This window comes from Rhinoderma darwinii, chromosome 3 (genome assembly GCF_050947455.1).
Source record: "Rhinoderma darwinii isolate aRhiDar2 chromosome 3, aRhiDar2.hap1, whole genome shotgun sequence".
NCBI classification, from domain to species: domain Eukaryota; kingdom Metazoa; phylum Chordata; class Amphibia; order Anura; family Rhinodermatidae; genus Rhinoderma; species Rhinoderma darwinii.
The window spans coordinates 388,524,704-388,596,792 of record NC_134689.1 but is presented as its reverse complement, the minus strand read 5'-3'; the positions used below and the strand labels follow the sequence as shown (position 1 = coordinate 388,596,792).

The following is a 72,089-nucleotide window of genomic DNA, read 5'->3' as shown; positions in this document are numbered from 1 at the left end:
TTTTGTATAGGTTCTGATATTGTACAGGCCACCTTCTCATTTCTATTTGCTACATGTGGGATTTATATTACACACCCCTGGGCTTGTGTTATTATTGGATATTATTCGAGCGTGTGAGTGATCATTAGTATATGGTTGATTCTGTTGGTCATGGTCTTTTCCATCTGACCCTGCTGTATATGTCTCCGTATATGCTGTATTATTTCTCTTTTTCTATTACTGTGTTATTTTGTCATTATATTTAATAAAGATATTTTTTGTGCTTTTTATATTGAGTACAATATTTTCTTAAGGGATATGTCCCATTTGGTTCGTTGTTAGGTTCTATTGCTATAGGGGACCCCACTACATGCCATTTCTATGGTGCGAGGTTTTTGGTTAGTTTGTAGTGATGCTGGATGAGACTGTCAGCAGTACTGGGTGGTGATGATTGAAGAGACTGTTAGCAAGATTGTATGGTGACGCTGTAGGAAACTGTCAGCAAGATTGGGTGGTGATCCTGGAGGAGACTGACAGCAGGATGGAGGGATAAAGACATTTAGCAGGAGAGGCATGTAAAATGCGCAAAAAAACGGTGTCAAATACACGCCGTGTGAACCTGTCAACTAAAGAGTCATTCACTTCACTTTCATCATTCTAAGGGTATGTTCACACGCAGTGTTTTCAGCCGTTTTTTGGCTGAAAAATCGGAAGCAGAACGCCTCCAAACATCTGCCCATTGGTTTCAATGGGAAATACGGCATTGTGTTCCGATGGGGCGTTTTTTTACGTTTTCCAAAAACAGCGTGTAAAAAGACGCCCGCCAAAAAGAAGTGCATGTCACTTCTTGGGACGTTTTTGGAGCCGTTTTTCATTGACTCTATAGAAAAAAAGCTCCAAAAACGGACGTAAAAAAAAGCGGACAAAAACGCGAGTTTGATTAAAAAATGGCTGAAAATCGGGAGCTGTTTTCCCCTTGTTTAGTAAGCGTGTGAACAGAGCCTTAGCCTTTTGGTATGTCCAATAGCTTCTTCCATCTGCATTTCAACAATCACACCCAAAATGGCAGCCGGACACTGCTTAGCAATATGAAGACACCTTTTCCTGGCTTGTAGGAGGGGGGGGGGTGAGATTCCCTCCCACATTTACGGCAGCTGTGAGTCAGGTTGCTTTGCCTTATTCACCTTGCTGTAATTCTTGGAAGTGCTCCCTCTGGTGGCCAACATAGGAAAACATGTCAAATTATTATTCAATTTTTAATACTTTCCACCATGTGGAGGAAAAAAAAAAAAAACTACAGCAAGGACCTATGTAACTCAATGGGGCCGTTCAGACTGTCCGTGATTTTCACGCAGCGTGTGTCCGCTTCGTAAAACTCACGACATGTCCTATATTTGAGCGGTTTTCGCGCATCACGCACACATTGAAGTCAATGGGTGCGTGAAAACCACGCGGCCTGCACGGACACAATTCCCGTTCGTGTGAATCCGCCCTTAAGGAAACAACTTTTTTTTTGTTTTTTTCCCTCTGCATCCCACTCCCATAACTTTTTTTTTTTTTTTTAAATGTTCGTGACGATACCAAATCTGTGTGTATTATTTTATGTTTTGGGATTTATATTTTAATCATTTATAGTAAAAAATGTGCTAGGTGGTTTTTTTCTTTAACAGATTTTTTTATAACTGCCCTATCTGCTACCTAATCTAAGGGGTTAATCGGTGGGGACAACGCGATTGGTCTCTGGGGAAGGAGCTGTGACAACTTCTGTACGAGACAGCAGTTGTCACAGCTCATAAAAGTGCCAGGAGGAGGGGGGCGGAAGGGCGGTTATTCCCATGACCTACTATTAGGTCACGAAGCACGAATGCTCTACTTAGCGTGACCTAATAGTAGGTCCCGGAGCGAGAAAGGGGTTAAACATACTTTATATTATAGAAGAAAGCTATGGCCACAACCAGGTGGTGTGCACTTTATTGTAGTCTAAGGCGTCCCAGCGCTCAGATGGTACGACCAGTCGGTGGCATGGGCGCAGGAGCTCTACGTTTTCAACAGTGGGTGGCAACTGTAATATACAGCCAACATCCCGTTTCGACGGCCAGGATCGGATATAACTCATAACAACCCTTACATGCCACAATAAATGGTGACTGCAGCATCCAAGTGGCTACAGAGGGAGGGGCCCCCCATGTCACCCCATCAGTGACCCATGACGCAATTGTGCGGTGTTAATGGATTGCAATGGTTGTAATAGCTTTACACTGACAGCCAATAACGTTCCGAATACTGAATATACCAAAGCATTATAGAAGCGATCAAAGGGGACTAAAAAAAATTAAAAAAATTCAACACTCAAACGTCATTTAAAAAAAATAATAAATCACATTAGTCATAGTATAGAAGAAATGAATGGAGCGGCGGTCAAGCATGCAAACTACTGCTCCATTCCTATGGGGCTCCCAGGAACGGCACGGTAAGCCCGTTCTCATAATCGGTGGGGGTCCCAGACAGGTGATAAATATTGATTATGGGAAAACCCCTTTAACCCCTTAATGACCAAGCCATTTTTTACGTTTTTCCATCGTCGCATTCCAAGAGCTATAACTTTTTCATTTTTGCGTCGACATAGCTGTATAAGGTCTTGTTTTCTGCGGGACAAGTTGTATTTTTAATAGCACCATTTTGAGGTACATATTATTTATTGATTAACTTTTATTAACACTTTTCTTTTTTTTAGAAAAATTAAAAATTTTGCCACTTTTTTTGCGTCCTAAATCTACGCCGTTTACCGTGTGATAGAAATAACACAATAACTTTATTCAGCGGGTTGTTACGATTGCAAAGATACCAAATTTGTATAGTTTTTGTATGTTTTACTACCTTTACACAGTAAAAACGCTTTTTTTTCTAAATTATTTGTTTTTGTGTCTCCGTATTTGAAGAGCCGTAACGTTTTTATTGTTCCGCCGATGCAGCTTTACGAGGGTTTTTTTTTTTGCGGGAAGACTTGTAGTTTTTATTGGTACCATTTTGGAGTAGATGCGACTTTTTGATCACTTTTTATAAAAAAAATTTAAAGTCAGGATTCACAGAAAACAGCAATTTTTCCATAGTTTTTAATTTAATTTTTTACGGCGTTCACCGTGCGGGTTAAATAATGTAATAGATTTATAGTCGGGGTCGTTACGGACGTGGCGATACCAAATATGCGTAACTTTTTTACTTTATTTCGGTTTTATAATAGTAAAGCATTTTGTAAGGGGAAAAAGTGGGTTTTTAATTTTTTTTTTTTACATTTTTTTTTATTAACTTTATTCAACTTTTTTTTAACTTTTTTACTAGTCCCACTAGGGGACTATAATATGCGATTCTGCGATCGCATTTATAATACACTGCAATACTTCTATATTGCAGTGTATTACTGCCTGTCCGTTTAAAACGGACAGGCATCTGCAAGGTCATGCCTCCGGCATGATCTAGCAGGCATTCGCTCCAGACAGACCTGGGGGCCTTTATTAGGCCCCCGGCTGCCATTGGAGAAACAGACACTCGGTGATCTTATCGCCGGGTGTCGGTGGGAGAGAGAGGGAGCTCCCTCCCTCTCTCCAGAACCGCTCAGATGCAGCGCACGCTATTGAGCGCTGCATCTGAGGGGTTAAACGGGTGAGATCGATACTGATATCGATCTCACACGTTCGAGCAGGGACGTCCTGAGCTACCTCTGGTATCTGAGAGCAGGGAGATTTAACGGCTCCCTGCTCTGTTTATTCTGATGCAGCGCCGTGAAAAGGCTATTGCATCAGAATAAAGCCCATTAGTGGTCGCCGTGAAAAGGCGTATTGGCGGTCACTAATGGGGCATTTGATAATCCATAAAGCCTGATAATCCAGCACAGAACCACAATACAAAGTAGAATTCAGCAGAAGAGGCGGAATGTCACAGCTATGGGGCCCGGCCCTGACCTGATCTCGCTGCTTTTTCACTCTTTAGGGCATGTGCACACACAAACTCAAAATCGTCTGAAAATACGGAGCGGTTTTCAAGGGAATACAGCTCCTGATTTTCAGAAGTTTTTTAGGCAAACTCGCGTTCTTCGAGCTTTTTTTCTATAGCCTATGAAAAACGGCTCCAAAAACATCCCAAGAAGTGACATGCACTTGTTCGCAGGCGCCTTTTGACGTGCCGTTTTTGGAAAACAAAGCGTAAAAAAACGCCCGGTCGAAACCGAACACCGTATTTCCCATTGAAATCAATGGGCAGATGTTTGAAGGCGTTCTGCTTCCAATTTTTCAGGCCTTTTTCGAGGCATAAACGCCCGAAATACGTCTGAAAACACTGCGCGTGAACATACCCTTACCTATATGTATACGTAATAGCCACATGCAGTGAGCTCCCCCTAGTGGTGGACAGAGTTATAGCTGCTAGAACAGGCTTATTCTTCTCCTTTTACCCTCCTATTGGGGGATGGAGTCAATTCTGATTTCTGTACGGGTTTCCAAATAATTACGCATCCCCATCCTGTTCCATTGATGCCGGATTAAAGGAAGTTTGTCTGTAAAAATGCAGATATGCCACGGGGGGGATCTGTAGTGGTTTTATAATGGCAGAGGGAACATTACCTGCAACAAGCAATGAAGGGAAGCAAGCCAGAAGTCCCAGCATGCCTTGTTATAGATACATGGAAGGCATGCTGAGACTTGTAGTCCCGCTCACACGGCTAGGTAGGCAGATGTGTCTCTACCATATAACCGCTTTTAACACGTCACACAAATTATTAATCCCCCCCAGCACAGTGAAATATAACACTCCTCTTACCAGTGCAGAGGTAGGAATCACCGTGCGGCAGTCAGTGTGAAGTATTACACACTAAATTGTACGGTAACTTCCGGCGGAAGAAATAACTACTCTCTGGATCGCAGCACTACGCTCTATGGTTACAAATGGAAGACTCTCTAGTCTGTTGGTAGTCTACTCTATGGTTGCTAAATTTCCAGTAGTTGCTGCTTATATCTGAGACACTAGAGGGCGCTCGTGTGTTACGCGGTAAGCAGCATGTCAAACGATAAGCGCACAGGTTATATTATTACTGTGCTGTATATTATTATTGAATAATTGTGTAATATGTATATAATGTATCATTCATTTGTCAGTAACATAAAATAGTAATACACCAGTGTAAGGGAAATCTGTGCGCATAATAAATATCAACTGTTACTTTCAACTGTCAGATGCAGGAAAGAACATGGAAAACCACCTTGTTATGTGCAGATTTCTCTTATGGTCTGAGTTTATTCATGTCTTAATAGGTTGCGTACTCTAAACATTTTGTCACAGGATAGGTATTTGCACCTGTGTATTCCTCCATACCAGTACCGGTCACAGTGTCCCCATAACAGTGCTACTCATAGTGGCCCCATAGCAGTGCTGGCTACAATGTCTCCATAGCAGTGCCAGCCACCATGTCCCCATAGAAGTGTCGGCCAGTGTCCTCATACCAGTACCGGTCACAGTGTCCCCGTAACAGTGCTACTCATCATGGCCCCATAGCAGTGCCGGCTACAATGTCTCCATAGCAGTGCCAGCCACCATGTCCCCATAGAAATTTCGGCCAGTGTCCCCATATCAGTACCGGTCACAGTGTTCCAATATCAGTACCGGTCACAGTGTCCCCATAACAGTTCCACTCACAGTGTCCCCATAGCAGTGCTGGCTACAATGTCTCCACAGCTGTGCCAGCCACCATGTTATGGGCTACAATATCCCCATGGCAGTGGCGGCCACAGTGTCTCCATATCAGTACTGATCACAGTGTCCCCTTAAAAGTGCCACCCACAGTGACCCCCATATCAGAACCAATCAGAGTGTCCCTATAATACTTCTGGCCACAGTAAATCCATAAGCAGTGCCGGCCACAATATCTTCATAGCAGTGCAGGCCACATTTCCTCCATAGCAGTGCCAGCCACAATTTTTTCCATAGCAATCCGGGCACAAGGTCTCCATGGCAGTAACTGCCACAATGTACCCGTATCAGAACCAGTCAGGGTTTCCCCATAATAGTGCCATTGACAGAGTCCCCTTAGCAGTTCCAGCCACAATATTCCCAAAGCAGTTCATGTCACAGTGACCCTATAACACTGTCAGCCACAATGTCCCCATAACACTGTCAGCCACAATGTCCCCATAGCAGTGTTGGCCACAGTGTCCCAATATCCTCTGACCACAGTGTCCCCATACTAGCTCTGGCCACAGTGTTCCCATAGCAGTTTCAGCCATAGTGACCCCATATTAGTGCTGACCACAATGTTTTCATATTAGTTCTGGCCACCATGTCCCCATAGGAATGGACCACAATCAATGTCTCTATATCACTGCCAGCTACAGTGACCCCATAGCAGTGTCGGAAACAGTGTCCCCATAACACTGTCAGCCATAGTGTCCCCAAAGCAGTGCTGGCCACAATGTCCCTATAGAATAATAATCTTTATTTATATAGCGCCAACATATTCCACAGCACTTTACAATTTAGAGGGAACATGAAACAAACAATATCAGACATTACATAGTGACAAAGTTAATTTACAATTCAAACCTGAGGAGTGAGGACCCTGCTCGCAAGAGCTTACAATCTATGAGGAAATAAGGGAGACACAAAGTGTAGGCCTGAAGTTCCAGCCACAGTGTCTCCATAACAGTGCCTGCCACAATGTCTCCATAGCAGTACCAGATACAGTATCCCTGTCGGAGTGTCGGCCACAGTGTCCCCATGGTAGTATCGGACACAAGGTCCCCATAGCAGTACCAGGCACAGTGTCCCCAAACGTGTCCCCATAGCAGTTCCAGCTGCTGTGCCCCATAGCAGTGCTGGCCACAGTGTCCCTTGAGGGAGTGCCGGCCACAGTGTCCCCATAGTTGTGTCGACACAATATGCCAATACCATTTCCAGCGACAGAGTCCCCATAACATTGCCACCCACAGTGACCCAATAGCAGTGCCAGACGCAGTATCCCAATAGCAGTGCTGGATAGATAGATAGATAGATAGATAGATAGATAGATAGATAGATAGATAGATAGATAGATAGATAGATAGATAGATAGATAGATAGATAGATAGATAGATAGATAGATAGATTAGATAGATAGATAGATAGATAGATAGATAGATAGATAGATAGATAGATAGATAGATAGATAGATAGATATGAGATAGATAGATAGATAGATAGATAGATAGATAGATAGATAGATAGATAGATAGATAGATAGATAGATAGATAGATAGATAGATAGATAGATAGATAGATATGAGATAGTTGAGTGCTCTCTCGATGACATCTCTTGCAGCTTATAATGTGCTGTTTGTTTGTTTCCTCGGTATAATTACATGTAATTAGTTCCCGGTGCGGAGTTTCATGTGCGGTGACTCAGTAATAGTCACTGATTCCTTACAATATCCTGAATCCGGTCCTTGAGTTTCTTCAGTAAATCTCTGTATTTCTTAAAGGGACAGGATCTATTTTATTCCCTTTCAGTAAACACATTATACAGTGGAATTAAGATATAAAACGATGTTTGTACTTTGTATATAAAGTCTTGGCACTTCCACACTTAACATCATTTTAGGAAACTTACTACACTGACACAGTGGAGGGGGAACAAATACTATAATTTAGATTGTAGTGCTTTCCGTTTTTCTGGGCTATGAACCCTCAGCACCATCATCTATCCTTGCCAAATGCCATTTATCCTTGCCATCAGTCCTTTTGATACACCATAGTGCCAACTGCAGTACACATACAATAGTGCAAGCAATATGCCAGGGCACACATTCCATAGAGGCAACCCTCGCTACCCACACCCCTCAAAGTAAATGTCCACCTTTGACCACCAAGTTTTTTTTTTTTTTTAATCTGAATATTGTTTTTCTCACTTTGGATACAAAGCTCTAAATCTCCTACAAAGATCTAGATTAAAAATACAACATTCTGGCTCTCTGTAGCCACCACTAGGGGGAGCTTAGGAGCTTATTGCATACACTTTATACATTGAACTCAATAATAAAACAGTATGCAGTAAGCTCCCCCTAGTGGTGACTCAAAATGTTATGTTTTAAATCTATGTCTATGCAGGTGGTTTGTATTAAAAAAAATGGAGCTCTGACCACTAAAGGGTAGATATTTACTTTAATGTGGCCTTACATGGCCCTAAAACCTCCACATTTAAACCCAATGGGGGTGTAAATGTGTCAGCCATAATACAAACGAAAAAATACAGTCATATTTCAACTGCATGAGTCTGGCCTTATTTTACAGGAAACCTGTCATCTGTTTTAATGACCCTAAAATGCTATATAGGGGCTAGAGAGACTTTTCAGAACATATCCATGTCTAGCGTACGAAAGCGAAGCTTAAAAAAAAAAAGTTTTAACAATTCCTGCTCCATAATTACCCTTGAAGTGTCCGCTGGGCGTTTCTTCAGCAGGAAAGTGTCCTGCGATCTCGTCGGCAACCCCTCCCCTTTAGACTAGATTGACATCTCTGGCGCCTTCTGCGTCATCCACTGTTCCCTCCAAAGAGGTGTCAATCTAGCCTCGATGGGAGGGGATACCGTTGAGATCGCAGGACACTTGCCTGCTGAAGAAACGCCCAGTGGACACTTTGAGAGTAATTTGCATACAGCGCAGATATTGTTAAAACTTTTTTCTAAGCTACGCTTTATTACTGTTGCTATACATGGATATGTTCTGAAATGTCTCTCTAGCCCCTATATAGCGATTTAGGGTCATTGAAACGGATACCAGGTTTCCTGTGCTGGGATCCCTTATCCACAAGCTCTGCGTATATGTATATATATATATGTATATATATATATATAGTGCCAGTCTAGTGCCAGTTCCTATATATCAGCCATAAGATCTTCACACCCATGCAGGCGCATTATGGACATGGCTATACTAGGAGGAAAATGTGTGTAACATCTAAAGATGATGTCATAAAGTGACGCGCGCTCTGTTTTATCCGCAGCGTGAAGCCGGGTGGAGTGCCCATGGGAGTCCAATTATCCTTTATTATCTGTTAAACAAGAGACTTGGTACATTAGGAAATGTTGAGTAAGTGGTTGACAGCTCGTCCGAAAAACATTCAGCCGGCGGCACCCAGGAGGCACGGTAAGACCACCTAGGACAGTAATGTATATACAGTATATCTGCTGTGTTACCAGGCCGCCAACAATTACCCCCAGCCTGGACCAAGACAAAAATAATGGTTCTACCATTGTACAAACACCAGTTTAGTAATAGTGCTGTCTCGGAAGAAGAATATAATATACTATCTAGACATACCGCCAGCATAGACGCAACATACAAACATGCATTCTGCCGTAGGTTTTAGAACATGTCCCTTTTTGAGTGCCCCATAAGAGAGCAAGTTAAAGTGCTCCTACAGTATAATAGAGGCAGTGCCCCATGAGTGCCAGCCTGAGCTCCCATAAGTTTCAGTCATTGTCCTCACTAATGGCAGTAACTTTTAGCCACTATGGCCCCATAAGTGCCAACCTCAAAGCCGCTTTAAAAGAATTGTCCAAGATTAAGAAAAAAAAGTTTCTACTTTATTTGCAAAAACAGCGCCACTCATGTCCTTGCGTTGTGTCTAGTTTTACTGCTCTTCCCCATTCAAGTGAATGGGCATGAGATGCAATACCAGACACAGACCATGGGGAAGAGTGGCGCCGTTTCTGAATTTAAAAAAGTATACCCGGATTTTCTAATCCTGGACAACCACTTGAATAGAGCTGGAACATGATGTTATTAACTTCTTCTTGATGCCATGTTAAACTCAGAGATGACTGGCACAACTGAAAGAAGGTGGTAAAAGTGGAATCACTTGTTTCAAGCAGTAAAGACCAGTCAAAATCGGTACTGTACATCCCAAATGGGTACACTGGAAAAATCTTTTATAGAAAAGAAAATAGCATATTTGCCTTTCTAGGTTTTCTACGCCTTTGGAGCCCCTACACAAACTAGCTACAAAGTGCAAATAAAGTAACTGCACCAATGGCGGCATGCCCACATTTACAGTGATAGCGACAGGACCCTCAAATACAGTGCCTGCCACATGCCCCATCATATCAAGTGTTTGCTACATGCCCCCCATAATTACCAGCCACACCCCCTCATATACAGTGTAGCCACATGCCCCATACACAGTGCAGCTATATGCAATCCAAAATAGTAAACCACCCTAGTACCTCTCCCCCCGTGTAAAATACTCATCTCCTCTGGGCTCTTCTCTCAAGGATGCAGCATCTCTGAGTGATTATAAATGACATCATTACAGATAAGGCATAATTAATCAATTTCCGGCGTTTCGATGGGTCTTCAGATCAAGTACTCGTCAGGACAGGGGAAGGGGACTCCTAAAGCAGTGGGACTGTGTCCATAATTCAGGACAGTCCTGCTGAATCCAGGATTCTTGGGGGTATGAAATAGTTGCTATAGTCAGCTTATCATCCGTTGCATCCTTTAATCACAGATCGTCTTACTGGCGGCCTGTAACTTCAGTCGATAATGACCTAGAACAGGACATTTTGTAGAACATCCTTTATGTAGAACTTCTACTTTCGGGACTCACTTAGTCTGGTAGTCATTTGGATACTCATGTGGATACTCTGTATCGCTGTCTTTATTATAGCACTTCTTATACTTTTTGTCTTTTTGACTTACAGTTGCGTCTTACTATGAGAGTAGCGAGGAATCTGAGGTGAGTAGGTCAGTGATATTAGGAGTGTTGCTTTTATAGACTCATCTACCCTCCCATGTGGTCACCACACTGGTATCTTGCCATTGTTTCCAAAAAGTATTTATACAGCCTGTTTCTGAGTTGTCTTGGCTAGAATAATGACCACTAAATGGAAAATATTCTCTAGATAGAGAATTTTACGGGAGGGGCGTCTACAAAAAACAAATAGTCACATAGCCAACTTTTAAATCCCCTGCCACTCCCATGAGGCCAGTTCCTTAGTTCCCCGCAGTTCCACCTTGTATACTAGGGCTGTACTCAACATTTGACCATGGCAGTCAATTACTGGCTGCAGCGTTGATTTCAGCATTGAGGGAGCAGCACCGATGCGACCCGTGATTGACTGCCATGGTCACGTGTTAAAGGGGTATTCCAGCTTACACCATTTTGCTAAATCAGTGGGGTCCCTCCAGCACAGGGGACCCTGGTTCCCTGCTACCCCCAGCGCAAGACGGTGACTAGCAGGGGTGTTTGAATGGAGCACCTGCCCGGCCTCCACTCCTTGCAAACTCCTTCTAGCCGTCCTCTTGTGGCTGGGAAGAATGGGGGACCAGGGTCCCCTATTTGGGCGATCGGTGGGGGTCCCAACATTTATCACCTTTTCAGTGGATATATATCACCTAGAGACAGGCAACAATGTTATACATCACTTGGGCACAGTCGGCCTTGTTATACATCACCTAGAGACAGGCAACCATGTGAAACTTCACACAGAGACAGGCAACCATGTGAAACTTCACACAGAGACAGGCAACCATGGTATATATTACCTAGAGATATGCAGCCATGTTATATGTTACCTAGAGAAATGTAGCCATGTTATACATCACCTAGAGACAGGCAACCATGTGAAACTTCACACAGAGACAGGCAACCATGTGAAACTTCACACAGAGACAGGCAACCATGGTATATATTACCTAGAGATATGCAGCCATGTTATATGTTACCTAGAGAAATGTAGCCATGTTATACATCACCTAGAGACAAGCAGCCATGTTATACATCACCTAGAGACAAGCAGCCGTGTTATACATCACCTAGAGACAAGCAGCCGTGTTATACATAACCTACAGACAGGCAGCCATGTTATACATCACCTAGAGACAGGCAGCCATGTTCTACATCACCTAGAGACAGGCAGCCATGTTCTACATCACCTAGAGACAGGCAGCCATGTTCTACATCACCTAGAGACAGGCAGCCATGTTCTACATCACCTAGAGACAGGCAGCCATGTTCTACATCACCTAGAGACGGGCAGCCATGATCTACATCACCTAGAGACGGGCAGCCATGATCTACATCACCTAGAGACAGGCAGCCATGTTCTACATTACCTAGACAGGCAGCCATGTTATACACACCTAGACAGGCAGCCATGTTCTACATCACCTAAGGACAGGCAGCCATGTTCTACATCACCTAGAGACAGGCTGCCATGTTCTACATTACCTAGAGAAAGGCTGCCATGTTCTACATTACCTAGACAGGCAGCCATGTTATACACACCTAGACAGGCAGCCATGTTATACACACCTAGAAAAAGGCAGCCACGTTATGCACCCCCTAGGGACATGCAGGCATGTCATGCAACACCTTGAGACAGGCAGCCATGTTATACAAGTGAATACACACAGAGTGAAGTAGCTTTTGCAATAAAAATTATATTAATCATTATTCCACCATTAGTCCTATTCAGTTAGTCCGTGGATGTGTCCTGTGTATTGACTCAGCGTATGTATGTAAGGTAAGCCTGTTGCTAACTGAATGTCAGGAGCCACATGACATGTGGGGGTGGGGGTCAAATGACTGATGCCATGTTTAGTCCTATTCAGTTAACCCATGGAAACTTTGCACCGGACTGATCCATTGGCTATATGATTCTACTGTGCAGTCAGGGGGTCTACTGCACTGATATAAATATAAAGATGTGGGAACAGAATTTTAAATACATGTATATTAGAATATTATATAAATTCTTATTCTTTAAGCAAATATATGAAAAAAATAAATAAAACTGGAACACCCCTTTAATTTTTCGTCGTGTTCTACCCAGGCGGACTGTTATGCTTGTTACACAAATGATGATTCCACAAAAGTCATCATCAAATCAGAATATGATTCCATTGGCGCCCCATCCACAGAAGAGGAAAATTCGGAAACAGTCCATGGAGCAGTAATAGGGGAACGACAAAGTGGGGATGGACAGGTAAAATCTAAATAACAAAAATCTATATTGATGTGAACAATAATATTGTCATCATAGCAGAAAGGATCATGGGAGGGAGAAAAAAGTTGAGACATTTCTACCCTCTGTGCAGTTCACTATCCTATTCTCTACCATCATGATTCTGCCAGTACTACCAATCCGTGGAGGTAAGGGGCTCCAGCTCGAGTTAACCAAAATCCCAATTTTCAATGTCGATGTGAACCAACACTAGCTCCTGCTTTCTACTAGTCCTATCCTGCCACGTTAGCAAGCATTGATAACCCGACCCAAGTGTCACACAGTCCTTGACTCCAACAAGCGATGGGATGAGGGTCATCAAGTTCTGGGCACTTTTGTCCTCATGTAGATGACATCTTAGTGGAATGGACTGCTTTCTGATAAGATTTTTTGATGGTAGTTTGGCCCATCAGTTCTCTCCTGAGATGTTATATGAACTTCATCAACCTTTAGGTCGTGTCCCTCTCCGGTTGCCATATAACTTTAATTGTTATTGTTTCTGTCCTCATTCCATCCGTAGGAGAGCCTGGAGCCTGACATGAAGAAAGCCACAAAGAAGTCTAGAAAGCAGGTAGATGATGATCAGGACCTGAAGAACCCAGCATACATTCCTCAGCAGGGCGACTTCTTTGAGCATGACCTACGACGCACAAATGATGGAGCGCTCAGGTGAGATCAAAAGCATAAAACAATAGGGCATTTACTAGCAGTCCTTAGGCCAGTAAATCAACAGTTCAGATCATATCTAGAAATGTAAAAGCTCAAAATGTATCTTATCACAGGAGAAAGAATCGTCGCACTAAAAAACATGTACAAGTTGAGGGGCGGTGGAAACATGATCGATTTTATGAGGATGAACAAGCCCCCAAGTCTCGAGAAGAGCTGATTGCCACGTACGGATATGATATACGGACTGGCAAAAATCCATATAAGATTCATCCATGCCAACCAACAAAACAAAGGTATTTTACTGGTCTGGGAGAAAACTGGAGTTTTTAGTAATGTAGCACCTGCTGCCCATTTGGGCCCATTTTATAGCAGGTGGTCATTTTTGAATTATGGATAGCCGTGTGGAAATAAGCAGCTGCCAGACGCTTATGGCACCACTTATTTTCAGAGGCAAGAGTAGTATCGGAGAGATAAAATCTAATCTCAGACATCTGGCTAAAACTATGTATGTATGGCATGATCGGCCAGTTATGCTAGATCTTTCACCATCATTTTTTTTAACTATGTCCTTGATCTGCCGGTTTAGTCTGGCATATTGATGGTCGGATTGTTCGTACATATGATCCAACACATAATTGATTTGCCCTATTATGGCCAATCCTAATATTAAGGTCTCATGCACACGACTGTGCATTACAGTCCGCATACTATCTGCAATTATGGATAGTATTGAACACATTCTATTCTATGGGCCAATGCACACGTCCATGGTTTCCATGGTCCGTGCATCAGCGGGAGCCCGGTCCGCAAAAATATAGGACAGGCCATTTTACGGGACGCATTTGCGGTCCGGGCTACTTATAGTCAATGCACATCTTGCATGTGCACAATCCGTGATTGCAGATGGCCCATGGATGCCACTTCTTCGGCCGTCCGTGCCGTAATCACAGACCATTCACCCAGCTACGATCGTGCGCATGAGGCCTAAGTGTATGGCCAGCCTTAGAGAAAGGTACTATAACAGGAAGATGTAGCCTAATAAAAACCTTAAAAGGATTTTCCTACCATAAACATTTTTGCCATCTAAGGTCCTTTTCGTGTCTCCTACGGAGTACTGTATAATAGGAGTGCATGTACATGGGCATCAATCATTCATTGGCAAACAGTGCCTTTTTCTTGTGATGAGTGGAGGCATATTCTTTCAATATATTAAAATAATTGTGGTGCAAAATCCCTTTTAAGCTTACCATGTACTTTAAAAGTAAGTCTACAGAGTCATCAATCAAGTCTGGCCAGTGTTGATGTCAGATGCTGTTTTTAGTAAAAGCATGTGTTTCCTTCTCAGAGATGAAGTTCCTTCCATTCTCAGTTACAGAAGCCATCCTAAGGTGAAGAACAAAAGTAAAAGGCGAAGACCATTAAAAAGTTTGCAATCTTCTAGTTTAGTGGCTCCAAATAGTGCCTACAAGGAGCTCCGTGATCTTCACAACAGGCAATCTCCTTGTAATAATCCATATTCTGATCCAGGTAGATACAAAAGATGAGAAGCCAGCCGAATTTCCACAATTTGAGGCCACTGGTCCCAGTTTTATGTCAAAACTTTGGCAAGAGAATAAAGAGTATCAAGTACAAAGCATTGAGCAGGCTCTGCCACATCCAAGTAAGGGCTCCTCAGACGAGGAAAATAGAGCAAAACTGGCAGTGAAGAAACAAGTAGTGGATCAAAGACGACCTACTCCAAAAAGACCCGTGGTGTAGTGTCATATCCCAGTGCTCAAAGGAGTCAGATTAAAGGTGGAGAAGCGACAAAACTGGAAAGAGCTGGTTTTTGTGCCTGAAAACCCCATATGTCCAGTTGTTGTGCTGTTATGCATTAAAAGTGGTAAATGGGCCAATGACAAGGAGCATTCATTCACGTTACAAAGTAACGTGGCAGCTTATAGTCCACCAAGCAACATTTTGTTTATTTTTTCTTCTTACCGGATCATTAATGAAACCTGTAAATAACCAGATTCTGTTGTAGACAAGGGAGAAGTACCCAGCGTAAAAGGAAACGGTTCTAGAGGAGGTATTGAGACCTGCCAACCTACTTGCAGTTATCCCATTTTTGTTTTTTTCCCCACTTATGACATTGACGGTAAATCACTAGGATCGTGCCATCTATGTCCGATCAGTGGGGGTACGACCAATGTGACCAGAAACGATCACTAAAATGAAGTGCTAGGAAAACTCATGACTCCTATCAGTTCCACTGCGCTCTTTTGAGAAGGCCGAACGGACTCTTACAAGGTTACATTAAACCCTGAAAGTATTGTTTCAGGGCTTAATGTAACCTTGTAAGGTTACAATTTTGTGAGAAAGGTTTGACCTTCATGTGGAACTTTCCTTTCGTACCTCTCGTTAAAAAAAGACAATGATACTATATTCAGGCACCTGATGAGCTCTGGACCTTCTATTCCAACATAGGTTTGGCACCAGTTGACCTTTTCTGGTGGTGGCACCTCGCCTTGGCATCAGTGATGTCTAAAGCTGGTCATACATTAGTGATTTCAGACGGCCGTTTTCAAAACGACTTGTCATTCACAGTTGGTCTGTGAAGGTTGTCTTTTGGACGACCACTCCATAAGTTAAAACAAGAAATCGCTGATCGATATCTACCTTCATTTGTGGTCCGGTCTTGTCTTCTATTGATGAGATGCAGATCTGTCGTGTGGCATGAACGACTTACCAGACCTAACCCGACAACGATCAAAAAAATCCAATACGCTCGTTTTGTCTCGAAAAGACGCCGACAGTTGGCATAAAATTGTCTAAATTGGCCTTCGACCATCCAAAATCTCTAGTGTATGACCAGCTTCATTTGCCAGGACCTTGACAAATGCAAAGACACCAGCTGACTGATCACCCTTCATGGTGTAGAAGGCCGAAGAGCTCATTATAGGTGCCAGGGACTCCTTGATGTAACTTGAGATGAACAGTCTGGTCCTGGACGTCTCCATAATATCATTTGTTTTTAGTTTGTATATTATTCAAATATTTATTTCCTGGAGTACAAACAGATTGTTCCTGAATTTTTTATTCAAATCCGGGCACCTTAATATTTTCAAATCCCAAAGCTTATGGATTTTTTTATGGTTTTAACACTTACTGTAAAATGAAAAAGTTATACTCTGTATAAATACTTCACAATTTTCAAGATCTTCCCCTTTCATGTACTGATCGAGATCAGTACAGGAGCAGGAAGTTACTTAAGAGCGCCATCTGATGGTTCACATGTATCTTCCCTATTGTTAGTGAAGGAGAGCAGTGTGGGAGCAGGTGAGTAAATACTGTGTCATTAATGTTATGGGGAGCTCTCCGGCTGGACCTTATGGGGGGCTCTGTGCTAGCACAGTTATGGGGGACACTGTGGCTGGAACTGTTATGGGGGTACTGTAAACTCTATGGGTCAGCTAACACAGAGTTTCATGGCGCTGATTTTGACACGGAAACTGTGTCGGAGTCAGCGCCAAAAAATGGATGAAATTGCTCCCATTGATTTCAATTTGAGACAGAGGCGTTTTTTTTCCCGGGCGGCTTTTGGCCACTGCCGGGGAAAAAAAAAACACATGTCCCTTTCTTACCGTGGTTTCCACCTCTGAGCACAGTGTATTCGTTTTGTCCAGTGTGAAGCAATTTTTTATTCATGGTAGCACACATCTCACCTGTAACCAATGTTACATAAAAACAGGCAAGGATGACAAACGGATGCAAAGAAGGAAAATGCAAAGATATATGACAAGGAGAAAAACTAAATATAAAAATAAAAGCGTTTTTATTAAAGCAAACATGACGGTATTCAAAATACAAGTCAACTGGGAACTTGCCTAAGGCAGCATAGCACAGGTGGCAGCTGGGATATGAGCCTTATGTATAAAAAATATTGGTGTTTCTCATAGCAACCAATCAAATCACATCTTTATGTTTAAAAAAAAAAAATCTGAAATCTGATTGGATGCTATCGTTAACAATCACACTTTTTCCTCTTTAATTAGTTATTCCCATCTCACATGGGATATGCCATAAATGTCTTATAGATGCCGGTCTTAGCTTGGTGCAGGTTGCACCTATCTCCAGAACAGGGGGTCACACGACTGCCATCCCGCCTGGTGAGACAGCTAACACCGACCACATGACAGGCGGAGAAATGAAGGCAAGGTATATGCACGGTTCTCTCTATTTTGTTCTACTGGAGTTACAGAAACAACCGAGCGAGCTGGGACCCTGAAGGATCAGACATTTATGATATATCCCATGGATATGTCATAAATGTCTACGATTGGACTAACCTTTTAATAGATTTTGCACATTGACTTGTGGTTTGTGTGACGATCATTGTAAAATCGTGCTACCTTAAAGGGTAACTAAACGTTCAACAAACTTCTGACATGTCATAGTGACATGTCAGAAGTTTTGATTGGTGGGGGTCTGAGCACTGAGACCCCCACCGATCGCTAAAACGAAGCGGCAGAAGCGTTCGTGTGAGCACTCAGTTGCTTCGTTTCTGTCTGGCTTTTTCCGGGAAAGCCGATGTACCGGAGTACGGGCTCATAGACTTTCTATTGAGTCCGTACACCACTACATTGATTTCCGGAAAAAGCCAAACAGAAACTAAGCTGCTCAGCGTTCACACGAGCGCGGCTGCCACTTCGTTTTAGCGATTAGTGGGGGTCTCAGTGCTTGGACCCCCACCAATCAAAACTTCTGACATGTCAGAAGTTTGTTGAACGTTTAGTTACCCTTTAATGTTTCCATACGGTGAAAAAAGTCGTCGGTTTCTTGCGACAACTGCAAAAAATTCCGATCATGGCAATTGGTGGGTCAATTTTTCCCGCATAGGCAAACACAGCGATTTTACCACAACTCTTATTTGACCAAAAGTCACCTCGAAGTCCTAGCTTAGCTACCAAATTCTATATCTTTTACTGTTTGTATAAATATTTCTTATAGAGGACATTAAAAACAAAGAAGAAAGCAGATGTAACAATAATTTTTTTTATATAAAGTTCAATGCCAAAATATATGTTTATATATACACTTATGTATATCATTTTTACATATCATAGGGATTCTTTTGTGACATTGTACATAAGATTGCTTCTCCTCCTGGAATGTGAAATACTCATCATTCTGGCACTCGGCCATAACTTTTCATACTTTATCCTAATGTATAATAAAACAGAAAGTGCTCATAGGGGTTGTCTAGGATTAGAAAAAAAGTCTGCTTTTAATTATTTTTTTTCAGAAACAGTGCCACTCTTGTCTGTTTTTTGTCTGATATTGCATATCAGGCTGACTCGATAGAAAGGTGTTGTGCTGCAATACCAGACACGACCCATGAACGAGCGTGGCGCTGCTTTTTTTAATCTCGTAGTGTCACACAACCCCTTTAACGTGGATATGCTGCTTATACTTTCAGCTAAGCATACATTGTCCCCCTGGCCACCTCTCTTTTACATGTCCACTTACTACACATCCATTATTCCCGGATTTAAAAGGGTTCTCCAGGACTTAAACATTGATGACCTATGCTTAAAATAGGCCATCAATGTTTTCATCAGTGAAGGTTAACCTCCGGGACCCTCGCTGATGAGCACAATGAAGGTGATGTAGCGCCCCTGCAAGTGCCATGTCCTCTTCTTTATTTACATAGGCACAACAGCTTGTCCATATGGATGGCTGTGCCTGGTACTGCAGCTCATCCCATTCACATGAAAGGGACTGAGCTGTAGTACCAGGCACAGCCATCCATACGGAGGAGCCACTGTGCCTTCATTGTACTGATTGGCAGGGGTCCCGGAGGTCATACCACCACAGATCAACATTAATAGCCTATCCTAAGGATAGTCCATCAATGTTTGGGTCCCAGAGAGCCCCTTTGAGCAAACCATGTATGAGTCATAACCTCCTGCTGATATAACTAGAATGATATATACAAATTTCATAAAAAATACCTGTTGAGATGTCTATAGTAAAGTGTTGTATTATACGGCCCGATATGGGCCGCTGCCTCGTTGATCGGCACTGGTTTGCTCCTTTCACAAGGAGCAATGCTCGGTTACGTATGGGGACGAGTGATCGTTACTACGTTCGCTTGTCCCTATGCATTTCCATCATGTCGGCAGCACATTTCCCTGCTTATACAGGGAGATGTGCTGCCTGTATAACCCAATTGTTTCTGACTGTTATCTTACATCAGAATTGTTGCCACATTGTTTTGCACTAATATTTATAAGCCCCCTATTTTGTCATAATTGAACACAAAAGTCTACCAGGCATGTCCTCCATTATAATTGTTAGGTTGATGTTACCTTAGGGCCCTTTTACACGACCACTGATCGGGTGACAGAGCGTTCATACAAAAACGCTCGTTCCCGATGATTTCCCTGTGTAATCAGCTCGTTCATCGGTGGATCGGATCTTTTAATGCGGCAGCATATCCACCTGTGTAAACCGGGAGATGTGCTGCCGACATGATACAAATGCATGGGGACGAACGATTGTAGTAACGATCGTTCATCCCAGTACTTAACGATCGTTGCTCCTTGTGCCGATCGAAAGGTGTGTTGTCATTCCGGGCTCGTTATACACGGGCAAGATGTGCCCGTGTGAAAACCACCATTGGTAGGTTCATACAAAAATACTAAAAATGGATCACACCACATCAAGTGGTCATTCTAATCAGATCTAACCTAAGATGCTAGAATACTACAGCCAATACTGGTCAAATGACTCCATATCGTGGCCTATATTTCTCAAAATTGAGAGGATCACTGTCAAAGTGGTGAGGACCATGAATGTTCCACCACAGAAACAAACATCTATAGGGGTTTGATCAATCTAGCCTAGAAGCTGGAGAACCAACCATAGTTTGATGTGACCCTACAAGTTAGCACCAAAAGAGAAAAAGGATCGACCAACCAGATTAGCTCCATTTGGGTGTAGCAACCTTTATAATGAGTCTTGCTACCATGATTTCTGTGATCAAGCATCTGACTCCACAAGTGATCACCAAATCAACGCAAGCATTGGAAGATTGAAAATATAAAACAGTCAGATTTTGCCGGTTATACTCCATACCACTCATTCTGCTACAACCAATTGCTTCAAATGGTCTTGTGGTGGGTCATATATTATATTCACTAGCTTCATTTCCATCCAGTTTATTTTCCATCAAACACCTCCTAATCATCTCTTCCTCAAACTTAACGTATATTCTTTGAAAACTTTCTTTAAAATAACTTGTAAACATGCCCTTAACATTAGGTGTGCACCACTATATGTTCTACAGCTTCATACCATCCCAACTTCAGAAGACATCAGTATAAACTCATGCATTTTACGGTTCTTGATAAACTGAGCTCAGATGCGGAGGTAAGACATCTTCTCCTTCAATTGAAAACAGTAACTGAACCTATCAAAAAAATAACTCATCGGAAAAGTCAATAAGAAATGTGATGTACTTCAAAACAGCAGGGAAGTTCTTAAGATCTTCTCAGTTTAATGTCAGTTTCTCTATCATCACATACGAGCTCACTTAGACTACTGTTCATTATGTCCATTGGTGCCTAAAAGGAGTAAATTCAGAGCCTACACCAAAGTGGTTTAAAGTGTGGAGTCCCGAACTGGATGTCCATTATCGGCCAGTATTCTCCTCTCGGTATTCGTTGACTTGACAGAAGGTGAGTACTTGGACCTTCGATTGCAGCAGAAGCAGAGGATCTGCTTAAAGGTAGCTCTCATCTCGTTGTCTCTGTAGGAGTACACGATGGGATTGATAACGGAGTTGATCTCAGCAAGTAGCAGGAAGTATTTCTCAACAGCCAGGACATTGCAGCTTTCGCACCCTATGCCATCCAGAAGAAGAACAACTTGGCCCGGAGTCCAGCAGATAACAAAGGCACCTAGAAGAAATGGTGAAGCCATTGTCATAAGTATTCAAGATAGTAAAAGCACTGTAAACAATATACACACTGTAAATAACTCGTTCAAGTCTAATAAGGACAAGGTTGTAATATATATACAGTTGGGTCCAGAATTATTTGGACAGTGACACAAGTTTTGACATTTTAGCTGTTTACCAAAACATGTTGAATATACAGTTATATAATCAACATGGGCTTAAAGTGCAGACTCCCAGCTTTAATTTGAGGGTATTCACATCCTAATTTGAGGAAGGGTTTAGGAATTAGAGCTCTTTAATATGTAGCTGCCTCGTTTTCAAGGGAGCAAAAGTAATTGGACAATTATCTCAAAAGGTATTTAATGGGCTATTCCCACAATAATTTATCATCAATTAAGCATTTAAAAGGTATGGAGTTGATTCCAGGTGTGGCATTTGAATTTGGAAGCTGTTGCTGTGAACCCACAACATGATGTCAAAGGAAATGTCAATGCAAGTGAAACAGACCATCGTTAGGCTGAAAAAAATTAAGAAATCCATCCGAGAGATAGCAGAAATGTTAGGAGTGGCCAAATCAAAAGTTTGGTGCATTCTTGAAAAAAAAAACAGCGCACTGATGATCTCGTGAACTCCAAAAGGCCTGGACGACCACGGAAGACAACAGTAGTGGGTGATCGCAGAATCCTTTCCACAGTGAAGAAAAAACCCTTCACAACATCTACCCAAGTGAAGAACACTCTCCTGGAAGTAGGTGTATCTGTATCTAAGTCTACCATAAAGAGAAGACTTCATGACAGCAAATACAGAGGGTTCACCACAAGGTGCAAACCATTAATCAGCCTCAAAAATAGAAAGGCCAGATTAGACTTTTCCAAACAACATTGTATAGAAGCCGCCCAGTTCTGGAACAGCATGAAACTAAGATCAACCTGTACCAGAATGATGGGAGGAAGAAAGTATGGAGAAGGCTTGGAACGGCCCATGATCCAAAGCACACCACATCCTCTGTAAAAATATGGTGGAGGCAGTGTGACGGCATGGTGGAGGCGGTGTGATGGCATGGTGGGGGCAGTGTGGTGGCATGGTGGAGGCGGTGTGATGGCATGGTGGAGGCAGTGTGATGGCATGGTGGAGGCAGTGTGATGGCATGGGCATGCATGGCTGCCATAGGCACTGGGTCACTAGTGTTTATTGATGATGTGACTGAAGACAGAGGCAGCGGATGAATTCTGAAGTGTTCAGGGATTTACTTTCTGCTCAGATTCAACCAAATGCAGCAAGGTTGATTTGATTGGACGTCGCTTTACAGGACAGATGACCCAAAACATACTGCGTTTCACTTGCTAAAGACAAAACTTAAGGCAGAAAGACCCACAAACAAGTGACAGCGGCAGTAAAGGCCAGGCAAAGCATCACAAAGGAGGAAACCCAGCGTCTGGTGATGTCCATGGGTTCCAGACTTCAGGCAGTCGTTGCCTGCAAAGGATTCTCTACAAAGTATTAAAAAAATACATTTTATTTATGGTAATGTTATTTGTCCAATTACTTTTGAGCCCCTGAAATAAGGCGGCTGTGTAGAAAAATGGTTGCAATTCTTAAGGCCCCATGCCCACTTCAGTCTTTTTCTTCAGGGTGCTAGCCGTTTTTCTGACGGCTACCACCCTAACCCATTCATTTCAATGGGGCCATGCACACTTCAGTATTTTTGACGGTCCCGTTGCTCCGTTCCGACAAAAGTAGAGCATGTCCTACTTTGGTCCGAGATTCCGTGACCGTGAGGCCCATGCAAGTCAATGGGGCCGTCCAAAAAACTGAAGGCACACGGAAAGCATCCGTGTGCCGTCCGTGTGTGTGACGGAGCCGTTGCCTAGCAATGGCCGGGCGGGCGGAAGTACATTACAGATATATTACACTAATCGGCAGCCACTTGTCTCTATCAATCACTGATATATCTTCTCCCTTGGTGATGCTGGAGAAATATAACAACACAGAGCATAGTCATGGTGAATCTCGAGCGATCACTTTGCCATAAGATGTTCAAACCCTATGCCCCAATAAGTCCGGATCTGGCATGGATGCATCTTGGAAGTGGCACAATGCAGCTGTAAATGAAGCATGTTTCTCCTTTACCAATTCCTTTAGGCCAATTTGAACCCAAGTGTGCCATCTCATAAGAGTTTGATCTTTCTCTTCTTTATTATCGAAAGTTTATTAACTGTTCATTGGATAGGTCACAAATCCCAGAAACCAGGTAACCATTGCACCTAGAAATTTGCTTCTGAGGACCACGTGTTTATAGAGGTTCCCATTGCTTGGCCAATGGAAGGATCGAACTGGCTCCAAAAGCCTATTATAATTTATCCACCACCTGAATAGGACCCTAAAATCCTGCCGTATATGATCGATAAGGAACAACTTCCAACCCCAATACTTATCAAAAAGAGGTACCGTATCAAAACATCTTCATCCGACATCTGTTTCTTTAAAAGCCCAAGTATCAATAATTTCCATGCTATCTTCATTTACAGCTGTGCTCCCACATGGGTGACACCACGAGCCTTGTCTACAGCGGGCATCAGTACACCATGTACTGAAAGTTTTTTGTACCAATTAATATATTTCTATTTTTCCATTGCATAAGTCATATGGAAAATATTTACAATGGGGTGAGAATGTCTTTAATATGCTGGAATATTGTAAGAATCGTCCTGGTTTAAGTTTGAGAGGACAGACTGAGAAGGAATTGATCACAGAGCGTGCTTTTCTCCTCTCTGACCCCTGCACTTACATTTCTCCAGCATCTAAACCTGTTTATTGGTTACACCCAATGACTTATTCTCAGATATTTGACACCAGCCAGCCCTGCCGTATAAAATGGGTGTGTGCTGGAGTCCGTCAAACGAGGAGTTAAATGTAATGAATCCACCCTTGGTGTATAAAATGGAAAACGCCTCCTCCGCAGAAGAGACGCAGTAATTACAGTGTCCTTGACCCCGTGCTCAGTTCCTAGAATGTCTTATATGTATACTGACGGCACCTAAAGGCCTATCCAAGGCCCTAGACATTGTGTAGTGTGGCATCAAATGAGGTTCTCCATGACTAACTAATTAACTAACCAACATAGCTTTTGGCCAATGAATGCTGACACTGGGGCTGCCTGAGGAAGGCTCGTTTAAAGGAACACTAAACATAAAAAAAAATGTCCCATTGATTCATCCTATACTTCCATGGCGTACTTACCATATAGGTCCCATGATGGTAGGGTCCCTAGCACTAAACTGGTTCCTCTGCTTGTCGTGACGCAGTCATAGCGGCTACCTGCCGTCATAACTGAGTACAATACTTTCTGTATAAATTCACACACAGTTAGCTCCCCCTAGTGTTAGAAGTATGCAGCCAGAATGTTATAATCTTTTGGGACCAAAAGTATCCCATGAGTGAGTGAGTCCCATTCTGAATTTTAGTATCGGGACCTGTGTACGCCACACCTCTCCGTTGATCCTCTCTCATATGGCAATATCATATCAAAACTGTGTAAAATATATTAAGAATTCTTCTATATATGTGACAGAATATCAGCCACTTGCTCCTTTCTCACAAACTTCAGACCAGCGCTGATTCTGGCTGTAAGGAAACTGGCTGTAGCAGGAGCCCTCCCCCATCTGCTCTGTCTGCTGAAGACAGACATAAAAGTTTTTCTTCTGTTGCTTATTCATTTCTAGGTTTACAATTCCGTTAAGCACACCCATTGTCTAAAATCAACAAGAGATAATACATTGGATTCATTCCCTTGGATATAGAGATAACAGCAAGGTACAGTATGAGACACAATGTATCTTAAGGCCCTTTCACACGGGCCAATAATCAGAGAAACGGGTGTTCATATGAACGCCCGTTCCCGATCACTGCTCTTGTGTAAACAGAACAACGATCAGCCGATGAACGAGCAAACGCTTGTTCATCGGCTGATCGTATCGTTTATGCAGAATTAAATATCATCGTTGTGGGCAGCACATCTCCCTGTGTAAACATGATAGAAATGTATGGGGACGAACGATCGGAGTAATGAGCGATCAGAGTAATGAGCGATCGGAGTAATGAGCGATCGGAGTAATGAGCGATCGGAGTAATGAGCGATCGGAGTAATGAGCGATCGGAGTAATGAGCGATCGGAGTAATGAGCGCTCGTCCCCATCCATAACTCCTTGTAAACGGAGCAAACGAGCGCCGATCAACAAGATGTTTTGTTGATCGGCGCTCCTTGTTACGGCCATAATTGGCCGGTGTAAAAGGACCGTTAGACCTTGTTGAAGATAAGTCTGCATGTCATAGGCAACGACTTACAACATCCCAATGGCTAACATGTATGTGAATATTATATTTATTTTAGTGGGCGATAAAGTGTTGTGTGTACTGCGTGCAAGTAGCGTTGTCTTTGTTTTCTAGACTCTCACGTCATTATCCATGCCTAGCGTGCCAGGGTTTTGTCCCTATGTGTCACTGCTTGGTGACACTGAGTCACTATTATATAAAAGCAAGGCCGAGAGGATCCAGTCTCCAGCTGTGCAAACATTTTGGTCATTTATTCCCCGTTATGCAGAACTGCTCCTAAAATCCAGATGTTTCAACTTATTCTGTCTCTGCACGCCTGACGTCCTTTCATAGCAGGGGCCATATAGACACACTGACGGGTGCAGCTTGATCCTCCACGTACACACTTCCCCATACAAAATAGATAATGTATTACATTCTTAGGGCCCTTTAACACCGGCCAATTTTGGGGCGTAACAACAAGCGCCGATCAACGAGACAGTTTGTTGCTCGGCGCTCGTTTGCACTTTTCACAAGGAGCAATTATCAGTAATGTATTGGGACAAGCGATCGTTACTACATCCCCATACATTATTATCTTACATGCCCTGTTCCCCACTATGGTTTCTAGGGGAAAATACCTCTGTCGCGTATCCAATGGAACATGGTATGTTTTTTTTCTGTCAGAAACAATGGCATTGTGCTGTTCCTCTGTTATTCCTCCTGGAAATGTATGACTAAACTGACTACTGGTGTATCCCTACACACTCTGACAGTGCTCAATCAGTGCTGATACTATAAGACTGTGTAGGGACATGCCCCATTGCCAAGAGGAATGGTAACACCCGGTTGTCAATTTATTCTTACAATTCCAGGAGGAATAACAGAGGAAAGCCACAATGTAGAGTTCTAAGAAAAGATGCTCCAGAATGGTTTGTTCATGGGGAATACAAATATTTACTAAAACAGACATGTCAGGAGCGGTAACTGGTTCGCTTTAAAGGGTTTTGCTGGGATTTAAAAATCCAGCTTAGGCTTCGTTCACATCTGCGTCAAAGTCCCATTCTGACGTTCCATCGGAGCTTCCCATCAGAACGGGGCCCTGACTGAAACAAACAAGAAACCACAGGTTTCTATTTGTATCACCATTGATTTCAATGCTGACGGATCCGGTGCCAATGGTTTCTGTTTGTCTCCGTTGTGAAAGGGTTCCGTCGTTTTCATGGAATGAATAGCGCAGTCGGCTACATTATTGATTCTGTCAAAACTACGGAACCCTTGCACAACAGAGACAAGCAGAAACCATTGGCACCGAATCCGTCACCATTGAAATCAATGGTCATGCAAATGGAACGTCAGAACGGGACCCTGGCGGAGTTGTGAACTAATTCAGCTCCGGTTTTGTGCATCCCCCGCCACCCGTTTTATCTCCATGTGCGCTGACACAAAATTCATAAAAACGTCAACACTGCGGACACGGACTAGCCGCTTTGGGCGCCTGATCCACCACTAGATACTTAACTAGGGAAGTCGCGTCAGCGTGGACGGAGAAAAAGGCAGGAGATGCCCGAGATAGGTGGCAGGAGACCAGAGAGGATCCAATAAGGTAAGTATATCATTTTTTAAATCACGGAAAATATATTTAAAAGATTTTCTGACAAGGGATATTGGTGAAAGCTCAGCTATCTCCCCTATAAACATGCGCCCTTGGATTGGGCAGGAGATAAACAGATGGCAAATCTGAGCTGCTGTTGGGGGACAGCTGGCAGAGACACCGTCTGGTGGGGTCGCAATAGACGCTCTGAATGAGGAACGTCTGGTGGAAAGGAAATGGAAGACGGGCATGCATGAAGAGAACATGAAGGAAGACATCTGTAGAAATAAAGAATTCCCACAAACACAGCTGCTGCGCCTCTTCACACCATTGTGATGTCTGTTCCCCCAGTGACTAGAAAGGAGGATCTCTCCACAATCTCCTTTGATAAGACAAGAATGTGGCTTGAGGGAAAAGTTGAAGCTTTGTCCATTCAGCAATATGTGAAGTTCTGATGTCTTCCTACATGAAATAGTATGGCCTCACGCACACGAGTGTATTCAGGATCTGCGTCATATGGGGTCATGTATACCTACATATTTTCGCACAGTGTTTCTATTGGACATCGTAGAGGGGAGTCCCGAGCGAGCCAGAATGGAGAGATCTGGTGAACCCGTCCATGCATTACATGGACAGCCATTCATTTTAATGACCGTCCTGTAATCCTACATTTCTCCTGTAGCTTCCTCCGGCGATAATTGCTGATCACTGGGGTAAGGCCCCATGCACACGACAGCAAAAAACCTCCGTTTTTGCGGACCGCAAATGCGGTCCGCAAAAACGGAGCCATTCACTTTCATTGAACACTGACACCTTTCCGTAGCACTACGGAAGGGTGTCCGTGCCGTGGAAATGTTCCGGGAATTATGGAACATGTCCGTTCTTTCGAATTTTGCGGGCCGTGCTCCCATACTTTGTATGGGAGCACGGCCCGAAAATGCGGCTGTCAGTCAGCGGCCTGCCGTGCCCGCAATCACGGGCCGTGATTGCGGACACGGTCGTGTGCATGGGGCCTTAGAGAAGCCGGACCCGCGGTAGTCAGCGGATCAAGGGACTGAATCAGCTTATTGCAGGATATAAGGCTCACAGAGTTCCTCATTAGGCCGTATTGAAAGGCTTGGCAAGGCAAGACACACAGGTTTACCCCCAAATTTAGGAAACATTCAGGCGGAGTCCATCATACATCATCTCTTCCCCTCCATATCAGAGGCCTAAACTGAAAAGAATAGAGGAAAAGTGTCCAAAAGGAAAATACAATTGTAACCCCTGTTATTGGTGTGTTCCTTCAGGAGATCTCAACTCAGATCCATATTTTACCAGTCATTTCATATGCAAAAGTCTCATTGGCAACCCAGTGCCACTGCCCCTAGGGTGAAGGGCCAGGAGGTGCGGTGCAAATAAGTGTGCAAATCAGCAGGGGCGGAGGTACCCGGGTTTTGGGGGAGGGACGGCTTGGTGCTCGGCCTACTCTTCATGTACCACCTCTATAGTAGGCATGCCACTATACATATTGTAAGAAAACAAATAGCGCATCTAAGGTGGCAACACACCTTAGAAAGCTGTCGGCCGATCGCTCGTTTGGCCGACAGCTATACTCCCCAATGGGGAGTGGGAATAGGCTGCTGCCAGAAACGGCAGCTTATCTCCAGGGGAGAGTCGGGACAGCTCCATGCACATTAGATGGTCAGCTGGACGCATCTAATGCGTATGATCACATAAGATTCTTATCCACCTCTATGGCAGCAGTTATTCAGCAAGCTCAGCTGATATTAAACATAGAACTTACAGAGCAAAAACTACTACAATACCCAAGGATAACTGCCCACATCTCAACCCACCCAGATATGTCCATATTTTAGCCTGATAGTGTCTACTTAAATGGGCTGTATGATATTAGAAAATAAGGTCTTTTTTTTTTTTACAGAAACAGTGCCACTCTTGTCCATAGGCTATGTGTGGTATTGCAGCTTAGCTTCATTTAAAGGGGTATTCCCAAAATCATAAATAGGATAGGTGATCATTTTCTGATTCCTGGAGGCCCCATTGCTGGCACCCCCGCCGATTGTGAGAACGAGGGGGGTCCCAAACCCCAGGTCCTCCTCACTGCTCAACCGCATTGAAGAGTTTGAACGGAGTGGCAATCTCACGATCGGTGGGGGTCCCAGCGATCATAAAATGAGCACCTATACTATGGATAGGTGATAATTTATGATTTTGGGAATACCCTTTAAAGAGGATCTGTCACTAGTTTATTAATTCCCTATTCCCTAACTAATATAACAGCCGATAACTACAGTGTGATTTTTTTTCTAAAAAGTTTCATATTTGCAAAGTTATGAGCATTTTTCTAAATATGCTAATATGGTTATGCTTGCCAAATGGGAGGTAACTCTTTCCTTTCACTCTGGGCCGAGTAATGGTTTCTGTTTGACGCTGTCCAATCAGCCCCATACAGTTCTCTTCTTCCCTGCCCAGCAATACTTTGTGATCATATAGTATACAGCTTCCATTTCCCACTGTGTTTTCAACTGGTGATACCTCCGGTTGTTTCACAGCTAGAACTCACACAGCCTCTTAAAAACATAACTAATCCCAGTAATTTGGGACTATTGAGAGGTCTAATCTATAACTATTGAGGTGGGATCACCAATGATCCTGCAGTAAACAGTAGTATACGCTGCAAATACACAGATTAAACCTAAGGTGAGGGGTCAGAAGACGAGCGGCTGATATCACATACACCCATGTATGTGGAGGTTACTGGAGGGTCTCAGCGAAAGTACATATCTTGGGGGTAGGGTTTTTATTGCATTTCCTTTGAGTAATCCAATTGAAAAACAATACAGTCACCACCCTCCAGCCTGGAGTAGCTGATAACAGAGAACAATAGTTTGCAATTAAAGGGCCTTTTACACCGGCCGACAATCGGAGCGCCGATCAACACCGTTTGCTCCTGTCACACGGAGCTATGTATGGGGACGAGCTGTCATTAGTACGATCGCTCGTCCCCATACATTATTATCATGTCGGCAGCGCGTCACCTTGTTTACACAGGGGGATGTGCTGCCGGCAACGATAATATTTCACTTTTTTAAAACGATACGATCAGCAGATGATTGAGCGTTTGCTCGTTCATCTGCTGATCGCTGCCCTGTATACATAGTTCAATTATCAGCAACGAGCGTTATATGAACGATTGTCTGCCCGATCATCGCCCGGTGTAAAACCACCTTAACTGCACAGCCAATGTAGAGAAGATAAACTTCGGGTTTAGTGTTCCTTTATGTAAAATGCTGACTACAGAAATCCATCTGCAAACATTTCTACCAGGAAAGGCGGGGGGGGGGGGGGGGGGGGTTCTAAGACCTGGATTAGCTGCGTAGGTGTAAGAATAGTAACATGTTGTGTTCTTCGTCACCTTCCTCGTGTTTGCTTTGTGCAAAGAAAATAATAGCAAAATGTGGTCGAGCTGCGATGGACAATAGATACCGGCCCGTGCCTGGCTGGGGCAGAGCGTGTCACTCCCTATCCCCAGCCTGGGAGCCTCTCTCTATAGTCTACAGATACAGAGGTTACAGCTGCAGGCGGCGGATCGCATTTCTAATTACCGTATCAGACGCTTAAAGGTACACTAACCTATTTTCTCTCCAATTCGGAATGATGTTATTTTCGGCTGGCGGAGATACATGTGTGCGTCTATCTCTATTCTGTTATGTGGGATTTAGGGAAACAGCCGAGCACGCTTAAAGAGGCTCTGTCACCACATTATAAGTGCCCTATCTCCTACATAATCTGATCGGCGCTGTAATGTAGATAACAACAGTGGTTTTTATTTTGAAAACAATAATTTTTGAGCAAGTTATGAACAATTTTAGATTTATGCTAATTAGTTTCTTAATAGACAACTGGGCGTTTTTTACCTTTTTACCAAGCGGGCGTTGTGGAGAAGTGTATGACGCTGACCAATCAGTGACCAATCAGCGTCATACACTTCTCTCCATTCATGTCCATCTGTATTCACTGCACAGCGAGATCACACAGTGTTGTGCAGTGATTAAGTTCCACACAAACTTTACCGAAGTGTCTGGAGTGTGAAAAGACATCGCGTCCTGGCTGGAGGTGATGTCTATTCACTCTCAAGACACTTTAGTAAAGTTAATGTGGGTGTATGTGACAGCACAGCGTGATCCCGCGAGATCACGCTGTGCTGTGAGTACAAATGGACATGAATGGGGAGAAGTGCATGACGCTGATTGGTCGCTGATTGGTCAGCCTCATACACTTCTCTTCACAATGCCCACTTGGCCAAAAGATAAAAAACACCCAGTTGTCTATTAAGAAACTAATTAGCATAAATCTAAATTTGCTCATAACTTGCTCAAAAATGATTGTTTTTTTTAAATAAAAACCACTGCTGTTATCTACATTACAGCGCCAATCAGATTATGTAGGAGATAGGGCACTTATAATCTGGTGTCAGAGACTCTTTAACTCCCATAGAAGTGAATGGAGAGAGCCACACACTTGCGCAAACACCTCTACATTAATTCTCCGCCTGCATTCAGTAGCCAGAGCTGGGACTTGCATCTATCAGACATTTCTGGAATATCACATGGAATAACCCTTTAAGGTTAATATCCATCCGCCCTTGAACCCCATTTTTTTAAATCTTTTATTCTAAATAGGTCCAAAATTTTGTGCTGATTCATTCCTTAATATATCTTTATAGTGGTCAGAGCTACAAACCTTCTACATAGGGGGGAATATATGAACCTTTCTACGCCAGTTTTCCAACTTAGAAAAGTCGCACAACGCCACTTTGTGAAAAGTGGGTGTGGCTCACCAAAAAAGGCCGACAAATTTACTATAATTTACGTCAGAAAACGCATAATTATAGAGAAATCTATGTCAGCTCCAAGCTAGCGTAGATTTTACTCTGTGGGGTGTAGCGAGGTAGAGGCCGGTGTTAGACGCCGTACCATGCTATGTCCGATCAGACTATTTCCCCATTGGACAAAAAATAAATGAAAATATTTATATATGTATGCTTACCGCTCCTCTTCACTTGTCCCCTCTGCTTGCCGCGGCTCATACAACGTACTGCGGCCAGAGTGTCAGGATGTTAAATGTGACGTAGCATTAAGGACGTTGCTCGGCGTCAAGACCTTGTATGAGCCGCAACATGCGTCTAATGGGGGGAAATGGTTAGCTCAAGACCGCAGGTGAAAAAACACTGAAGGTGAAATTAAATCTCAATAAATCTGTTGCATTTTACTCCAGCATAGCAGAAAACTAAGACTGGCATATGAATCGCCAATCTTAATAAATCTGCCCCATAGGTCAAAACAATAGTATTCTGGCTGCCTGTAGACACCACTAGAGGGAGCTCAGGAGCTTACTGTATACTGGTCATACAGTGAATAATAAGACAGTATGCAGTAAGCTGCTAAGCCCCCCCCCCCCTAGTGGTGGCTGAAGGCTTTAACACATATACTGTATGTCTATGCATGGGATTTGGAGCACTGTGTCAGAAATATGGGTTATATAACTTCTACTGTGTCATGATGACAGTGACCAGATCATGCTAAGACTTAGAGCTCCATAAAAACTGGGGAGTCACAAGAAGTAAGCCTGGTGTAATGGAGGAGATGAGACAGAGGATGACACAGGAATGTACTGAGGACTGACATACCACAAATGCTTACACCAGGGTTAGGGTAAAGGCATTTTATGAAAGGTTTATCTTCCTGTTACATTCTCCAGCACTGGCCAGTTAAAGGGGTTCATAAGGTTAGAAAAAAGGCGCCACTATGGTCCATAGTTTGTACCTGGTATTGCAGTTCAGCCAGTTCAAGGAAATGGGGCTGAGCTGTAATACTAGTCCTAACCATGGGAAAATATTCTGTCCGTTAAACTAGCGCTGATTGTTATACAGCACGTCGATCAGCGCTTGTTTGCTCCATTAAGGCTAGGGCTACATGGCGACATTTGGCCGCGACACAGGTCACACGGCCAAAGATCTCCACGTGAATGCAGTGTTGTACTGGCCACATTGCATTAATGAAAGGGAATGTGGCCGCGTTGCGTTTTGCAGTTTACCGTAACATTACAGTCACAAGAAATTGAAACTTAAAGGATATCTTGTGACTGCCGTGTCGCGGTCGTGACAATCAGTGGGTCGCTTTTTTTAGTACGATGCAGGCAGCGCAACACAGCAACCTTTGGCCATGTGACCTGTGTCGCGACCACAGTCGCCATGTGGCCCTAGCCTTACATGGAGTAGTGATCACAAGTATAGGGATCAATCGTTCGTCCCCATACATTTTTCATCTTATCGCCAGCACATCACCTGCTTACATGCCGATAGGCGACCATTGTTCTGGCCGATGAACAAGCCCGATCATTGGACTATGTAAAGGGCCTTAACTTTTGCTCCCACTAAAAATACTTTTGTGATGAAAATGCAAAGCAAAAAATAAAGCTCCACATCTAATCTTTATATATGGCAGATATCCCCACCCTGCACCCTTCCAGGCTCACGTCTCTTTTTCCTGCTCCAATCCCAAATTCTTTGTGTAGCCCTTCCCAGCCCACTCCTAACCAACCAGAACTTCTATGACAGATCACTCCTGGATTGTAAATGTAAAGGGTTTTCGATAACATGATATTATGGTATTGCCCTCACGGCACTTCAAAGATTAGAACCAGTTGAAAACTTTGCCCTTATCTGTCTTTATATCTCGGCTCGATAATGAATGTTGTTTTGCTGCAATCTTTTCAGAAATCTGAAACCATAAAAAAATAACCAGAGTATCATGTACTTCCCCTGTATAGAGGATACAGCCGCCCTGCGGGTACACCGACAAGCCTTGCCGTGCAAGAACAAATACATCTATTCCTTAGTTCTTTGCCTGGCATAGCACATAAAGCATATGTCTTACCAGTCAGTATTGCTGGCACAAATTGCAGGTAGAAGATTTATAAATGCCTACACATGGAGATCTAATCGTATGCCCTAGCCCAAACTTTTAAGCCCCTTGGATGTGCCTCCCAGGTGGATGCCGTCTGTAGATACATTGTCCCCGGCCCGTGTGACCAGGTTTAGGAGAACAAATCTGGCCCTTATGTAAGCACAATGTACACCAGGCACTGTATGCCATCACTGGCACATGGCACCACATAACATCATGCCATTTTTCGGGATTACATATTCTATTGTATGAAAAAAATAACACATATATCGCCCGTCGGGATCCTGCTCCCACTGTCTCGTGACCTGATATAGGCTGTCACAAGCACTTAGCATAGGCAGTTTCCTGGGGTCACATGAAGAGTCCTTTAAGGAGTTGACCCATCAAGACAAACCCTGTACTACAACCAGTCCTCGCAAAATGAGCTGATCGCTGGGGGTCAGGCTGTTGAAAGTGTAGAACGGCACAGTATCCAATGACATCAGTGGAGGACCATGCAATATATGGTAGTGCAGAGCGCTTCAGATAGTACCCTCTATTATAGAGGGTACCGAAACAGGGGTTATCCTGATGGGACAACCTCTTTCATAACACCAGTAATGTCATAGTATCACTGACCATGTCATCATTGGGCTGGGACCCCCACAATCTCTAGAATGAAGAGTTTCTTCCAAGTGAGGAGCCCCTTTGGCTTTTAGCTTGAAGATCTTTGGAGCTGTCAACAGGTCAGGTCTTCTATTGAAGTCAACAGCCCCGTTACACTCTTGCCCCTTCATCCTAGAAATGAGTGGTGGTCTTAGCTTACGGACCACTCCTAATAACATCTGTCAATGGCAAAAGATGTATACAGTAATTCTTACCAACTGGAATAGCTCCATGTGGCTTTCAAGCTTGAAGCTCTGCCATACATAAAGGCCAATGACAAACGCTACGATTTGCAGCCTTTGTCATACCTATGTGCTGACACGAACCCTTCCTCCCTCAACCACATGAAAGGTACAAACACTGGTGACGTATATATGTGTAAAGAGGAAGTCTGTAGTGATATATATATATATATAGAGTGTGAACAGTTATATAAGGTGAACTTTACTATAGGGTGATGAATGACCACACCTCAATGGTCTCAGGTGACAACATCCCGGGGCACCCACCACACCTTCCATGACGGTGAGTGAACAATGACGGCTATCAGTTCTATCGTTTTCCTTAATCTCACTGATCAAGATACAATCTTAAGGCATCCCACCAAACAGACCATCAATCCAATATTTCATCTATACAGGACTGTCATCTGTTAGCACCATACAAAGCAGAGAACAGATAGGAATTTTAAGAATTCCTAACTCTCGTAAAAAATATATGGCCCAATATAAGAGATTTCTGCTGTTCCTGCACTTTTCCTCCGACTATAACATTATGGCTGGAACTTCAGAATGATCTTCATGTCTACAGAGGGCTTAAAAGCTACTGCAAAGCTACCCTAGATTTAACACCCCAAAGCCAACCATATATCAAAGATAGCTGTTGTCCAAGCGATCGATCACTGATGGGCATCTACAAACACGTATGCTCAACTCGGCGCATGCATGCTATTCACAATGTCAAGGTGAAGCTCAGTGGTGAAGGTTATGAGTTAAGCTGGCCATAAACGTAACATAGCTATCGATATTTCTTCCCACCCACCCCCATTAACATGCACGCCTGGACGAGTATGCATGTTTTTTTACAAGATGGAGTGGGGAATTAATTGCAGACAGACACCTCTGGCAATGGCTTATCACATGGGTATAAAGGATCCACCATGCCGATGTGTCTCTCTGCCACCATTGGGAGAAAGTCGGGAGACCCCACAACACATTACATAGTAAGTCGATCCTGCTGAAATCAGTGTGTTCGGCTGCCTTTAATCTAAGATTATCTTTACCTCATAATTTTGTATATTTGTTCAGCGTATTCGCTCTCAAAGTTCCCAACGCATACACCAAACACAGAGCTTATCCCCTGTTTTGGCCTCCTTTTTTTTACGATATAGGAACTACGCTTTCCTACATATTGGCCCACCACAAAAAAAACATACAGTTTTGTTTAACATTGTGGCTGATGTATGCCAGTGTATGGTCATACAGTGGCATACATCGGAGAATACTCCCAACGTATACCCATAGCGTGATGTGAACAGTGCCTAATGTGTACAGCTAGCTTTAAAATCCAACCAACCTGCCCATCCATCATTTTATGGGGAAGTCGGAAAACATAATTGAGGTGGATCTCACACACATCAGATGCTAGATCTTGCAGAACAGGTCTTTTTTTTTTTTTTTTAAATGTAGTGACAAAAAGTGGATCCGAGACATGAGAGCACTCTTTCCTGCACATCAAGTGGGTCAATATGGCTGCCAAAGAGAGCACCGAGATGGTGACCCACCCAGAAGAAACCCTGCCCAACATGTAGTCTTTATAAAGATCACTTGAAAGTCAACATATATACCATAATAAAAATATCTTCCACAAAACGTTCACATTTCGCATATTACTTACTCAAGATAATAAACACGGTCTTCATCAAATTGATCATGGTCTCCCGGTACTTGGGATGGAAAGACGTGTGTCTGGACATCCTGGCCATCTTCCTCTTGACGTACACAAAGATATGCAAGTATACCACCATCATAATGAGAAATGCTACCAAGTTTGATACCGCCCAGAAGATAAGATAACTCCGGCTGTACAATGGGGCCATTCGCGAACATGTCTCAATGCTACAAATACAGTGCCAACCAAAAGACGGGATGAGACCCAGCAACAAAGCCGCCAGCCATATACAGGCTATGAGGATGCAGACACGTTGGTTGGACATCTTGCTGTGGAGCTGCATAGTAAAGATCGTCTGGTGCCGTTCTACAGCTATCGCCAATAGATTGGCCACTGAGGCTGTGAGGCTGGTATCTAGTAAACTTTGTCGGAGGAGCCAGGTTCTCACAGTTAGGCTAGCAGTCCGTGGACCAGTATGGAACATGAGATACGTGTAGGCTACTCCAGCAAATAGATCTGCAGCTGCCAAGTTCCCCAAGAGATAGTAGATGGGAAAGTGGAACCTTCTGTTTATTATGATGGCCGTAATGACAAGTATGTTGGTCAGAAGTACAAAGACGCACACGGTAAGTCCCAGGCCGACCACCAGACTGTCCTTCGGTCTCCATACCGTCGTTAAGTCTTTCCCACTTTTGTTGTAGAAGAAGCCGATGCTTTCATTAAAGTAACAGTGCTTCATTTTGAGCGGGTCGTTAAATCCTGAAAAAAAGAAATAGAAAAATTCACATTTTGGAAAAAAAAATAGAATAGACTTGGAGACCTCCCAAAAGAATGTACATATCTTACTATGGGTCTGTTACTGTTCGATACAGCTATATTTAAGCCTGAAGAGCTTTGTCACTAATGCCTAAACATTTTCTAACTTTTTGGATTTCATATGGTTGGGCTACTTAAAAAAAATTGCAAAAAGGCTACTAAAGTCATCTGACTGGCACTTAAAGTCCATCACACAGAACCAATAACAGTCCAAGGGCGAAAATGACCCAACACTGGGCAAATGAATCACAGAGATAAAATGACCCCCTCCCCGTCTCAGCTCTTGACAATACAACAATAGCATTTTGCATGTTAACTAAAAGCCATAGAGATGCAAATGAAGGAAACAAGAAGTCAACCACAAGACGGAATCAATACTCAAACAGCTAAAAATACCAAAAAGACAGACAGATGGCTTTATCAAATGACACTAGACTAGACTGATAAATAGACCACTAAATACACCCCGTAGGAGCTACTATATTAGGTAACTGCATTATGGGCAACTGTCTAATATCAATTTAGTATAATCGGTAAGCAGTAGTGAATCTGATGATCGTGTCAGAGTAGGAATGCCATTCACGTAATACAGGCTGCCATAAACAACACCTATACTAAAAGTGTGCATACCATATATACAACCACCGCCATTGTACAGCTGATATCACCACTAGAGAGCCAATACTTCCTCTGCAGTTTCGGAGTCGGAGAGCCCATTAAAGTGAATGGGTCTCCAACCTGAGGTTTTTAGTTGTTGCAAAACTTCCAGCATGCTCTGGCACCCTCTGGCTATGAGTTATAGTTTCCTAACAGCTGGAGAGCCACAAGTTGGAGACCACTGGTGTAAACCATGGAGGAGTCAGTTCCACCTGAGCAAAAGTCTCTTTTTCTAGTGGCTCTCTGTCCTGGCTGATTCGGGACCCCTCTCTATTAACTATTCTTACTAAATTGCAGGTAAGGGACTGCGCTAATGATTCCCATGGTTCTCAATCACCAATGGACTGCACAACATTGATAGTCTACGATAAATGGCTCACTTTTTGGGAAGTAGCTATGGGCATCAAGGGGCCCAAACCACTGGTTGCACAGGGGCCCTCCCCTGACCATGTCTACCTTTATACAATCAGCAGCTGATCATGGGAGCACGACAACCCCCCCCCCCCACCCCTTGTGATCAGAACGTTTTAAACCCATTCACCGGCCCTAAATGCCCAGCCGCCACCCACACTGTATACTTACCTTTTATTTAGCTTGATGCTTGCATTAAATAGGTTGCAAGTAACGATGAGTGTAATGAGAGGACGCCGAGCCGGGTGACATCACAGGGACACACCAGGCGACAGACACAACAGTAGCTCCCACACAAGGGATAAGACTGTAGGGGCATTGTGTCTCCACACTATACAATTATCAGCTACACATTATCTCCAAGTCATAGATGACACTCACAGAGGCTGTGTGACCAGGCAACCTTCCAGCTGTGGTCAAAACTACAACTCCCAGCATGTCATGACAGCGACAGCTGGGAGTTGCAGTTTCGCCACAGCTGGAGAAGCACTGGTCTACACTTATTTGATTCAAGTGTCAGTAACGCTAACATACAACGCTTACATATATGTATGGAAATATTGCCAGACGTTCATAGAACTGGGGATAAAGTACGGATCATGTGGGCAGGGTTTTTTCTGGACCTCCTGTCAGTGATTCCATTAAAAAAAAAAAAAAAAACACACTACAGTTGGCTGATAACAGAGAACAATAGTTACATGGATATAACATTGACTGGTTAATTTGCATTCAATCAGGTATGTATTTAGTGTGGATCATTCTCTAGACAAACAGAAACTGATATCTGACTATTGCTCACGGTAATATATATATACCATATGTATGTATGTGAATCATAAAGAGTTTCATGAGAAGTGGAATAAGATACCAGAGCTTCACAAGCCCTTTTAAAACAAATGGACATAATAGAAGAGGGTCCCCGACTAGAGACCCCACTCTAAAAGACAGAGCCGCTATGGAAGACTCAACGCGACCATTGGCCACCCATTTATTTTAATGGGTGCTACATGTAATATATTACCACACGTGATCAGCTGGGGCGGCTACGCTCAAAAAAAGTCTAGTCTTAGCAACTATAAGTCCCAACATTACTTGTCTACTAAGGTGTATACATGTTTATCTGTACTTTTTCCAACTATACACACACACACCAACTAGATCTATATTGGGTCTAACTTCTAGGAACACCACGTTCCATAAAATGGGGGTAATATGCACAGTCACTCTCTATTACTATGAATGCAATACACATAAATCCAAATGATAAGCCAAACATGTCTATAGTGGTAAAACCCCTTTAAGGCCGCTTTTACATGGGCGTAATACAGCCACAATACCCGGACCTCTAAAGGTTTAACTTGTGTCATCCTATTTTGTTACGTAATTAAAAAATTATATTCAGCCGCCATATCTATTTCTAGAAAAGCTGGGTAATAACGGGGGTTGTCAACTAGGTTTCCGAGTTATCTGAGTTGATTTGCAGAGATATGAGAGAATAGGGAAGGATTAATGCATAACTAAGTAGATGTGACATTCAGGAATCAAGGAAAGTCGAGTAGCAACCACTGTCCGAGCTGTAATGGTAGCCATATTAGTTGTTACTAAGCTTTCCATAAAGATGGATGTGAAAAAGGAATATCAGAATAGGATATTTATCAGAAGAGGACGAATCAAGGGTTAATAGCAATTTCCTGGTGAAACATTTCTTCAGAGGGTCATATAACCTACAAACATAGAGATATATACACACGGTACAATGACCTCCATTCAAGTTTCTGTCTGGAGGTCTCCACCACCAAACATATCATTGTGTCCAGAACCACCCCAAACCCATTCATGCATCACAACCATGGTCACCCAAAGACCTCCATGTAGGCACCTTGGAGATGGGTTCTCCTTTACCTTTTGTGTTGTCGCCCCTCCCAAACGACTCCTGTGTCATATACTACATGGTGCAACTTCTCCCCATGCTCCATCCTGCTTCCCTGTCCATACCATGGTCTTCGGTCATACACTTACCGCTGTTCATGGTTAGAGTAGTCATCCCGTGGTTGCCCTCAGCTCCTTCAGGTCTTCCATTAGGTCACAGCAAGAAGTATCTCCTCCCTCTCTGAGGCGCACAGCATTACTCCTGATATACAAGCCACTGCCTGCCAGTACTATTTCCAAATACCAGCTACTAGTAAGGTGTGACAGGAGGGAGGACCTCACCTTTCCAGAAGAGCACACCTCTCGGGTCTATGCTCAGGTTACAGTTAACACACTCCAGTCAGGAGAAGACAACAGTACAGCCTGTGGAAGACTGTGCTCATGTTACTCATGAATGATATCTTCTCTTCCTTCCTACAGAGATGGTAATTTTTTACTTTCTGTAGTTGAGAGGCGCCATGCTAAACTCTAAAAAATGTTTATGTAGGTCAGAGATTGGTCAGTTCTGATAGACCTGATCTTATTGACCATTTATATAACAATGTAATCACATTATTAGATTAAGTAATGCTCGGGACAACTTCTATGGCTTATGGGCAGGGGTCTCAAGCCCGCGGCCCGCATGCGGCCCCTGGGGCTGTCATTTGCGGCCCGTGGGACACAGAGCCGCTAGTACAGGCTCTGCTCCGGGACTCTGGAATTCCCTGACATAGCTGTACACATATGGACAGGGATATCTGAGGCTTCCACAGAGCCGGAGTCCCGGGCAGAGCGCTAGTATCGGCTCTGCTCCGGGACTCTGTGGAATTTCCCGATATCGCTGTCCATATATGGACAGTGTGTCAGGGTCTTCCCCGGAGCGGAGTCCCGGGCACAGCGCTAGTATCGGCTCTGCTCCGGGACTCTGTGGAATTCCCTGACATCGCTGTCCATATATGGACAGTGTTTCAGGGTCTTCCCCAGAGCGGAGTCCCGGGCAGAGCGCTAGTATAGGCTCTGCTCCGGGACTCTGTGGAATCTTCTGACATCGCTGTCCACTTATGGACAGTGATGTCTGGGGCTTCCTCAGAGCAGGAGTCCCAGGAACAACCTACTAGCGCTCTGCCCTGGACTCCAGCTCTGGGGTTGCCCCTGACATCCTTGTCCATATATGGACAGTGAAGTCAGGAGCAGAGCTGGACTCGCAGGCAGAGTGCTAGACGCGGTTCTGCTCCTGGACTACAGCTCTGGGCAAGCCCCTGACATAACTGTCCATATATGGACACTGATGTTAATAGCTTCCCCAGAGTTCCGGCGCAGAGCCTATACTAGTGCTCTGCTCCGGGACACCGGCTCTGGGGTTGCCCCTGATATCACATTCCGGTCCAGGAGGATCCCCTGACATCACTGTGTACGGACACTGACGTCAGGGGCTCCAAAAGTAGAGGAATCCCCAGCCAAAGCGTCGGCAACGCTCTGGCTGGGGATTCCACTCCTAGAGGGAGCCCCAATGGAGCTATCTATTTGGGGGTGGGGGTGGCATTATCTGCAGAGGGCACTGTGGCAGCATCTGCAGAGGGCACTGTGGCAGCATCTACGGAGGCCACTGTGGCAGCATCTACGGAGGGCACTGTGGCAGCATCTACGGAGGGCACTGTGGCAGCATCTACAAAGGGCACTGTGGCAGCATCTACAGAGGGCACTGTGGTAGCATCTACAGAGGGCACTGTGGTAGAATTTACAGAGGGCACTGTGGCAGCATCTACAGAGGGCACTGTGGCAGTATTTACAGAGGACACTGTGGCATTATCTAGGGGTGTATTGCATTATCTACAGAGGGCACTGTGGCATTATCTACAGAGGGCACTGCGGCATTATCTGCAGAGGGCACTGTGGCAGCATCTACAAAGGTCTCTGTGGCAGCATCTACAGAGGGCACTGTGGCAGCATCTACAGAGGGCACTGTGGCAGCATCCACAGATGGCACTGTGGCAGCATCTAAAGAGGGCACTGTGGCAGCATCTAAAGAGGGCACTGTGGCAGCATCTACAGAGGGCACTGTGGCAGCATCCACAGAGGGCACTGTGGCACTATCTAAAAAGGGGCTACCCAATCTTGACATGTGTGTCTGCCAAACACTGCCAACTGAGCCGCCGGACTGCATTTAGCGACACTTAAACTGAAAAACTGGATTGTTGAAATAAGCACGTGGAGAATTCTCTAAAATTTTAAACCTAGCGGTATTATTATAGTGATGTAGTATTATTATTATAGTAATGTAGTGTTATAGTAGATCAAACAACTAATTGAATAACAATAATTTTGTATTGTGTCAAATTTGAAAGTAATGCGGCTCGACAACTTCCCATTGTTTCTATATGCGGCCCACTTACCCGGCCGAGTTTGAGACCCCTGCTTTAGGGTGTCCCTTATGCAACAGTCACAAGGGAGTTGTGTAATCTTTATGTATTTCACTGGTCTGCAAAACTGAACCATGCATGATCCCTCAGCCCATTGCGTGGCAAAAGTCACCATGCAGTATAGCAGTGGGACACAAGACTCCATCATACATGATCCCTCAGCCCATTGAATGGCAAAAGCCTGCACGTAGCATAGCAGTAGGATACAAGACTCCACCATATATGTTCCCTGAGCCCATTGCACGGCAAAAGCCACCACGTAGCATAGCAGTAGGATAAAAGACTCCACCATACACGCTCCCTCAGCCCATTGCATAGCAAAAGCCACCACGTAGCATAGCAGTAGGATAAAATACTCCACCATGCATGATCCCTTAGCCCATTGCGTGGCAAAAGTCACCATGCTGTATAGCAGTGGCACACAAGACTCCATCATACATGATCCCTCAGCCCATTGCATGGCAAAAGCCTCCACGTAGCATAGCAGTAGGATACAAGACTCCACCATACATGTTTCCTCAGCCCATTGCATGGAGAAAGCCACCACGTAGCATAGCAGTAGGATAAAAGACTCCACCATGCATGATCCCTTAGCCCATTGCGTGGCAAAAGTCACCATGCTGTATAGCAGTGGCACACAAGACTCCATCATACATGATCCCTCAGCCCATTGCATGGCAAAAGCCTCCACGTAGCATAGCAGTAGGATACAAGACTCCACCATACATGTTCCCTCAGCCCATTGCACGGCAAAAGTCACCATGTAGCATCGCAGTAGGATACAAGACTCCACCATACATGTTCCCTCAGCCCATTGCATGGAAAAAGTCACCTTGTAGCATAGCAGTGGTCTACAAGACTCCACCATGTATGATCCCTCAGCCCATTGTATTGCAAAAGCCACCATGTAGAAAAGCAGTGGGATATGGGAATCCACCAGGCATGATCCTTGAGACAATTTCATGGCAAAAGCCGCCTTGTATCATAGCATGGAGATATCACAGACCAATATCCTGGGTAAAGAAACATTAGCAACTTCTCAATTTCGATGAAAGCCATGGAGAAAGCTGTGAGCTTGAGACATGTACCTTAAAATCCAGGCTCTTCGAATCCTGAGATTTCCACAAACTGGTTCGAGCAGCAATTCCTATCTATAGTACAAGAGACTTGGCACCGATTACCCTGCAGTGTGGGCACAGCAGCATTTATGAACTGAAACTGAGAATTTGTCATGTTACCATCACTTTGTTCTCAGTCTCTTGTGTTCTGAGTCACATTCAGAGTAATATGGTAAGGATGTAATTTCTCTTACTTCCCCTATGATGTCTCGATTACAGTCTCTCCACGCTTCGTGGCACCACACACTAGACCTGTATTTCCCCCTATAGGTAGCATATAAAAAATGAGTCACAAACGTTTCCTATCTTAACACAATGTTAACCATTTAGGGGCGAAGCCAATTTTGACATTAAAGAGATTTTTCTCTATACAGACATCAATGGCTTATCGCTAGGATAGGTAATAAATGTCTGATTGGTGTGAACCCCACTTTTTGTTAGATAGAAGTTGCAGTGGCGCTAGGTAAGACCTGATGTCCTATGTTAGGCTCCAAAGATTGGGTGGATGGAGGGGACTAGACAAACTGTGCCCTCAGAACTGTGATCAATATTGATTGCGGTGCTTTAAGGGGTTGTCCAAGGAGAAGACATTGGTGACCTATCCTTAGTCAGTGAGTGGCCCCACCCCTGCAGAACATGACATGGCGACATCCATGTGAATGAGGCTGTGCCTGGTATTGCAGCTTAGCCCATGTAGTGAAGGGGCCGCGGTGCTCAACCGGGCCCGCCCCCAGTCTTGGGACCCCCACACTAAGCATTTTTGAAAATCCAGCCACTGATCTCCCATCCGGTTCAGAAAAATAGAGGTCAATGATGCAACAAATTACATACACAGTAGGCTAGCTAGACCCAAGCTTGAATTTTTAGTTCACGGCGGAGTCTAAATATAATAACAGGGTTAGTAAGATATTATGGATTATCATCTGCAATCTCTGCACAGGCTCCCTAATACAGAGGGCATACGGGGGGGGGGGGGGGGCGTACAGAGCTGCATGGCATTTGTGTGCTGCCGTGCAGGCTCTGTCAGTGCCGTATGTAAGGAACTATACTTCCCTAGAAGCAATGTTGCTTTATACCCCCATACATACAGAGGTCGATGGAACATGCCACAACTCTTTCTGCCGGATTCGATATAAAACCAGAGTCATACGGAGGTACAATAAGGGTCCATACACTTGTGTTAAAGCTCTGTACAACTCAGAGGTTATGCAGAGCCTTAATACAGTGGGGTGACTAAGCTCTTAGGGCTCGTCCACACATAACGGATTTGCTGCAGGAAATTTCTGCATTTCCGCCTAAACTAGCAGACAATCTGCTGCGGAAAAACCGCACCATTTCCTGCATTTTTTTACTGCAGAAAAGTGTGGATTTTGCTACATTTTTTTCAAAGCTGTGAGATGGTGACATCGCCTCTGGAAAACGCAGCAATTCAGTCCACTTTCCGAAGCAGGAATTGACAGGCTGCAAAACCTTCAGGACAAAGCATTTTTTTCTTTTTGTTTCTTTTATTACCGCATTCCAAGAGCGTATTTTTGCGTCTGCAGCACTGAATGAGGTCTTGCTTTTTTGCAGGACGAGTTGCATTTTGTAAAATTATGGATTAACATTTTTTCGGAAAGAAAAAGACAGCATTTCTGCCATTGTTTATTTGTTAAAAGATTTTCAAGCCGTTCATCGTAAGGTATAAATAACACTTTTAATTTATTCTATGGATCGTCATGCTTATGCCGATACCAGATGCGTATAGTTTTTTATTTTACTAGTTTTGTACAGCAAAAGCATTTTTAAAAACATGCACTTGGCAGACCTGGGAGCCTTTTTTAAAGAGTCTCTGTCACCACATTATAAGTGGCCTATCTGGTACATAATGTGATCGGCGCTGTAATGTAGATAACAGCAGTGCTTTTTATTTAGAAAAACGATCATTTTTGACGAAATTATGATCTATATTAGCTTTATGCTAATTAATTTCTTAATGGACAACTGAGCGTGTTTTACTTCACAACATCTACCCAAGTGAAGAACACTCTCCTGGGAGTAGGTGGATCAGTATCTAAGTCTACCATAAAGGGAAGACTTCATGACAGCAAATACAGGGGGTTCACCACAAGGTGCAAACCATTAATCAGCCTCAAATGTTTTGGGTCATTGTCCATCTGTCCTGTGAAGTATATGACGCTGATTGGTCACTGATTGGTCAGCCTCATACACTTCTCTCCACAACGCCCACTTGGTCATATAGTAAAACACGCCCAGTTGTCCATTGAGAACCTCATTAGCATAACGCTAATATAGGTCATAACTCCGTCAAAAATGATCGTTTTTCTAAATAAAAACCACTGATGTAATCTACATTACAGCGCCGATCACATTATGTACAAGATAGGGCACTTATAAGGTAGTGACAGAGACTCTGTAAACCCAAAGCTGCCATGACAAACTGATGTGCTCCCTCTAGGTTCTGCGGTTGGTATTGACAATGTTATCTAAGGGGTTAAATGACTGGGATCAATGTTACAGCTGGCACCCACTGGAAACAGTGCGGAAACAGCTCCTGTGCCCACACCATCACCATCATGTAATAGTACTGTGGTTTGTCGCTGGGCGGGAAGGGGTTAAAAAGTGTGCCCAATACATTCTACCCAACCCTGAAATTCTTTCACCTGATGCTTTGGGAGAGGGGGGGGGGGGGTGAATTCTGCCATAAAATTTTACAAACTTCAGTATACAGGATTAGACCATGGTTGAAGGCCCCTGGATAAAAAAAATTGGGATGTAGCCACTGGCCAGTAGCAGCATCATATAATGTTATTATGCTACCTTACACTAGACATGTGCGGTATGAAGACAACAAGTATCTGTGTTAAAAAAAGGACGCCAAGTTGAATTTTAAAGAGGCTCTGTCACCAGATTCTCAAATCCCTATCTCCTATTGCATGTGATCGGCGCTGCAATGTAGAGAACAGTAACGTTGTTTGTTTTTTTGAAAAACATTCATTTTTGGCCAAGTTATGAGCTATTTTATATATATGCAAATGAGGTTTGAAATGGACAACTGGGCGTGTTTTGTGTTTTTAACTGGGCGTGTTTACTTGTTTTACTAACTGGGCGTTGTGAATAGAAGTGTATGATGCTGACCAATCAGCATCATCCACTTCTCATCGTTCCCACCCAGCTTCTGGCAGTGCAGACGTCTATTTGACCATTTGTGAACATTTTCCTAAGAACGGCGTCATGCAGTTTGTCCATTTCAAAGCTCATTTGCATATATATAAAATAGCTCATAACTTGGCCAAAAATGAACGTTTTTCAAAAAACTTATGTACATTGCAGCGCCGATCACATGCAATTGGAGATAGGGATTTGATAATCTGGTGACAAAGCCTCTTTAACATGCACGGTCATTTGTTCACCTGAGAGATAAGCAGATCTAGATGTCTCTGGCAGATGCTTATCTCCATCTTCCTGTGTCAATTAAAAATAAACCACTGAATCTTTTCTAGATAGCAGCACAGGCAGATAAGGTATCGGAGCTACATACAAAGAGAACCGAGCTCCGAGCCTTAGGCTGGATTTACACGAGCACATTACGTCCGTAATGGACGGAACGTATTTCGGCCGCAAGTCCCGGACCGAACACAATGCAGGGAGCCGGGCTCCTAGCATCATAGTTCTGTACGACGCTAGGAGTCCCTGCCTCTCCGTGGAACTACTGTCCCGTACTGAAAATATGATTACAGTACGGACAGTTGTCCCGCAGCGAGGCAGGGACTCCTAGCGTTGTACATAACTGTGAAGCTAGGAGCCCGGCTCCCTGTACTGTGTTCGGTCCGGGACTTGCAGCCGAAATACGTTCCGTCCATTACGGACGTAATGTGCTCGTGTAAATCCAGCCTTAGGCTACATTCAGACGAACGTAGCCAACCTCGGACGTGTAAAACTGTAGTTTTTCAAGTCCAAGGTGCACCCATGCTGCACCCGTGCGGGACGCGTTATCAGGCATCCCCCGTAGACTAGAGTCTATGGGGGGATGCGTGAAGCGCAAAAAATGTCCTATTTTTTCACTGATCCTTTACACTCTCTGTTGAAACAACAGTCGTGTGAACGGCCCCATTGTAGTACGTGAGTCCGCATGACAGCCGTTGTTTTAACGGCCGTCACATGGACTACATATACGCTCATCTGAATGAGCCCTTAAAGAGGCTCTGTCACCAGATTTTGCAACCCCTATCTCGTATTGCAGCAGATCGGCGCTGCAATGTAGATTACAGTAACGTTTTTATTTTTAAAAAACGAGCATTTTTGGCCAAGTTATGACCATTTTTGTATTTATGCAAATGAGGCTTGCAAAAGTCCAAGTGGGTGTGTTTAAAGTAAAAGTCCAAGTGGGCGTGTATTATGTGCGTACATCGGGGCGTTTTTACTTCTTTTACTAGCTGGGCGTTGTGTATAGAAGTATCATCCACCTGGGGCAGGAAGTGAGTGACGACACAGCGTGATCTCTCGAGAACACGCTGTGTCTGCACTGCCAGAAGCTGGGCGTTCTGAAGAGAAGTGGATGATACTTCTCGTCACAACGCCCAGCTAGTAAAAGAAGTAAAAACGCCCCGATGTACGCACATAATACACGCCCACTTGGACTTTAGAAAGCCTCATTTACATAAAATGGTCATAACTTGGCCAAAAACGCTTGTTTTAAAAATAAATAAAAAACGTTACTCTTATCTACATTGCAGCGCCGATTTGACACCACTTGCCAATTAAGGGCAAACAAGCGTTCCTGTGTAAACAAGGCAATGATCAGCCGATGAATGAGCAAACGCTCGTTCATCTGTTGAGCGTATAGTTTTAAAAACTATTATCGTTGTCGGCAGCACATCTCCCTGTGTAAACACGTGCTGACGTGTAAAGACCTGCTGCCGACATGATACAAATAAACGGGGACGAGCGAATGTAGTAATGAGCTGTCTGGTTGATCGGTGCTTGTTTTTACAGCCCATTAGTAACAAAAAATATAAAATAAGATTTTTACACATATTATAATCCTAAACTTGTATATTTAAAGGGGTTTTCCCATCAGGGACATTTATCACATATCCACAGGATATGTCATAATTGTCAGATAGATGCGGGTCCCACCTGTAGTTCTATAGGACTTACGAAAACAGTGTAGCTCAGCTAGTTACGCTGATTTCTTCTTCATGGTCGGAAATCTCCCACTTCAGCCGAAACACAGGGCGGCAGAACTGGGTTTAGGGGGCCCCGCTTTAGAGATAGGTGCGGGTCCCAGAGGTGGGACCCACGTCTATCTGACATTTATGACATACCCTGTGGATTTATTTACAGGCCTGCTTTGTCTGGATTTTTTTGACAATAAATGTACCTTTTTGACTGAACACCTGGAGACGTGTGCTGTTGTCTAACTACTTTACCATGAGGATATCCTGTGGATATGTCATAAAAGTCTCTGATGGGATATTATACGGTCCGACGTGGGCAGTCGCCGGTCAAGGAGACAGCTCGTTGATCGGCGATCGTTTGCTCCTTTCACAAGGAGCCAGTATGGGGACGAGCGCTTGTTACTCCGACTGCTCGTCCCCATACATTTCTATCACGTTTACACCGGAGATATGCTGCCGAGAACTATAATATTTTCGGCATTTAAAACTATACGGTCAGCCAATGAATAAGCGTTTGCTCTTTTATCGACTGATCGCTGCCGTGTTTACACAGGTCAATTATCGTGAACAAGCGTAAAAGGGCTGTGTAAAAGGGCCTTTACACTTCAAATACTTGCAGCTGGGACTGTCTAGTAAGAGCCGGAATAAACTGGGTGGTAGAGGACCCCTAGGTCCCCAAGGTTGGTGATGCCCCAGCCCTGTGCAGTGATGTGATTCAGGAGAGTACCACTGCATTATAGGAGCTCAGCCAAGCTGTAAGGGGTGTGTCTGATAACAAGCCTGCTGACTGTTTCCAATGACAACCAGCACAATTGTGAATGCAGCTCTGGATTATAATACGGGATATAACTGAGGATCAGTAGAAGATATGTAATGTATTTACAAAGTGACTCAAATTTTTATGAAGGTTGTTTCTATAGATAAACTGTAAAATGGTGCTTGAAGGTAGACATACCCTTTAAAAGGTTATTCACATCTTAGACATTTATGGCATATCCACAGGATATGCTATAACTGCCTGAAAAGTGCAGGTCTCAGCTCTGGGACCTGCACCTATTTGGAGAACGGAAGTCCTTTGACCCTGTCCCCACTTTTAGAAGTAATCGCTGGCGGATGCATCCACGGGGGGACTGGGTTGAGGTGGCAGGGCTACTGAAAACAGCGTAATTCGCTGCGCTACGCTGTTTCTGTAACTACGATAGAAGTGAATGGAAGTTACACTACAGCAACACTGTTTCCGCCGGCTTGGCCACCTCTCCGCACAGTCCTAGCCTGGATGCGTCGCCCAGCAGCCACTTCTCTAGACGGGGACAGGGTCGGAGGACCTCCGTTCTCGAGATTGGTGCAAGTAACAGAGCTGGGTCCAGCATCTTTAAGTAGTCCACCCTCAAAGATAATTGGGGGCCACTTCTGAGACCTGCAATAAATGTTCTTGGCCAATTTTTCAAAACTGATCTAGAAAGCCGAGAAAGTAAATGTTGAAAATTGAAGCTTTTAAAGTCCCTGTGACTTATCCATGACTCTGTACGATCCTCAATTACTGTAATCAGACCCAGTAGTGGCCGAGCCTCTGGTGTTTATCTAAGTGACCACTGCTGATCTCCAGAATAACAAAAGCCCGGCCTATAATAACAGTCTCATCTGATGCTCCTAACACTCACAAAGCCCTGACAAAAGGCCGCAGATAACTGTGGCCGGATCCTTTGTACATGAAGTGGATATAAGGCTCTGTCGTGTGGGTCAGGGGATTGTTGTAAATCTCATCAGCATGTGGGGGGGGCAGAGACAATGCCACATACTTATTACACTGTTTACTGCTATTCCAGGAATAGAGATAAGCACTAACTGGAAGGACGATCATTGTAGTAGAGGTCTGGAAATAAAGCCGGCCATACACGGCTCTCCCTAATCCACCATACACATGCCTGTTTACAAGTTTATTACAATGGGGAGAGGGGAATAAGCGGCTACCTGACCCCTCTGGCAGCAGCTTATCTCGCTCAGGAACAGCATCCCTCTTTCCCCTAATTCCCATCTGTCGTCGGGAGGCCCCCATGCACATTAGATCATAGACTGATCCTGACAACTTTTATGTAAGGCTACATTCACACGAGCGTATCAGATTCACACGCGTGAATCTGGCCCGTGTGTGTTGCGTTATGCATCAGTGTGCTTTGCCAGGGGCATGCGTTTTTCATGCGCTCGCAAAGCCCACTTTTTTTTTTTCAATCGAATTGATGCGCAAATCACGCACCGCACACGGATGTGCATCCTTGTAAGGTGCGTAATTTTCACGTACCCATTGACTTCAATGGGCGCGTAGGTGCGTGGAAAAGAACCAATATAGGACATGCAGTGAGTTTCACGCAGCGGACTCACGCATGTGTGAACGGCCCTATGGAGTTCAATGGGTCCGTGTGCTGTGCGTGATTTCCATGCACAGAACACGGACGATATTCACGCTCGTGTAAATGGGCCCTAATGTGCAGGAGCAGCTTTAAAGGGTAACTAAACTTTTAAAATACTTTTGACCTGTCAGAGTGACATGTCAGAAGTTTTTTGATTGGTGTGGGTCCGAGCACTGAGACCCCCACCGATTGCTAAATCGAAGCGGCAGAAGCGCTCATGTGAGCGCTCAGCTGCTTCGTTTCTGATAGGCTTTCCTCGGAAAGTGGAGCGAGCGGTATATGGACTCATAGACTTTCTATTGAGTCCGTACACTGGAAAGTCGATCAGAAACAAAGCGGCACAGTGCTTACCCGAGCGCTTCTGCCGCTTTGATTTAGCAATCGGTGGGGGTCTCAGTGCTCGGACCTCCACCAATCAAAACTTCTGACATGTCACTATGACATGTCAAAAGTTTTTGAAAAAGTTTAGTTACCTTTTAAAGGCATTTTCGAGCCACTAAAAATTGATGGCTGATGGGCCGAAATCCGACTCCCGGGACCCCCGAAAATCAGCTGTTTTGAAGGGGCCGCAGCGCTCGTACAAGCGCTGCTTCCCCTTCATTTCTTCTTGCTCACTATGAATTGTTGACACACATTTAGCAGTGATTCACAGGTATTGCAGTTTTTTCTCCCATTCACGTCTTTTTAGTAAGAGCATAATGTGGTATAGTAGCTGCATTGAGCTGTTCTATCGCTTGATGAGGGTTATCTCCTATAAAGTCGAGGCAATGCTTGCCAGCTATACAGGTGTGACTCAGGGGTGTAGCTAGGGCGTGCAATTACTTCTTTGTGCCGTTGAAAGGCACTGATTGACAGGGCAAGTCATTCTGCCCTGTCAATCAGTGCCTTTCAACGACGCAAGCGGTGCGATGATCACATAGCGCCGCTTGCGTCGTTCAACCCCAGCAGACCTGCTCAGAAGAGAGCAGGTCTGCATTGCCACCGGACGGCGCGGAAACGGGATTAAGGTGAGTATGTAAAGTTTTTTTTATCCTAATAAAAATGTGTGTCATTATCTACTAGGGGAGGGCTATATACAGGGGTGGGCTATATGTGGAGCACTATAGGAGCATCTATATGTGAGGCACTATATACAGGGGTGAGCTATATCTGGAGCACTATTTATAGGGGGAGATATATGTGGGCACTATCTACAGGGGTGGGCTATATGTTGGACACTATATACAGGGGTGGGCTATATCTACAGGGGGGCCTATACACATGGGTGGGCTATATGTGGAGCCCTATAGGGGGAGCTATATGTGAGGCACTATATACAGAAGTTGGCTATATGAGGAGCACTATTTATAGGGGGAGATATATGTAGGGCACTATCTACAGGGGTGGGCTATATGTTGGACACTATATACAGAGGTGGGCTTCTATGTCGAACACTATCTACAGGGGTGGGCTATATGTGGAGCAATATCTACAAGGGGAGCTATATGTGGGGCACTATATACAGTGGGGGCTATGTGTGAGGCACTATCTACAGGGGTGGGCTATATGTGGGGAACTATCTACAGGTGAAGCTACATGTGGGGCACTATCTACAGGGGGGCTATATGTGGGGCACTATTTGCGGAGGGGACTATATGTGGGGCACTATCTACAGGGGCTCTATGGGGGTCATTATTTACAGGGGGCTCTATGTGGGTCACTATCTACAGTGGGCACGGTGTGCGTGGGACACAGTGTATTGTGATATTATAATTAGAGGTGCAGTGCATGGCGCTATTATATTTAGGGGCACAGTGTCTGGCACCATGAGAACTTTATCTTCGTTTATAGGTGCAGAAATGTTTGAAAAGTGAGAAGCTGAAGACATCTGAGCGGCAAACTGCAGAAATGGGCTATGGCTGGAAGAAGTCGTCATAGAGGTCTGGACCGGATGGAGAAGAAATAAAAAGAACTGGAATCTGACGTCACCGATGAGTCACTTAAAGAGGCTCTGTCACCAGATTCTCAAATCCCTATCTCCTATTGCATGTGATCGGCGCTGCAATGTAGATAACAGTAACGTTTTTTGTTTTTTTTTAAAACATTCATTTTTGGCCAAGTTATGAGCTATTTTATATATATGCAAATGAGGTTTGAAATGGACAACTGGGCGTTTTTTTTTCGTTATGTCCAACTGTGCGTGTATTGTGTTTTTAACTGGGCGTGTTTACGTGTATGACGCTGACCAATCAGTACCAGTCAGCATCATACACTCATCTCCATTGATTTACACAGCAGCGATGTGAAGCCACATAAACAGAGATTAACGTTAATCAAGTGTCCTGATAATGAATACACATGACCATCCAGCCTGGACGTCATGTGTATTCAGAATCCTGACACTTCTGACTCTTTTCTTTGAGATTTCTAGCAAGGGAAACGAAATCTCGCGAGATTACTGTAAAGGATCTGCCAGGCACAGCTTCGGGAATCAGTCGGCACCTGAGTCTATGTCTCTGAGACTGACACCAGCTTCCACCACTCAGGCTGGCAGGCTTAGGAGTGGGAGAGCCTATCGCAGCCTGGCCAGACTCAGCTAGCTCCCGCCCTCGGTCTATTTATACCTGCCTTTCCTGTTCCTCCTTTGCTTGTGATTCTTCTTGTATGGTTTCCTGGCCCAGCTACAGCTTCTGACTATTTGATCCTGCTCCATACTGACCCTGGCTTACTGACTACTCTCCTGCTCTGCGTTTGGTACCTCGTACACTCCTGGTTTGACTCGGCTCGTTCACCTCTCTTGTTGCTCACGGTGTTGCCATGGACAACTGCCCCATTTCCCTTAGCTTTGTGTTCCCTTGTCTGTTTGTCTCGTGCACTTACTGAGCGTAGGGACCGCCGCCCAGTTGTACCCCGTCGCCTAGGGCGGGTCGTTGCAAGTAGGCAGGGACAGAGTGGCGGGTAGATTAGGGCTCACTTGTCCGTTTCCCTACCCCTATCATTACAATTACGGAGGTAAACGAGATTTCGTTTCCCTTGCTGGAAATCTCACAGAAAAGAGTCAGAAGTGTCAGGATTCTGAATACACATGACGTCCAGGCTGGATGGTCATGTGTATTCATTATCAGGACACTTGATTAACGTTAATCTCTGTGTATGTGGCTTCACATCGCTGCTGTGTAAATCAATGGAGATGAGTGTATGATGCTGACTGCTCACTCATTGGTCAGCGTCATACACGTAAACACGCTCAGTTTAAAACACAATACACGCCCAGTTGGACATAACGAAAAAAAAACGCCCAGTTGTCCATTTCAAACCTCATTTGCATATATATAAAATAGCTCATAACTTGGCCAAAAATGAACGTTTTTAAAGAAAACAAAAAACGTTACTGTTATCTACATTGCAGCGCCGATCACATGCAATAGGAGATAGGGATTTGATAATCTGGTGACAGAGCCTCTTTAATGTAAATGTTTATTCTGCCTCTAATCAATAATGTAGTCACTGTATGATCTGCAGCGAGATGATGGGTGGTATGATTTTTTTGGGTGAAACAGCATCTCCCAGCATATCCTTACCATCCCTACCATTGTTTGGGCCAAAAGCATGAAGTGCTCGAAAATTTCCTGCTAGACGCTGCTCTGACTCTGGACTTGATATAACACAGTGGACAAACACCAGCAGATGACATGGCCCCCAAACCATCACTAACTGTGGAAACTTCACAAAAATCAAAAAATGCTGGAAATAGATCACTCTGTGTGTTTAGAATCTATGTAATATATGAGTTTCACTTTTTGAATTGAATTACTGAAATAAATTCACTTTTTGATGATATTCTAATTAATTGAGAAGGACTATATAATATACTAGTATAGAAAATCTGTTACATGGGTTTTCTAGCAAAAGGAATGATGATAAGTATTTGTAAAAAATATTCTATGAAAATATAAGTGTATTTTAAAACCTAATTACCAGAATTTGAAACTTAAGAAAAATGCGGAAGCGTTTGCTGAATAATAGATTATTCACCCAGGGTAAAGGTATAATGTAGTAGATGTTACCTGCAGTCCTATGTAACACCACAGATAACACACAGTGATAATTCTCTGAGCACAGATAATGTAGATGTTACCTGCAGTCCTATGTAACACCACAGATAACACACAGTGATAATTCTCTGAGCACAGATAATGTAGATGTTACCTGCAGTCCTATGTAAGGCTCTATTCACACGACAGGATCCAAGTGTCGGCCGATAAAAACGGCCGTTTTGGTCAGTTTTTCTCTGCCGTTTTGCATCCGTTCCAGGCCATGTTTCAGTTTTTAACGGCCGATTTTGACCCGTTTTGCATCCGGTTTTTTTCCCTGTCCGTTTTATAAACAAATGAATTTCATTTGTAAACTTTCAGCCACACACTTCCCTCTGTAGATATTGCCGCACCCTGCCATTTGTAGATAATGCCACACTGCCCTCTGTAGATAATGCCACACACTGCCCTCTGTAGATAATGCCACACTGCCCTCTGTAGATAATGCCACACACTGCCCTCTGTAGATAATGCCACACTGCCCTCTGTAGATAATGCCACACACTGCCCTCTGTAGATAATGCCACACACTGCCCTCTGTAGATAATGCCACACACTGCCCTCTGTAGATAATGCCACACACTGCCCTCTGTAGATAATGCCACACACTGCCCTCTGTAGATAATGCCACACACTGCCCTCTGTAGATAATGCCACACTGCCCTCTGTAGATAATGCCACACACTGCCCTCTGTAGATAATGCCACACTGCCCTCTGTAGATAATGCCACACACTGCCCTCTGTAGATAATGCCACACTGCCCTCTGTAGATAATGCCACACACTGCCCTCTGTAGATAATGCCACACTGCCCTCTGTAGATAATGCCACACACTGCCCTCTGTAGATAATGCCACACACTGCCCTCTGTAGATAATGCCACACACTGCCCTCTGTAGATAATGCCACACACTGCCCTCTGTAGATAATGCCACACACTGCCCTCTGTAGATAATGCCACACACTGCCCTCTGTAGATAATGCCACACACTGCCCTCTGTAGATAATGCCACACTGCCCTCTGTAGATAATGCCACACACTGCCCTCTGTAGATAATGCCACACTGCCCTCTGTAGATAATGCCACACACTGCCCTCTGTAGATAATGCCACACTGCCCTCTGTAGATAATGCCACACACTGCCCTCTGTAGATAATGCCACACACTGCCCTCTGTAGATAATGCCACACACTGCCCTCTGTAGATAATGCCACACACTGCCCTCTGTAGATAATGCCACACACTGCCCTCTGTAGATAATGCCACACTGCCCTCTGTAGATAATGCCACACACTGCCCTCTGTAGATAATGCCACACTGCCCTCTGTAGATAATGCCACACACTGCCCTCTGTAGATAATGCCACACACTGCCCTCTGTAGATAATGCCACACACTGCCCTCTGTAGATAATGCCACACACTGCCCTCTGTAGATAATGCCACACACTGCCCTCTGTAGATAATGCCACACACTGCCCTCTGTAGATAATGCCACACACTGCCCTCTGTAGATAATGCCACACACTGCCCTCTGTACATAATGCCACACTGCCCTCTGTAGATAATGCCACACACTGCCCTCTGTAGATAATGCCACACAGCCCTCTGTAGATACTGCCACACTGCCCTCTCTAGATAATGCCACACACTGCCCTCTGTAGATAATGCCACACACTGCCCTCTGTAGATAATGCCACACACTGCCCTCTGTAGATAATGCCACACACTGCCCTCTGTAGATAATGCCACACACTGCCCTCTGTAGATAATGCCACACTGCCCTCTGTAGATAATGCCACACACTGCCCTCTGTAGATAATGCCACACAGCCCTCTGTAGATACTGCCACACTGCCCTCTCTAGATAATGCCACACACTGCCCTCTGTAGATAATGCCGACACACTGCCCTCTCTAGATAATGCCACACACTGCCCTCTGTAGATACTGCCACAGCCCCCCTGTAGGTAATGCCACACAGCCCCCTTGTAGGTAGTGCCACACAGACCCCTTTTGTAGGTAGTGCCACACAGACCCCCTTGTAGGTAGTGCCACACAGCCCCCCTGTAGGTAGTGCCACACAGCCCCCTGTAGGTAATGCCACACAGCCCCCCTGTAGGTAGTGCACATAGCCACCCCCCTTAGATGGCACCCAACCCCTCCCCCCATAGATGGCACCCCCTACCTTCCTGTAGGGGACCGCTCCAGGAGAAGTCCCTGACTTCAATGTACATATGTACATATATGGACAGTGAAGTCAGGGACTTCTTCTGGGGCGTAATCACCGGCCACAACGCTGGGGATTCTGCTTCAGAAGTCCCTGACGTCACTATCCATATATGGACAGTGAAGTCAGGGACTTCTCCTGGAGCGGAATCACCGGCCACAGCGCCGGGGATTCCGCTTCAGGAGTAGGGGACCGCTCCAGGAGAAGTCCCTGTCCATATTTGGACAGTGAAGTCATGGACTTCTCCTGGAGTGGAATCCCCGGCCACATCTTCGGCCGAAGCTGTGGCCGGGGATCAGGGATTCAGCTCCCACAGGGAGCAACAAAATATCCTCCTCCTCCTCACATGCACTTCGCACTGTGAGGTGAAGGGAGCGGTAAAATGCACGGCCATCACTTGGATCACATCCGAGTGACAGCCGTGCTTTACACGGTACCATAGACTTACTTCTATGGGAGCCGTACGGCCGGGAGAACAGGCGAAAATAGGGCATGTTCCATTTTTTTGACAGCCGGGTTTACCAGGCCGTCAAAAAACTCGGCCGTGTGAATAGCCCCATTTGGGGTCTATTGTTCCTACTGCGGCCGTGTGACAGTCCGTTCACAGATAACACACAGTGATAACTCTGACTACAGATAATGTAGTAAATGCACACACAGAAATATATACACATACAGATACATATATAGGCACTTAGACACACAAATACACGCACACAAAGACGCACATACTGGAACTTATACACACACAAACATAGAAATACACAGACAAATAGAGGCAGAAACAACAGACAGACAGAGCACTCACATCTCCTTCCTCACAGGCTTCTTGCAGGTCGGGCTGTGGGCGGAGCTAACTGCCTCGGACACCACGTCCTTGCCAAAAAAATATATGCTGAATTTCACTTTTTGAATTGAATTGCTGAAATAAATTAACTTTTTGATGATATTCTAATTCATTGGGAAGTACTAGTATATATATATATATATATATATATATATATATATATATATATATATATATATATATATATATATATATATATATATAAAGAGAGAGAGTGCTTTCTTCTGGTGCTGCATATATGTATTGAGCTTGGTTCTGGTGCTGTATTTATGTACTGAGCTTTGTTCTGGTGCTGTATTTATGTACTGAGCTTGGTTCTGGTGCTGTATATATGTATGAGCTTTGCTCTGGTGCTGTATATATATTGAGCTTTGTTCTGGTGCTGTATATATATTGAGCTTTGTTCTGGTGCTGTATATATGTAATGAGCTTTGTTCTGGTGCTGTATATATGTAATGAGCTTGGTTCTGGTGCTGTGTATATGTATGAGCTTTGTTCTGGTGCTGTATATATATATTGAGCTTGGTTCTGGTGCTGTATATATCTTGAGTTTGGTTCTGGTGCTGTATATATGTACTCGTCTTTGTTCTGGCGCTGTATATATGTATTGAGCTAGGTTTTTGTGCTGTATATATGTAATGAGCTTTGTTCTGGTGCTGTAGATATGTAATGAGCTTTGTTCTGGTTCTGTATATATGTAATGAGCTTGGTTCTGATGCTGTATATAGAACTATATTGCTTGTAAATTGTACAAATGGTTTTATGCTGGTGTTACACAAAAAAAAATTGGGAAAAAAATGACACATCATTGATTGGTAGAGAAAACAAACCTGGTGAGAGGGAAGGAGATGTCAGGAAAGATGTTCGGGTGTGGGGGGCGTCAAACTGAATCTTTGCCCCGGCTGAAGAACCTAGCTACGCCTCTGGTGTGACTTATACGACCGCAAAATCTCGGATCAAGCTGCAGGATTAGTCATTTAATTCTCAATTATCAGCTTTAGGCCTCAGTACACACCTATATTATTGTTCGGTACCACCTCCGAGTTTGTATGCCCTACTGTACCTCCAATATTCACATTGCTACTAGGAGGAATTTTTTAGTAACGCGGCGCCATACAGAGCACCATATGGCGAAACACAGGCTGCCCACAGCTCTATAGTAAGGAGCCGCAGGCTATAATACCAGTTCTATGGCGATCTAAGTTCAGTTCAGTAGAGGCATGGGGTCGGAATTTGGAGCACATATAACATCTAAAACCGGCCTTACAAGAAGTATTTTTTTACCTAAATGCAAAGTACTGCCCAATGCACAATAACACAGCAGGGAGCGTGTCTAAGGAAGCTTTGATCTGCTGCACCAACAGCATCATGGGAAGTGGTTAACTAGTAATGAGCCCCCAGGGGCTGAGCTGCGGTGGGTATGGAGTGTGTGTGTTTTGTATATTCTATACATGCTGTACATTGAAACCATGTTTACATTTTTACACTGATCCAGAGCAGATGTTCACTCCGGACACTAACAACTGCTCATGTGTCACCCACCAACAACTTCTTCTCAAATCAATAAGGCTCATGGGGGGGGGGGTGCAAACTTTACAGATCCCTGTTAACCAGTGGACTCCAACCTGTGGCTCTCCAGCTGTTGCAAGACTACAATTTCCGGCATGTCCTGACCATGCTGGGAGTTGTAGTTTTGCAACATCCTGCCAATACTGCTTGCTGCTGTTGGGGGGGGGGGGGTTCAGGAGACTGAGGCTGCTAGCTTAATGTGAACCCTTAAACCCTTTTTATTATCTAAATAAGTCCATAATTCTGTGCTGATTCATTTGTTAATATATCTGTATTGTAGTCGGAGCTCTGTTTTTCTGATACAGAGCTTCAAATCCTCCATACAGACAGAACTAAATTCAGCCACCACTAGGGGGAGCTTAAGAGGCATCAGAAATCATGGGAATACAGGAGTACAACACCGCCTCAGACTATATATATATATATATATATATATATATATATATATATATATATATATATATATATATATATGAAATAGCGTTGGCAGCATTTCCAGTTATGGTGTACCATAAACCTGATCTTTCCCTATTGTTATAGAAAATCGGAGGATCAGATGCCTATGATTTGTAATACATAGGGGGTCGATAAATGGGTTGTGGTCTCACCAATCCCAAGCTATAGTTAAAGTCACCCCTAAAGGAGACAGCCCATTTACATTGAGGAATATGACTTTTCTTGGAGTGATTAGGGATGTGATGAAGGAATGTGAGCGCCGCTTATCATCATTGTGAGTATGTGGTTGGGCTGCCTCTTGGGTAATATCCTAAATCCATGCTGAAAGCCTTCTGGGATTGTGGCGACAGAATATGTTCTTGGCTGCTCCCCGGTTGATGTCATTGGTTCTGAGAGAGCAGAAATACAGCTTGTACTCTGGTTATTAAGCAATGTCATGAACTTTACAGCCAAGACCTTGTGTTAGTATATTGAAACAAGACCGCATTCTGGAACTCACAGATAAAGAACCACGACCCAACCAAGCATGCAGTGACTACATCTCCAAAATATACCATCGCAAAACACAGCACCGCAGAACGTAGCACTGCAAAACATACCACCGAAAAACATACCACTGCAAAACATACCGCCGCAAAACACAGCACCGCAAAACATAGCACCGCAAAACATACCACCGCAAAACATACCACCGCAAAACACAACACGGCAAAACATACCACCGCAAAACATACCACCGCAAAACATACCACCGCAAAACATACCACCGCAAAACATACCACCGCAAAACACAACACGGCAAAACATACCACCGCAGAAACATAGCACCGCAAAACATAACACTGCAAAACATAACACAGCAAAACATACCACCGCAAAACATAGCACCGCAAAACATAACACCGCAAAACATACCACCGCAAAACATACCACCGCAAAACATACCACCGCAAAACATAGCACCGCAAAACATAGCACCGCAAAACATACCACCGCAAAACATAGCACCGCAAAACATACCACCGCAAAACATAACACCGCAAAACATAACACCGCAAAACATACCACCGAAAAACACAACACGGCAAAACATACCACCGCAGAAACATAGCACTGAAAAACATACCAATGCATAACATAGAACCACAAAACATACCACTGCAAAACATACCACCGCAAAACATACCACCGAAAAACACAACACGGCAAAACATAGCACCGCAAAACATAACACGGCAAAACATACCACCGCAGAAACATAGCACTGAAAAACATACCAATGCATAACATAGAACCACAAAACATACCACCGCAAAACATACCACCGCAAAACATAGAACCGCAAAACATAGCACCGCAAAACATACCACCGCAAAACATAGAACCACAAAACATACCACCGCAAAACATACCACCGCAAAACATAGAACCACAAAACATACCACCGCAAAACATACCACCGCAAAACATAGAACCACAAAACATACCACCGCAAAACATAGCACCGCAAAACATAGAACCACAAAACATACCACCGCAAAACATAGAACCACAAAACATACCACCGCAAAACATAGCACCGCAAAACATAACACCGCAAAACATACCACCGCAAAACATAGCACCGCAAAACATACCACCGCAAAACATAGCACCGCAAAACATAACACCGCAAAACATAGCACCGCAAAACATAACACCGCAAAACATACCACCGCAAAACATAACACCGCAAAACATAGAACCACAAAACATAGCACTGCAAAACATAGAACCACAAAACATACCACCGCAAAACATAGCACCGCAAAACATAGAACCACAAAACATACCATTTGGTGTCCGCAGCATACAATGGATGTTGCGGACCTGTGACCTGGTTGCGGACTCATTGCGGAAGTTCTCCATTGACTTCAATGGAGATTCTAAATTCCGCAATGAAGTCCGCAGCTGTCATGCACATGTTATGTGTGCTGCGGATGCGTCTTGCTTTTTTGCCATGACATTTCTTCATTCTGGCTGGACCTATGTATTTCTAGGTCTACAGCCAGACTGAGGAAGTCAATGGGGCTCCCGTAATTACATGTGACTACGTGTGTGTACCCATAATTACGGGTGACTACGTGTGTGTACCCGTAATTATGGGAGCGTTGCTAGGCGACGTCAGTAAATAGTCACTGTCCAGGGTGCTGAAAGAGTTAAGCGATCGGCAGTAACTCTTTCTGCACCCTGGACAGTGACTACAGATCACAATATACAGCAACCTGTAAAAAAAAAAGTTCATACTTACCGAGAACTCCCTGCTTCTGTCTCCAGTCCGGCTTCCCAGGATGACGTTTCAGTCTAAGTGACGGCTGCAGCCAATCACAGGCTACAGCGGTCACATGGACTGCCGCGTCATCCAGGGAGGTCGGGCTGGATGCCGAAAGAGGGACGCGTCACCAAGACAACGGCCGGTAAGTATGAAATTCTTTTACTTTCACTAGGGAAAGTGCTGTCCCTTCTCTCTATCCTGCACTGATAGAAAGAAGGGAAGTACTTTCACCTCAATACGCAACGGCCAGTCCGCATCAATTTACTGCACATTTTGGGCAGATCCGCCACAGAATCTGCAACGCAGATTCTGTGCGGCATTGATGCGGACAGTTGCGGAAGAAAACCGCCACGCGGGGCCATGCCCTAACAAAAAGGCAAGAGCATGAAAGCAGAACTCACGAAAAAAAAGTGACGTTTATTCACCCAACAAATGCAACGTTTCACTTCCTCAATGGAAGCATTTTCAAGAAAAGAAAATGCTTCCATTGAGGAAGTGAAACGTTGCATTTGTTGGGTGAATAAACGTCACTTTTTTTTCGTGAGTGCTGCTTCCATGCTCTTGTCTTTTTGTTATACATACATATATACATCAATACATACATACATACATTAATACATACATACATACATACATACATATAAACATCAATACATACATACATAAATACATACATTAATACATACATACATACAAACATTAATCCATACATACATCCATCCATACATACATACACATGCATTCATACATACATTAATACATACATACATACATACATACATACATACATACATACATACATTAATACATACATGCAAACATTAATCCATACATCCATCCATCCATCCATACATACATACACACATGCATTCATACATACATATAGACATTAATACATACATACAGACATACATTAGTACATACATACATACATTAATACATACATACAGACATTAATACATACATACATACACACATACATACATACATACACACATACATACATACATACATACAAACATTAATACATACACACACATACATACATACTATATAAAAATACATATAAACATTAATACGTACGTACGTACGTACGTACGTACGTACGTACGTAAGTACGTACGTACGTACGTACGTACGTACGTACGTACGTACGTACATACATACATACATACATTAATACATACATACAAACATTAATACATACATACATACAAACATTAATACATACATACATCCATCCATACATACATACACATGCATTCATACATACATTAATACATACATACATACATACATACATACATACATTAATACATACATGCAAACATTAATCCATACATCCATCCATCCATCCATACATACATACACACATGCATTCATACATACATATAGACATTAATACATACATACAGACATACATTAGTACATACATACATACATTAATACATACATACAGACATTAATACATACATACATACATACATACAAACATTAATACATACATACATACACACATACATACATACATACACACATACATACATACATACATACATACAAACATTAATACATACACACACATACATACATACTATATAAAAATACATATAAACATTAATACGTACGTACGTACGTACGTACGTACGTACGTACGTAAGTACGTACGTACGTACGTACGTACGTACGTACGTACATACATACATACATACATTAATACATACATACAAACATTAATACATACATACATACAAACATTAATACATACACACACATACATACATACATACATTATATATAAAAATACATATAAACATTAATACGTACGTGCAAACATTAATACATACATTCATACATTAATACATTCATACATACATACATTAATACATACATACATACATACATACACATACAGACATACATTCATACATACATACATACATACATTAATACATACATACAAACATTAATACATACATACATACATACATTAATACATACATACAAACATTAATACATACACACATACATACAAACATTAATCCATACAAACATTAATACGTACAAACATTAAGACATACATACAAACATTAATACAAACATACATACAAACATTAATACATACATAGATACAAACAATACATACATACATACATAAAAACATTAATAAATACATACATACACCCATTAATACATACATACATACACACATACATTAATACATACATACAAACATTAATAAATACATACATACATACATGCATACACATACATACAGACATTAATACATACATACATACACACACACATACATACATACATACATACATACATACACACATACATACATACATACACACATACATTAATACATACAAACATTAATAAATACATACATACATACACACATACATTAATACATACAAACATTAATAAATACATACATACATACATACATACACACATACATACATACATACACACATACATACATACATACATACATAGACATTAATACATACATACAAACATTAATAAATACATACATACAGACATTAATACATACACACATACATACATTCATACATACATACAGACATACATACAAAAATTAATATATACATACATACATTAGTACATACAAGCATACATACAGTCATTAATACATACATACATACATACATACATACATATAAACATCAATACATACATACATACATACATAACATGAATACATACATACATACATACATAACATCAATACATACATACAGGTTTATTGCACTTGTTTCTTTTGTCTCATGTTGTGCCTTAACCCTTTTTTATATGACAACGCCCAGGAGTTATTGTCACTTTAAAATAAATAATAATACATAACATGCATATAAATATACACACATATACATCTATACTACCTGCACACATACATATGTACATATAAAACATGCATACATATATGTACAGCACATACACACACACACCGTACATCATGTCAGGGGTTTTCTGGTTGTAATGAAATACATTATTCATTGTACAATGAAAAGATCTTCAAATATATTTCATGCTTCAATTTCTCACCCATTTCAAGATCTCTACTTGCTGTCAATGAATGGAAACCTGAAACCCTGTCCTGATTAAGTCCTGCTCACAGAGGTGCACGGTTTGTTACCGTCCATCACAGCTCTGAAGCTGTGTGAGCACATGATCAGTACAGATTCTCCGACTCTGGACATAAAAAAGGAATGCAGCAACTTCCTGACAGCAAGCAGAGATCTTGAAAATTATGGATATTGAATAATAACGTTTACTGGAAAGTTGCTGAACGTTTTCATTATACAGTTAATAATATTTACTTACATAAATATGGAAAACCCTGCTAAATTCTGAATCTTCGAACGCATGACCTTGACATGTGGGCTCGTGAGTTTAGCCCCCTGCCGATCCCGGGGCCATGGCAGTTTGGGGTATCAGAGCCTTCTTTTACTGAACCCTTTATGTTATGCTGCATTTCCCTTTAATTGTGACAAATTGTCTGCTATTATAATTGATTAGGATCCATCACTGGACCCTACCATCTGCATGGGGGTGAATGGTGGACAGTAGATGCCCGCAACCAGGGCTGGATGAGTGATAAGGGCAGAGTAGGCAGAAGGCTAGAGTGCCACTGAAGTAGTGGGGGGCTCAATTGTGGCACTGGACATGTCTGGAGCTTTTTATCTGAACCTAAGGGAATGAGGGTAGAGAAGGGCATATTCTGAAACCATTGTCGTGGGCACCAGGAGAGCTTGTACCGCCACTGCCCACAGCTGCCAGGCACTTGCCACTCAGTCACTCTGTATAATAGTAAATCTAATTCTACCCAGGTACCCTAAATACAGGAACCAAAGTACATGGCACAGAGTTGCCAGCAACATGCCCTGACCCCCTGTGTGCTAGTAGGGATCTGCTCCCTCTTAAGATGTGGGTGGTTCCGATGAAAGTAAATCATCCAGAGCCAAAGACCACAAAGAAGAATTCCAGAGCCCAGCACAATCCTAGCACGACACCCTGAGCTCCGAGTGTAAGAAAACACACAATGTGGTTCTTGGATATTGTTAAGAGATGCAGGGAGCGCGGCTTCCAACTACAGCGGGCGAGAGGTCACCAGCGAACCTCACCATGACCCTGCAGGATGAAGGGGTTAAATATGTCCAAAGATGGAGGATCGGACGATGTCAACTGACCGAATCACTGCGACGACCGAGATACAACAATCATCTCCGAGCAACCGATTCCAGCAGACGGAACATTTATCACTATCAGTAATAGCAAGAGATAGATGATAGATAGATGATAGATAGATTAGATAGATAGATAGATAGATAGATAGATAGATAGATAGATAGATAGATAGATAGATAGATAGATAGATAGATAGATAGATAGATAGATAGATAGATAGATAGATAGATAGATAGGTAGGTAGGTAGGTAGGTAGATAGATAGATAGATAGATAGATAGATAGATAGATAGATAGATAGATAGATAGATAGATAGATAGATAGATAGATAGATAGATAGATAGATGATAGATAGATAGATAGATAGATAGATAGATAGATAGATAGATAGATAGATAGATAGATAGATAGATAGATAGATAGATAGATAGATATGAGATAGATAGATAGATAGATAGATAGATAGATAGATAGATAGATAGATAGATAGATAGATAGATAGATAGATAGATAGATAGATAGATAGATAGATAGATATTAGATAGATAGATGATAGATATTAGATAGATAGATAGATAGATAGATAGATAGATAGATAGATAGATAGATAGATAGATAGATAGATAGATAGATAGATAGATAGATAGATAGATAGATAGATAGATAGATATGAGATAGATAGATAGATAGATAGATAGATAGATAGATAGATAGATAGATAGATAGATAGATAGATAGATAGATAGATAGATAGATAGATAGATATGAGATAGATATTAGATAGATAGATAGATATTAGATAGACAGACAGAGAGAGAGAGAGAGATGATAGATAGATAGATAGATAGATAGATAGATAGATAGATAGATAGATAGATAGATAGATAGATAGATAGATAGATAGATAGATAGATAGATAGATATGAGATAGATATTAGATAGATAGATAGATATTAGATAGACAGACAGAGAGAGAGAGAGAGAGATGATAGATAGATAGATAGATAGATAGATAGATAGATAGATAGATAGATAGATAGATAGATAGATAGATAGATAGATAGATAGATAGATAGATAGATAGATAGATAGATAGATATGAGATAGATATTAGATAGATAGATAGATATTAGATAGACAGACAGAGAGAGAGAGAGAGAGATGATAGATAGATAGATAGATAGATAGATAGATAGATAGATAGATAGATAGATAGATAGATAGATAGATAGATAGATAGATAGATAGATAGATAGATAGATAGATAGATAGATAGATAATATTATGGTCCTTACAATAAGCTCCTGTATAACATCTGATACTGACCGAACATTGTGAGCTCCTCAGTTACACTAGTATGGCGGTATAGTCCAAGGTGCAGCGCTGTGCTGGGTGCGGGGCTGTGGTGTGTTCCGCGCAGTGCAGGGTGCGGAGCTGTAGTGTATTCCGCGCTGTGCAGGGTGCGGGGCTGTGGTGTACTCCGCGCTGTGCAGGGTGCCGGGCTGTGGTGTACTCCGCGCTGTGCTGGGTGCGGGGCTGTAGTGTACTCCGCGCTGTGCAGGGTGCGGGGCTGTAGTGTACTCCGCGCTGTGCAGGGTGCGGGGCTGTAGTGTATTCCGCGTTGTGCAGGGTGCGGGGTTGTAGTGTATTCCGCGTTGTGCAGGGTGCGGGGCTGTAGTGTACTCCGCGCTGTGCAGGGTGCGGGGCTGTAGTGTACTCCGCGCTGTGCAGGGTGCGGGGTTGTAGTGTACTCCGCGCTGTGCAGGGTGCGGGGCTGTAGTGTACTCCGCGCTGTGCAGGTTGCGGGGCTGTAGTGTACTCCGCGCTGTGCAGGGTGCGGGGCTGTAGTGTACTCCGCGCTGTGCAGGGTGCGGGGCTGTAGTGTACTCCGCGCTGTGCAGGGTGCGGGGCTGTGGTGTACTCCGCGCTGTGCAGGGTGCGGGGCTGTAGTGTACTCCGCGCTGTGCAGGTTGCGGGGCTGTAGTGTACTCCGCGCTGTGCAGGGTGCGGGGCTGTAGTGTACTCCGCGCTGTGCAGGGTGCGGGGCTGTGGGTGTACTCCGCGCTGTGCAGGGTGCGGGGTTGTAGTGTATTCCGCGTTGTGCAGGGTGCGGGTTTGTGGTGTACACAGCGCTGTGCGGTCCACTCTCTGCTCATGTATGGGGCGCTATGTCCAGTATAATGGTTCGCAGTGCCTGGCTCCCGGTCTCCTCCACACTGGCCATGTATCTTGTCTGCCTCTTGCACAGGGGAGGGGGAGGCGGGGTTACTCGCGGCTTTATCACACACTCACGTTACAATGGGGACTGCAGGGGGCAGGCAGTGTAAATACTATTATTACAGGCTTCCCTCCCCCAGTACTGGCAGTACCAGAGAGGAGGGTTCAGGCCATTATCACAGGAAAATCACATTCCTTCTCTACATGGTGCGCTGTCCTGCTGCAACTCTATGGCCCCTTGTAACCGTCTCAGTTGTCCATAGCAACCAATCAGAGCGCTGCTTTTATCTTCCACACTGCGCTGGAAAAATGGAAGTTGCACTTTGATTGGTTGCTATGGGCAACAAGGCGACTTTTCTTTTCTATAATTTAAAATATATGAGGCCCATAGAGTTACATTTCCCACTAAAATAAAGAAAAATCTGTAAATATCAGTCATCTTCTGCCAAGTTTTACAAACTTTTCGGTTATTCTGCCGTTTTGTCTGTTTCAGAGAAAGTTGGGTGATAATAAATATGGTGACGATTAGTGTATGTTCACACGCAGTGTTTTCAGGCGTAATTCGGGCGTTTTACGCTTCGAATTACGCCTGAAAAAACGCCCCTAACACGCCTACAAACATCTGCCCATTGCTTTCAATGGGAATTACGATGTCCTGTTCCCACGAGCCTTTATTTTACGCGTCGCTGTCAAAATACTGCACGTAAAATGACGGCTCGTAAAAAGAAGTGCAGGACGTTTTTGGAGGCATTTTTTCATTGACTCCATTTAAAAATAGCTCCAAAAACGGCCGTAAAAAATGCAGCGAAAAACGCGAATTGTTAAAAAAAACGTCTGAAAATCAAGAGCTGTTTTTGCCTGAAAACAGCTCCGTATTTTCAGACGTTTTTGGTCACTGCGTGTGAACATACCCTTACAGCTCTCATCCAACTTTTCTAGTCCACTAAACGGCAAATCTGACCAGTTGTACAATGCTAGCCTCTACTTTTACACTTTGGCCTAATTCACATCAGCGTCCGGTTTTCGTTCAATGGTTCCGTTCGACCTTTCCGTCGGAGGAACCGATGAACGGAAAGCCAAACGGAAACCGTTGCTTCCGTTTGCATTACCATAGATTTCAATGGCTAGGGTATGTTCACACATAGGCTGGGTTCACACGACCTATTTTCAGACGTAAACGAGGCGTATTATGCCTCGTTTTACGTCTGAAAATACGGCTCCAATACGTCGGCAAACATCTGCCCATTCATTTGAATGGGTTTGCCGACGTACTGTGCCGACGACCTGTCATTTACGCGTCGTCGTTTGACAGCTGTCACACGACGACGCGTAAAATGACTGCCTCGGCAAAGAAGTGCAGGACACTTCTTTGAAACGTAATTTGAGCCGTTCTTCATTGAATTCAATGAAGAACAGCTCAAATGATCGGCCGTCGAAGAAGCCTCGCAAAATGCGAGAAGGAGCATTTACGTCTGAAACGAGGCAGCTGTTTTCTCCTGAAAACAGTCTGTCTTTTCAGACATAAAAGCCACTTCTCATGTGCACATACCCATAGAGTCAAAAACGTCTCAAAATTCAAGGGAAAACAGCCCCTGATTTTCAGATGTTTTTTGAGCAACTCACGTTTTTCACGGCGTATTTTACAGCCGTTTTTGGAGCTGTTTTTATTGGAATCTATGAGAAAACGGCTCCAAAAACGTCCCAAGAAGTGTCTTGCACTTCTTTTGATGAGGATGTAATTTTACGAGCCGTCTTTTGACAGCAACGCGTAAAATGCCAGGTCGTCCGCACAGTACATCGTAAAGCCCATTGAAATGAATGGGCAGATGTTTGCCGACGTATTGGAGGCGTTTTTTCAGACGTAATTCGAGGCGTAAAACGCCTCCATTAAGTCTGAAAATAGGTCGTGTGAACCCAGCCTAATGCTTCCATTGCAGTTAGTTTCCTGACTACACTATTGTTTCTGTGGGAAAAACGGAAAACCTTGCAAAACGGAAACCAACTGCAACGGAAGCATTACCATTAAAATCAATGGTAATGCAAACAGAAGCAATGGTTTCCGTTTGGCTCTCCGTTCATCGGTTCCTCCGACGGAAAGGTCTAACGGAACCGATGAACGGAAGCCCAACGCTGATGTGATCAGGCCCTAATACATACTGGCCTATTCTCCTGGGATGTCCAGGAGACTCCCATAAAAAGAGAAGACCTCCCAAAAGAGTAGG

At 43.5% G+C, this 72,089-nt stretch overlaps 3 protein-coding genes across 10 annotated transcripts in view; 1 reads left to right on the top strand and 2 right to left on the bottom strand.

Annotated features, from left to right (window-relative positions):
* Positions 1–4,900, bottom strand: part of UBL5 (ubiquitin like 5) — a 15,167-nt gene extending 10,267 nt beyond the window's left edge. Inside the window, exon 1 of the mRNA XM_075855433.1 lies at positions 4,792–4,900. The gene's annotated coding sequence lies outside the window, so the exon portion shown is untranslated. The remainder of the gene's footprint in view (positions 1–4,791) is intronic.
* LOC142748343 (protein CASC3-like) lies at positions 4,823–15,308 on the top strand. 3 transcript variants are annotated; one of them, XM_075855432.1, is made up of 7 exons: positions 4,823–5,019; positions 9,001–9,143; positions 10,700–10,734; positions 12,833–12,985; positions 13,524–13,672; positions 13,786–13,965; positions 15,042–15,308. In XM_075855432.1, the coding sequence occupies exons 2-7, from the start codon at positions 9,080–9,082 to the stop codon at positions 15,214–15,216; spliced, it is 756 nt and encodes a 251-aa protein (XP_075711547.1). In that variant the 5' UTR covers positions 4,823–5,019; positions 9,001–9,079; the 3' UTR covers positions 15,217–15,308. The 3 variants fall into 3 exon arrangements, with proteins under 3 accessions (XP_075711547.1, XP_075711545.1, XP_075711546.1); XM_075855430.1 differs by having other exon boundaries at positions 4,825–5,019; positions 15,018–15,308; XM_075855431.1 differs by lacking the exon at positions 4,823–5,019 and adding an exon at positions 5,020–5,050 and having other exon boundaries at positions 15,018–15,308.
* Positions 15,309–18,692: 3,384 nt separating this feature from the next.
* Positions 18,693–70,108, bottom strand: LPAR2 (lysophosphatidic acid receptor 2). 6 transcript variants are annotated; one of them, XM_075858942.1, is made up of 3 exons: positions 70,020–70,108; positions 37,032–37,784; positions 18,693–21,615 (listed from the first exon to the last, which is right to left on the bottom strand). In XM_075858942.1, exons 2-3 carry the CDS (start codon positions 37,762–37,764, stop codon positions 21,317–21,319), a joined length of 1,032 nt encoding a protein of 343 aa, XP_075715057.1. In that variant the 5' UTR covers positions 37,765–37,784; positions 70,020–70,108; the 3' UTR covers positions 18,693–21,316. The 6 variants fall into 6 exon arrangements, with proteins under 6 accessions (XP_075715057.1, XP_075715055.1, XP_075715056.1 ...); XM_075858940.1 differs by having other exon boundaries at positions 68,977–70,106; XM_075858941.1 differs by having other exon boundaries at positions 69,943–70,106.
* Between the last annotated feature and the right edge of the window lie 1,981 nt (positions 70,109–72,089).

Coding starts and splice junctions, on each gene's coding strand:
- LOC142748343 (XM_075855430.1), top strand. CDS start 9,080: ATGTTGAGTAAGTGGTTGACAGCTCGTCCGAAAAACATTCAGCCGGCG. Junction 13,673..13,785: donor ACAAATGATGGAGCGCTCAG/GTGAGATCAAAA, acceptor ATCTTATCACAG/GAGAAAGAATCGTCGCACTA. Junction 13,966..15,017: donor TGCCAACCAACAAAACAAAG/GTATTTTACTGG, acceptor TTTCCTTCTCAG/AGATGAAGTTCCTTCCATTC.
- LPAR2 (XM_075858939.1), bottom strand. CDS start 40,953: ATGACTACTCTAACCATGAACAGCG. Junction 37,785..40,928: donor TACTCTAACCATGAACAGCG/GTAAGTGTATGA, acceptor TCTTTTTTTCAG/GATTTAACGACCCGCTCAAA. Junction 21,616..37,031: donor GACCGTGTTTATTATCTTGA/GTAAGTAATATG, acceptor CATTTCTTCTAG/GTGCCTTTGTTATCTGCTGG.